The sequence below is a fragment of the Ylistrum balloti genome, unplaced genomic scaffold, assembly GCF_031769215.1.
Source record: "Ylistrum balloti isolate Yb309-2 unplaced genomic scaffold, AGI_CSIRO_Ybal_v1 Utg370398, whole genome shotgun sequence".
Classification (NCBI taxonomy): Eukaryota; Metazoa; Mollusca; class Bivalvia; order Pectinida; family Pectinidae; genus Ylistrum; species Ylistrum balloti.
The window spans coordinates 27,991-100,079 of NW_026782274.1; the positions used below are offsets into that span (position 1 = coordinate 27,991).

Sequence of the window (72,089 nt, forward strand, 5' to 3'; positions counted from 1 at the left end):
GTATACTTACTGACCTAGAAGGACGAAACTGTTGTATGTTCAATTTAATGCATTATTTGCTACTGTGTCTAATTCTGAAATTGTATAGAAAGGTGCTCGTCATCTGTGTTCTTTTGTAAATCCGACCATGAAATGTATATGTGTCATTTTTCATTCTATAAAAGATATCTGTTAATCTTTAAGCATGTATCCTTATGTAGGTTAAATGTTTAGCAGCTTGTATTGTAAACATGTTATAAAACTCGTGGATTTTCGAAATTTTATTTTATTGTATTTCTTTGATTTTGGACAAAGCCTCTTGTCACACGTGGGACTTCCTCCTGAGTGTTCTGAATTATTTTATTTAGTCTCGATTATTTACGATTACTTTCGTGACGTCATCAGACTTAGGATACTTTCGAAGTTCCGGATGACACCGTATCTTGCTAAGATAAAATTCCAGCTGTCAGAGTATGTGATATGGGTTGTAACAGACGACCAGTCAGAGCAATTAATTTCTTTTTGATTTTCAGCGATGTTGATAACTTCTTGTAAACAAGATAAGATACCAATTTCCTATTTCGGTCACCCGGTGCTTTCGAGTGACGTCACAATGGTCATTTAGAATCTATGTTTATGTTGTTATAGATATCACAAGTGAGTTCCGCGATCTTGTTTACTTTGTCTGTCAGTGAAGTCACTAGGTCGAGTTCGGGGACTTTTAAACTAAGAGTACCGGATCTTCGGCTCAAACCCAGTTTATTTGTAAATTTCAGTTTTTCACCGAGAAAAAATTTTGAAACATCGAAAGCACGAGAAAACCATGGCGATTAAAACGAAAGATAAATCACGCCTACGCTACTAGTCTACAGTCTTGACACTGCTCATGCTCGGTGAACAGCTTTTACATTGCCTGGGAAAAGGCTTTGCAATATTGATACAGCCGACATTTTCCGATATAGTACATTTAGTAAACACTTTAAGCTGAACTATGGAAGCTTTTAAGCAATACTCTATATCAAGAATTCCATATCATTTTCAAATAGACCCAATTTAATGGCAAGACGCGAGGCCCCATGATTTGTATCACCATATAAATATGTACATCATGTATGTAGCGTGCGTGGAAATGGAAGATTACTTAAGCAGATCATGCGTAACGATTCTGAATTAGCTGGTCGTTATCATCAACATCATCAAATTCAAACATCAGTAACTAGGTCCTAATTTGATCCTGGTGATCTGTCATGATGGTGACTATATATTGTACGGTAGAAATAGGACTTAGTACGGAACCATATAACAGAGACTCTGACATAGGTTGCCGAGCAAAAGCGTGTCTTTGACGAGCTATATATAACGAAAAAATAATCTTTGATGATGCTATATGATAAAATAGATAATCTTTGATGAGCTATATAACGAAAAGATCATCTTTGATGAGCTATATAACGAAAAGATCATCTTTGATGAGCTATATAACGAAAAGATAATCTTTGATGAGCTAAATAACGAAAAGATAATCTTTGATGAGCTATATAACGAAAAGATAATCTTTGATGAGCTATATAACGAAAAGATAATCTTTAGTTTAAACATATTTTATTGACAAAGAAAAGTCAAAGGGATTGGTCAGTAAGTTTTGCCAACTTATAGACGACTTCTCCCAACAATATATATACAATATAGTACAAAAACAAGTCACATGGTGGCATATATAAATGAATGCGTATCATACACAAGAGATGAAAAAAACTAATTGAATAGCCACTTAAGTTATAATATTGATAATGAGAGAGAGGGAGAGAGAGAGGCAAGAGGTAGAGGGAGAGAGGTGGGGGAGAGACGGGAAAAGAGGGGGAGGGAGAGAGAGAGAAACTCCTTATTTTGTATATAGAAGTATAATTATATATCAGTCGAACCTACCCGACCTGTTGAGGAAATGCTGTGCAGCCTTTGCAATTTTTGCATTGTTAACATCAGATATATTCGGGTCACCTTTGCATAGAAGATCTATTGTAATATTACCTTCAAACCATGCTAGTTCTGTTAATAGAGATCGACGCAGATTGGCATAAACAGGACAGATTAGAAAGAAGTGATAGGAATCTTCACAGGGATGCCCACAACGGCACTCAGCACTAGCTAGTAAATTGGCTCTAAAAAGGTCATAATTTAGGAGACTTGCTCGATTTCTGAGTCTACAATGAAGAATACTTAGTTTCCTAGGACCATGATTTACAAAAGTTTTACAGATATTAGTATCTATTAGTATGGATTTTTTAACATTATTCTTGAATGAGTTAAGGGATGGAGAATTTCTGATAGTAACATTTAAATCGTTCCAAAGTTTTGATGTAGAAGGAAAAAAAGAAAGTTGTGATAGTTGTAAACGAAGAGGCTGTTCTCTGAGTAGTTGGTTGTTACGTAGATTATAAGGAGTAGCATTTCCTACAGTATTTGGCAATAAGTCTATTAGAAAATTCGGTGCTGTGTTATTAATAATAGTGAAAAATAGAGCAAGTTTTCGAGCTTCTCGTCTTTTGGAAAGAGGAACCCATCCAGTTTCTTGATATAAAAAATCTATTTTTGTGTATATGGGCAGCCCTGTGACTATTCTTGCAGCTTCTAGTTGGATATTTTCCAGAATTAAAGAATTTACTACACCGCAGTTGTCCCATAGCTCACATGAATATTCAAGTAAGGGACGGATATAGGTAAGATACAACTTTTCCAAATTATTTCTATTTAAAATAAGATAATCTTTGATGAGCTATATAACGAAAAGATAATCTTTGATGAGCTAAATAAAAACATGATAATATTTGATAAACGAGAAGCTAACAGAAATGAGTAAGAACAGTAAGTAAAATAGATAATGTCTGATACTTTGATTATTCAAAAGGATTTATTTGACACGTTATATTATTAAAAACTATTTAAATATGTAATTTGCCTTGTTACAAAGACTGTATACCTATATATAACAATACAAAGATACTCTTTAGAATACAATGTAACAGATAGAGTTTGATTTGGTTCAATAAAAACAAGTGATCTTTGACTAAATTCAAAAGTGGTTATGAAAATAATTCCTTAATTTTTTTTAGTAAATTTGTTCGCTATGTTCAGTTAAGTCTCACACTGATGACAATAGCAAACACTTAGTGTAGATTTTATATGTATTGCAATGAATTTACTGATGTAATAAGAAGTTTGTAATGCCTACTTGACTTAAGTCGTAAATATTACGAGGGATGTGACGTATTTCTGTAAAGATGATGTTGGTTTGACTGTAAACTGTTATTACCACCGAAAAATAAAATAAAACTATTGACATATCAATATGGTTAATCTTGTACAGAGATATTTCACATCCGTATATGGACAGTGACTCGATAGAATAAGAAACGATCAAAATCTTATTTTTACTTCTGACAGCCAATTATCTTCATGAAAATTGAAATTTACAAAATTCATATTTTGATGTTGACTTGAAATTGAGTTCACAATACATGTTTGATTCGGTCTGGTTTGAATTTCTATCGAAGAACACCACACCATGGTTTCGCTTTTAACAACACATTACATTCTCGTTGTGTGTTTTATTAATAGTTCGAGATTTCAGTTATATTATGTGAATACTCACAGACTGGCTCCACCTCCCGATAATGATATTTACATTTAGAATTACCCATCAATCAAATTGTACTGTATTAGGTAATAAAACCCCACACGCTAAATAAATGTGATGTCGAACGTCCACTTAGAAAGGAGTATAACACCGAGTATTAGTCAATAATGCGCTTCATAAATAGCAGGTTCTATATTTGATAAATCAGTACTCTTTTATTAAATTCATTCACACGAGTTTTCTCTCTGTATACGATTATACAAACTGTTGATTCTCTCGGTATAAGATTTTCAAACTGTTGACTCTGTTGGCATAAGATTATACATACTGTTGATTCTCTCGGCATTAGACAATACAAACTGTTGATTCTCTCGGGATTAGACAATACATACTGTTAATTCTCTCGGCATTAGACAATACAAGCTGTTGATTCTCACGGCATTAGACAATACACACTGTTGATTCTCTCGGCATTAGACAATACAAACTGTTGATTCTCTCGGCATTAGACAATACAAACTGTTGATTCTCTCGGGATTAGACAATACATACTGTTAATTCTCTCGGCATTAGACAATACAAGCTGTTGATTCTCACGGCATTAGACAATACACACTGTTGATTCTCTCGGCATTAGACAATACAAACTGTTGATTCTCTCGGCATTAGACAATACAAGCTGTTGATTCTCTCGGAATTAGACAATACACACTGTTGATTCTCTCGGCATTAGACAATACACACTGTTGATTCTCTAGGCATTAGACAATACAAGCTGTTGATTCTCTCGGCATTGGACAATACACACTGTTGATTCTCTCGGCATTGGACAATACAAGCTGTTGATTCTCTCGGCATTAGACAATACAAGCTGTTGATTCTCTCGGAATTAGACAATACACACTGTTGATTCTCTCGGCATTAGACAATACACACTGTTGATTCTCTAGGCATTAGACAATACAAGCTGTTGATTCTCTCGGCATTGGACAATACACACTGTTGATTCTCTCGGCATTGGACAATACAAGCTGTTGATTCTCACGGCATTAGACAATACACACTGTTGATTCTCTCGGCATTAGACAATACAAACTGTTGATTCTCTCGGAATTAGACAATACACACTGTTGATTCTCTCGGCATTAGACAATACACACTGTTGATTCTCTCGGCATTAGACAATACACACTGTTGATTCTCTCGGCATTAGACAATACAAGCTGTTGATTCTCTTGGGATTAGACAATACAAGCTGTTGATTCTCTCGGCATTAGACAATACAAACTGTTGATTCTCTCGGCATTAGACAATACACACTGTTGATTCTCTCGGCAATTGTTGATTCTCTCGGAATTAGACAATACACACTGTTGATTCTCTCGGCATTAGACAATACAAGCTGTTGATTCTCTTGGGATTAGACAATACAAACTGTTGATTCTCTCGGCATTAGACAATACAAACTGTTGATTCTCTCGGCATTAGACAATACAAGCTGTTGATTCTCTCGGAATTAGACAATACACACTGTTGATTCTCTCGGCATTAGACAATACACACTGTTGATTCTCTTGGGATTAGACAATACACACTGTTGATTCTCTCGGCATTAGACAATACACACTGTTGATTCTCTCGGAATAAGACAATACACACTGTTGATTCTCTTGGGATTAGACAATACACACTGTTGATTCTCTCGGGATTAGACAATACAAGCTGTTGATTCTCTCGGCATTAGACAATACACACTGTTGATTCTCTTGGCATTAGACAATACACACTGTTGATTCTCTTGGGATTAGACAATACACACTGTTGATTCTCTCGGCATTAGACAATACACACTGTTGATTCTCTCGGAATTAGACAATACACACTGTTGATTCTCTCAGCATTAGACAATACACACTGTTGATTCTCTTGGGATTAGACAATACAAACTGTTGATTCTCTTGAGATTAGACAATACACACTGTTGATTCTCTTGGGATTTGACAATACAAACTGTTGATTCTCTTGAGATTAGACAATACACACTGTTGATTCTCTCGGCATTAGACAATACACACTGTTGATTCTCTCGGCATTAGACAATACACACTGTTGATTCTCTCGGCATTAGACAATACACACTGTTGATTCTCTCGGCATTAGTCAATACAAACTGTTGATTCTCTCGGGATTAGACAATACATACTGTTAATTCTCTCAGCATTAGACAATACAAGCTGTTGATTCTCTCGGCATTAGACAATACACACTGTTAATTCTCTCGGCATTAGACGTTACACCGTGTTATCAAAAGCTTGAATAAAAAATAATGTGTTTTTGAGTTAAGTCGAAAACTCTCTTTGAATTTCATCCTTTTTTTCGATTGATTCTTTTCTCGAAAATAAAGAAAACAAATCCCAAAAAAGCAACGGTCTTCAACGTATTGTTACTTCACTTTCCTGTTACACTGCCCCAAAACCGGACTGATACAGGTCGGGTTTTATTCATGAATATTGTTCTGTATGGTCATAGAAACTTCGGCATGCTTTTCTTAGATAGATAACAAAGTCAATCATATTTTTTATCTCCCGTGATTTGTTTTTAAGTCCACAGTTGATAAACATACATAATTCAGAGATGCAGGCCGCGATCCGATCGATAATACGCACTCATTTGGACGTCTTATCTTGTATTGTGTAGAGCAGTGCTTAACGGTAGCAACGATGTCATTACAGTATAAAAATAGTGTAGTTAATTCGGAAGCCCAGGGACCATCGTCTGTAGTTTAATCATTCTGGAATACATCTTCCTTTAGTTCATCACCTAAACATGTCTAGCGTTAATTGTGAAATGGTCTGGAACAGATAAATCAGTGTTTGTCTAACAAGCATATATAGGCGAGAGAAATATAGAATAAACGAATTTGAGATTTTGGATAATTATTATATCAATAATTACATATTTGATAAATACCATATTGAACTGACACGAGTACAGAATTCCATTTATCACATAACGTCATTATATTAAGCGGGTCGACGATTTTGAACGATACGTTTTCCAATACCTGGACAATGGCGTTACGTAATTTTCGTTTGACGTCACGGTAGTATTGTTTACATTTGCCGTTAATATAGCATGTTGTTTTAGTTTAGAAAAAGAGAAGTGATTGTTAGAAAGACCGACCTATAACATACAACACTCACACAGTCGCCTTTTAACACACTGTTTCTACACTACCACTTGTGTTAAAAACACGTAAGTGTCATTTCATAAAATTCAACACCTTATAAATGTATGAGACGCACACATACACATGTTGTATCCCAGATACGAACACTTAAGAAAAGGTCTTTAAAATCTTTTTAAAAACAACAAGATGATCATATTCATTGCATTAACGTTTTCGTTATCTATTCATTCTTCGCGATGCTCGATTCATCATAAATATTAGCTCGAGCTAAAACTTGAAAACGTCCTTCTAATATAAACAAAGAAGATGGATGATAGTGGCCTCAATGCGAAGATAACAAATGGATGTTTGACGGGTGATTGATCGGGCGCCAAAATCATTCTGTCTTAACTTTCACTAACATTTGATAAGTGTTTTTTATGCCATCAAATGTATATGTCGGTACAAAATCATATTTCTGATTCCAGCAATTTCTTCTTCAGTTTTTAAATGAGTTTTTTTAGTATCTAAATGTCACATTACTTATTTCGAATCGGCATATATATTGCTTTGTTGACTGGTGTTACATAGAATGACAGGTTTGACAACTAATTATTTGTAATCTCACATCGAAAAAACGTATTGTCTTGTATTGACCAAGATTTTCATGGTGAGTGTCGTCGATGAAACAGAAGACGCGTACTCTTCATGAACACCATTTCTCCTTGTACTTTTTCTTGGGTCCCGCTAAATCATTGTTATGTTCATATTTTGCCTTTGTTTTATTGAATTTGAGTGGACATGTTGGTATTCTTTGTCGTTTTTGTATCCCCGCCAATTCTAAGTCTGGTTTTATTTGTTATCAATTAATTCAGCCTCGACTGCCAGACGTAAGATCGGAATTTGAATTTTGATTTCACCAGTTTCTGTCGCGCATTTACAACCTGTATCCTTGAGGCGGTGATGGGTCAGGCATTGAGCAAGCTACAGAAGCCTCGATATCACACTCTGTCGGTCCCACCATTTTCTCCTTATAGACCGACCATTTCCCAAATCTTTATGTCCCAAAACTGTTTCTAGGATGATTTGTCTTTCACACTTGTATTCGGTCGAGGTAGCGACTGGATGGGGTAAACCTATGTTCTTGTCAAAGTAGGTTGATATAGCGTATGGTTAATGTCTGTAAACTGACGATTTAGTGAATTGAAGTTACAAATGGTTATTTATGTTTTAACTTAAAGAACAAATATTTACCATTGTAAAACATTCGTACGACGTAACCTTACCACAGCTGATGAACTGCTAACGGCATAGTTAAGTTAAAAGTAACGAAAGCAAATTGGGAATTCCTTCCCTTACAACATGACGAAAATTGAAAATGATAAATGATAATTGAACTGTTTTCAGTTTGCATTCATGACTACGTGAATGCCAACTGGATAAGGGCTTCCTTATGTAGGTTTATCCTGTTGGCGTTAAATGACTGTAAATGCCAACTGAAAGCAGTGCAATATTTAAATCAACATGAAATCAGTTGTAGTCTTCTGAAGAAGAACAAACAGATAGATTAGGTTTAATATGAAGCATACGAATAAGTAGATCTAAAGAGACGTCTGGAGTTTCGTGTTTGCTTTGACAAGTACAGATCATTGGACGTTTGTTCCTTATAAGGAATATAACAATACCCTTATATAACTTTCTGTCGTCATCAAAACATGTGTACCAGGGTTTCATTGTTTTTCCATGCAGTACATTTCCTACCAGGAATCAGCAAATTGTAGAGTTTGATATCTAAAACCCCTGATGCATTTAATACCATGATTACATCATAAAGAAGATGTCAGATGCATCCCTAAATTTCAAAGTGACAGTTCCACGCAAGATGTTGCCTTGAATCAAAGTCTTTCTATAGTTAATTGAAACACAGGACATTGCCTTAAAAGTTTTCAAACGTTGCACGCAATGAAAAAAATATATTAATTGAATGACAGCATTGTTTGTAATTAAATAAGGCTCAACCTCTCACGTGCGGCAAAAAGCATGTTTCCTTCTTTATTGGTTAATTACAACAGAAGCGAATGCTGGTGTCGCAGTGAACCATGGGTAAAAAGACTCGCAGTAATTCATGGGTAAAGACTTGCATTGAATCATGGGGGAAATACGTTATTTACCGGAGAAGACGACATTTTTACCGAATCATGGAGTAATCAGTTAAGCTAATATTGGAGTAAGGTCTATCACGTTGGGAAAATAAAAGACAATAGCAGTCAACAACGAGAGAAAGGTGTTGCATTGACACATAAAAGAAAAGTCTTTCGTAAAGTCATTAAGTACAATTTTTTTTTACTCTGGGGATTTTTTGTTATGGAAAACCAAGGAAAATGGCATTACATTTAACCCGGGTTAGAAACCAGCCTACGAGCTCCCAGTGTGGATCAAGATTGTGCATCGAATTAGGCTACCGAAATGTCAGAGTATCGATTTAGACATTCAATCTATCACCTACAGTAAATAGATTGTCCGGATATTCTTCGCTGTAAACACATTGCTCAGAACCTCTCTGTGGTATAACTATGTCAGTTTTATACCGTGTGCTGTGTCTGCGTATGGTGTCGTGTGATGACGTAATGGAATAACAGAAACTATATACTCGGCTCCATGACGTAGTTAAGTTCCATTCTCCAGCATCTAGGTTAAAAGTTGTTGTAAGACAGATATGTTATCAACGTAAGGGTGGGCGGTATACGTAATTACCACTGATTTAGTGTAAATGATAAAGAACGTTTCGGTATCATTGTGAATCACTGTTTACACGTGCTTGTCCACATTACGTCTTACTTCATAGCAAGTTTATCTAAGTAGCTAAGAAATTATTTCCCTGTTAGTTTCGTATTAGTTTTTCAAAAACTTTTTCTGAATAAAAAAAAATCGATCTGTAGATATTGTCTGTTAGTTCGGATGTGTGTTGAATACTATGAATCTGTTAAGGAGGTCGACTTGCCGGTGAATTTATTAACACTTACCTATTTAAAGTCTCATTCAGAAATAGCTTTTAGATGGTGTACTATGTCATGATAACATCTGTCATCTTAAAGTATTTTGTAAATGTTGTTGACGTAGATGATATATAAGATTTTCTTACCTCACGTCCACGAGCTCTTCAATCATAAACAGATAACTGGATAATAAAAGGATGATAATTCACTCGGCGGATCAAGTTGACGACAAATTTCAAAACATGTTAAACCGCAATTACCTCCAAACGCATTTGTGCACTCGTCACTGGTGTTATATACCCTGGAGCGTTTTTCATTGGCTGCGTCAGTCAGTAATCAATTGTAATGTCGTAATGTGGATAGCAATGTTACTTTAGGAATTAAAAACGACAGATTGGTAACCCCCCAACCCCACCCCACTTTGCTGTTTTCCACCAATAGTTGACTCTATAACCTGTCAAGTGTAACTTTACAGATCATGTGATAGAAAGTATCTTTAAATTTATCTTCATTTTATATGACATTTATGAAACACGTATCGATGTTTTAATGTTCACTCGTAAAAAATATGGAACGAAAAACTTCCAAACTCATCTTATATTCTATATATATTTAATGTCTTTTATTTTTCCACCAAGCTGTATGAAAAGTTCGATGATTTCAATTTCCCTATTGTGAATTTTCGTTTTCTTGATAGCAACATTCCTGCTTTCCAACCTATGGTGTTTACATGTAGCAGTTGGTTCGATATATAAGGACCTGTTCCCAATATCACGATATTCATACAATATGTCGAACTGACACATAAAACAAGGTTTCACACACGGGGACATCTAGTCTTTCAGAAATCTTCGTGTGAATCTTTCTTTTGTTCATATTTTGCCTCAGCTTTATTGGGTTTCAGTTTGAATTATGATTATGTTCACATGTTGGTATTTTCTTCCAGTTCTTGAAACAGTTACGTTTTTAACACTAGACTAAGAAATGAATATAATCCAGATGTGCGAATGATTTGCAGTTAATTAAATCCTAATATCGCCCAGATTTGAGAAACGCCTACAGACTATATTTATGAGCGAATAGAAAAGTGGGTTAGCAGATGTAATCTCGGTATGCATGAGAGCTTATAACGTCTAATTTACCACAAATTCAATTTATATTGAATTATTCAGACGAAGTAGGTCATAAAACGTTAACTATGAAAATTCGTGTGCTTCTAGCCAACACAAAAGTGTTCAGCACATTTCATACAAATTAAGAATTCGATATAGTAGAAACACACAGCGTAATACAGTTTCCCCTGTTATAACTCGTCAGTGATGCTAATGCCTACATTTGAAACCTTGGAGGCGACTTAGGAAAATCCTAAGTGATGTTTAAGTCTAATTCGAGAGGTGAACTAGCCGCTGATTTAATGCTTTTCGAGATACTTCCTTATGTTCTTCACAAGTACCGTTAATGTTATTTTGGGATGTTCCGAAGGGGATATCTATTTCCGAGAAGTTAATAAAATAGCAAAACGGAAACACCTTGGAAGTATGATTAAAAAAACCTCATAGTCCACTATACGTATTTCGTGAAAAAGCTGCATTTATTCTACACCGGTGTACATATAGTGGTTATGTACCAATATTGAAGATTGTCATTCCTTGGAGTGAAATTTCAATTACATATCTCATTTTCGTTAACCAAGGATGTTCAATACATCGTTCTTTTTACGAGAATGATCTCACCTCATGGGAGGTTGAGAATGTCATTATGTAGATCGCCTCACCGTGCCATCAAATAGGATGGTATTAAGCACGGCATTTGTAACATATTCTCTCCTATTCTATCTCGCGTGACACCTTTGAAACATTAACACAAAAATATAAGATATGACAATAAAACCCTAAAGATCTTCACTGAGTTTTAATGTTTTAATTCTACTTCGGCGGTTTTTGTAGGATTTTTTCAAGCGAGTTCAAAACATAATTTTCAAGATTTGCTGAGTCCTATTACTGATAGATAAAACGGGTTTTCAAAATTTTGTTGAGTACCAAAGGGGAAAATAACTCAGGACTTGAATATCGGAGCACCTGAAATCACTGCCCTATCTTTATACACTCATTTCTAATCGTCAACGGAAACTGACTGCAAAATGACACACGTAGCCGACAGATTTGCTTGTAGACAAAACCACAATGGTAATGGGATTTATTTAATATGTGTGTGTTGATGAATGTCAGATTGCCCACATATTATACACTGGAGTATGGATGCCAACATCTTTTATGTCGGAACTTTATTAGCGATTCAAACCAACAGCCAGGCGTTTCAGCGAAATCACAAACCCGCATGATTATATCTCGTCATTTTATTTGAGAATCCCTGTTAACACTACTGCGTTAACCCCATGTTCTATGGGGCAACGAAACGAAACAGCCAACTCCCAGAAGCAATAGAATTTGTAGTTTGTGATGGTTCATGAAGGCAACACTCGCGGAAATTCATCAATTACATTGCTGATAAGAATAATTGCATACATCGAGACTATTGAAAACTTGTAATTTTGTTGTATCATCTTCGGTCGACAACCAAGGTACGATGACGGGTGTTGTTCGTGTGCCAAACACAGCTTTATAAAGTTGTATATACGCTGTATCTTCACGGGATGTCGGGAATAAACTCGCTAGTTTCTTCGATGGATTTTCTCAAACAAAAAACTCTACTCAAAGGTCGTGATCGTGAAATAGGGCTGGCATCATTTCAAAAGCTTAGCACAACTGTATTGGCAATTCTAGTATCTACTTTTAACCTCATTCAACATAATTATCTAGTAACATAAATATATATTGTGTCTGTGTCTAATTCTAATGTATATGATCTCAGATATTACCAAACAAACGCGCCACATCCAAACAAAGGCAGCTTTCTGTCGAACATTTGGTCTGGTATCACTGGTAATTGGACATATTGTTCCGACAAACACTTAATGGCTATTTGCTTTTCCAAGGAGAAGAATCAAAACAGTTAAGTAGCATATCTCTTCAGATAATTTGGCTTCTGGAAAAGCCACAGTAACGAGATACCACTGTCTAACGAATGATATAGAATAATCATTAGTTCGATAAGTCTAACGCTTTCTGCCAATTCCCTATTGCTGCGTGATATCAGAGCCGAGAAGATTGTGTGTCGCTAGATTCCTTCTGAATACATGTATTGAATGATATCTACGATTTAATTTGTAGGTCCTTTGAAGGAGATTATCAAGAAAGAAGATTTTTTAATCACAATAAGCGATGTGTAGTGTTTTTTCTATTTATCACCCGAAGCTAAATTTGCTCCTTCTCCGAATAAAGATGATTTCTTGAAAGGTTTCTAACAATTCAAATATTGGTTTTTCTCTCATTAGAAAAACTCATCGTCTACACTTTCCTTGTTTATTTAGCAGCGTCGAAGCGTACTGTTGTATTATTAAATCTATGACGTCATTAAATGCCAAAACGTCACTAGGGAATTTTGGGCTTTTAGGTCAGCCCACATCCAAGTGTGCTGTCTAACGTTGTTAATGGATTTTTTTTTTATCTCTGGTCGATAAAGTGGTTATCTCAAAACCGAATTTTTATATTTTTATATATGACGTCATCTCCTAGATTCAAAAGATCTTTTTATATGGATGGTATCTCTAGTTTTAAAAAATGAAATATAAAAAATGACATGCGTATCGGTAGTTTGGTATATTTTTATAGACTTTTTGCTTTCTGTTCAGACATGCAACCAATCTGTACCCACACGTTTACATGAGCTAAACCATGGAGAATGTCACGAATGGAGATCAATAAACAAAATGTCAACATATTTGTTTGGTTTAACTACGTCACGTGGCCATTCATGACTACTTACTGTAAGTCACTTGTAATAACATCACGTGAAGCCTTGACAGATACGATGTTGATGCAGCGTTTTGTAAATAAAAACACATCACATGACGTAAATGTCTTGTGTTTACCGTATTTCGAGCGAGTATTGTTCCCGTGTTGTAAGATGATTTTATAGAAAATGAGATACCTTCATTCCCTATTCTTGCTGGTTTGTTGTATTTCAGATTGGTCAATTGAATTGAAACCTCGTGTTAAGATCGTTGTACCGTGGAAATGCAGTAATCGACTTTCCATTACCGCATGGCGTATTTTAACAAACGATTCCATATTGTAGTTATTTTGATATTTCGTTGATAAAATTGCGGAAATTCGCTTTTGTTTTAAGTCTTTGGTTAATCCGCGAAAATATGAACCATCGAGGTAAAACTCAAACTTTTACAGTAAGGTAAGAAAACTTCGACATATCACCTTGATGTCACTTCTGCTCATTTCAGATAAATTGTCCTCGGAGTAGTTAAGCTAAAACCACTTTATGTCAGTACTAATGCCTCTACCAAAGTACGTGTTCCTTTGCATGGTTTAGACAGTCTTAACATGAGTTAGACATCCTTAACATAGGTTAGAGATCATTAACATTGGTTAGAGATCATTAACATTGGTTAGAGATCCTTAACATAGGTTAGACATCCTTAACATGGGTTAGAGATCCTTTTCATGGGTTAGAGATCCTTTTCATGGGTTACAGATCCTTAACATGTTTAGAGTGGCAGCTAACTGGGATAGCTTTTCTTAACAAAAGTAGAGTGGCAGTTACACAATGTTACTAAGTTAGAGTACTTTACGCAGATTATGTTGCAAGGTCACATGAAAAATAATAAAAACTCGAAAAATTACGAAGAAAATAAGATCTAGTCTTCCGGAAGGCTAAGTATCCTCTGCTTCATCGACGGCATTCGCCAGGTAAATATTTGCCGATCGAAGTCAGTAATGTCACGTTCCCAAATGAGAACAAGGTAAACAACAACAGAACCACCGGGCATACTAGCCAGCATTAAAGGTGTATACTATTAAGGGTTCCGTTTTCCAAGGTCATAGTCTACTGTTTTGAGTCTGAAATGTTAGCAAGCATCAGTATAGTCCTCAACATCATTCTTTATCAATTTATTCACTAGCTGCAATTTGTATAAAAATATCCTTTTAAGACTTCAGACTTGATCTAGAAGGTTTGAATAGTCTTTTCATAATTTCATTTGCTAACGTAAAATGCAAAATTGGATAGGTGAAACAGATTATGCCAACAGTAATGAACAAACCAATACATTGAGAAACTCACCTGCGTGTGACAAATGGTGTAACTGCATCGTACATCAACACTAAATATTTCAAGTTTCACAATTTCCAATTTTCAGTTTTCATGTTTAATCTGTAAAGCGACGCAAAAACCAAAACAACAATCCGAAGCTGTGAATGCAGCTGTGGATTAAATTCCGGTGAATGACTTCTCTTCCGAGTAACATCGATTAGCTTTTATAGTTCAGCAAATTCCTTATTAGCTGTTGTCAAGTTTTCTCTACGAGATTAGGAAGCGCGTACCGTCTGCTCGCAATGATTGATTGACAAACGTTATTTTATTCAGTAAATGTTTCACTTTCTTTTTTGTCTAGAATTGGCTAGGATATCTTCCTTTACTGTAACGTGTCAGCGCCACTTAACGGAATCATGATACATCGTCTCAGTTTCTTCCTCTTTTTTTTACAGCTCGCGATTCGAAACTTTCGATTCTCTTCCTTAACATTATTTTGTTGTATTGACGTGTAATGAAGGCAACTCTCAAACTGTTATGTGATGCTGCATTTTGTTTTATAGTTGTACTGAAATTTTAATCGAGTCGTGTGACCTTAAACAATTTTCAATAGTACCACGTGGCCATGTATGGTTTTATAGTTTAGATGAACTGTTATAACCGTGTGGCCCTGTATGGTTTTATTGTTTTGATGAACTGTTGATATCACCGTGTGGCCCTGTATGGTTTATTGTTTTGATGAACTGTATGGTATATAACCGTGTGGCCCTGTATGGTTTTATTGTTTTGATGGAATGTTGATATAACCGTGTGGCCCTGTATGGTTTTAGATGGAATGTTGATATAACAGTGTGGCCCTGTATGGTTTTATAGGAATGTTGATATCACCGTGTGGCCCTGTATAGTTTTATAGTTTAGATGGAATGTTGATATAACCGTGTGGCCCTGTATGGTTTTATTGTTTTGATGGAATGTTGATATAACCGTGTGGCCCTGTATGGTTTTATTGTTTTGATGAACTGTTGATATAACCGTGTGGCCCTGTATGGTTTTATAGTTTTGATGGAATGTTGATATAACCGTGTGGCCCTGTATGGTTTTATTGTTTTGATGGAATGTTGATATAACCGTGTGGCCCTGTATGGTTTTATTGTTTTGATGAACTGTTGATATAACCGTGTGGCCCTGTATAGTTTTATAGTTTAGATGGAATGTTGATATAACCGTGTGGCCCTGTATGGTTTTATTGTTTTGATGGAATGTTGATATAACCGTGTGGCCCTGTATGGTTTTATAGTTTAGATGGAATGTTGATATAACCGTGTGGCCCTGTATGGTTTTATTGTTTATTGTTTTGATGGAATGTTGATATAACCGTGTGGCCCTGTATGGTTTATTGTTTTGATGAACTGTATGGTATATTACCGTGTGGCCCTGTATGGTTTTATTGTTTAGATGGAATGTTGATATAACCGTGTGGCCCTGTATGGTTTATTGTTTTGATGGAATGTTGATATAACCGTGTGGCCCTGTATGGTTTATTGTATGGTTTTATAGTTTTGATGGAATGTTGATATAACCGTGTGGCCCTGTATGGTTTTATTGTTTTGATGGAATGTTGATATAACCGTGTGGCCCTGTATGGTTTTATTGTTTTGATGGAATGTTGATATAACCGTGTGGCCCTGTATGGTTTATTGTTTTGATGGAATGTTGATATAACCGTGTGGCCCTGTATGGTTTATTGTTTTGATGAACTGTATGGTATATTACCGTGTGGCCCTGTATGGTTTTATTGTTTTGATGAACTGTTGATATAACCGTGTGACCCTGTATGGTTTATTGTTTTGATGGAATGTTGATATAACCGTGTGGCCCTGTATGGTTTATTTTTTTGATGAACTGTTTGGTATATAACCGTGTGGCCCTGTATGGTTTTATTGTTTTGATGGAATGTTGATATAACCGTGTGGCCCTGTATGGTTTTATAGTTTTGATGGAATGTTGATATAACCGTGTGGCCCTGTATGGTTTTATTGTTTTGATGGAATGTTGATATAACCGTGTGGCCCTGTATGGTTTTATAGTTTAGATGGAATGTTGATATAACCGTGTGGCCCTGTATGGTTTTATAGTTTTGATGGAATGTTGATATAACCGTGTGGCCCTGTATGGTTTTATTGTTTTGATGGAATGTTGATATAATGTTGATATAACCGTGTGGCCCTGTATGGTTTTATTGTTTAGATGGAATGTTGATATAACAGTGTGGCCCTGTATGGTTTTATAGTTTAGATGGAATGTTGATATAACAGTGTGGCCCTGTATGGTTTTATAGTTTAGATGGAATGTTGATATAACCGTGTGGCCCTGTATGGTTTTATAGTTTTGATGAACTGTATGGTATATAACCGTGTGGCCCTGTATGGTTTTATAGTTTAGATGGAATGTTGATATAACCGTGTGGCCCTGTATGGTTTATTGTTTTGATGGAATGTTGATATAACCGTGTGGCCCTGTATGGTTTATTGTTTTGATGAACTGTATGGTATATAACCGTGTGGCCCTGTATGGTTTTATAGTTTTGATGGAATGTTGATATAACCGTGTGGCCCTGTATGGTTTTATAGTTTTGATGGAATGTTGATATAACCGTGTGGCCCTGTATGGTTTTATTGTTTTGATGAACTGTTGATATAACCGTGTGGCCCTGTATGGTTTTATAGTTTTGATGGAATGTTGATATAACCGTGTGGCCCTGTATGGTTTTATAGTTTTGATGGAATGTTGATATAACCGTGTGGCCCTGTATGGTTTTATAGTTTTGATGGAATGTTGATATAACCGTGTGGCCCTGTATGGTTTTATTGTTTTGATGAACTGTTGATATAACCGTGTGGCCCTGTATGGTTTTATTGTTTTGATGGAATGTTGATATAACCGTGTGGCCCTGTATGGTTTATTGTTTTGATGAACTGTTGATATAACCGTGTGGCCCTGTATGGTTTTATTGTTTAGATGGAATGTTGATATAACCGTGTGGCCCTGTATGGTTTTATAGTTTTGATGAACTGTTGATATAACCGCAGGGCCGTGTGTGGATATATATTACTGAGTAGAATGATGTAAACATGATATGTGTTGTCTACATGGTTATAAAGCGTGTAACGCTTGACTGAATATGTCTGTCAAAATGAATTCATGTGCTTTCAACAGTAGTAATCGCGAGAATATCTCTCTCGCGATATTGATTCCGATAACAGTAAATATGGTGCCACGGTTATGTGAACTATACTTTTGAGTGTTTTAGTTTATACATCTTCAGATTGCAAACATGATGGTTTTGTATGTAGGTTTACTCGTACATCTTATAAGATCTCATAAAGGTCATGCACTTAGGAACATAGCGTACAGAACCGATGGATGCTGAGGGAATGTAGAGTATCTTCTCACGCTGTACAACTTTCACTAATTACACTTGTATTAATTGGCCCTTTTGCAGACTGGAGCTGGACCCGTGAGGTATAAAGCCGGGACAACAACAGACCAAGATGCTGTAACTCAACACCGGTACTGTGCAAACAGAGCTCTCGCCTGCTACCTCACGCCTTTTTGAACCCAGCCATATTCTCGGCTCCATTATACAGATGTGGATGGGCTATCGTTGCTCTAGAATATCCCAGGATATACGATAGCCACGAGGAGTTCAGGGAGGAGTACACACACATACACGTTATAGGGCGTAACATCAATACAACGGCAATGTAGAAGGACAGTGAAATGAATCTAGGAAGCTGAAACCAAAAAATAATGGTAATATTTGCGCAAATTTGTGATCTACGGTTTCAAGGAAAACTCGGATAAACATGAGTCGAAGAGCGAGTTTATACGCAAAGCAGAATCCGGGAAAATCTAGACCAAAAGTCCATTTCCCGGATGAGTTGGTGTTTTTAGACAATATTAAGGAGAATGATATACAGGGATTAAATCACATGTTACGCAGAGCAAGCCTGCAAGTGGATATTAGCGGTATCAATGACGCAGGTAAGTTATCAATATGTCAACATGTGGGTGTTGTAATTGGTACTAATGCTAGTTATACAGGTACGTTATAAATATGTCCACATGAGGGTGTTGTAATTTGTACTAATGTTAGTTATACAGGTAAGTTATCAATATTCATATGTACATATTACGATATCAGATAACATTTTATTATACACAATGTCACTCCAGGTATAATTCTTACAAACTCGTGCTCTAATATTCCATCGCTGCACAAATGCTGTCTACATATTAAAGACACGACGTTTTGTAGTATTGGTGTTTATGTAAATGAAATACCTTGGTTTTTATCGTGTAAATTAACACATATACCGGATACACGCTCTAACACATTTACAAATCGGTATCATAACGAGGTTCCTAGTACTTCTTATCCCAATAAAGATACATATATTTGAAATATGTTTTATGATGATAGCATCTTGGTTATAGGGTTACCGTGTTCTCCACAACAAATTTTTTTTATACGTTAAGGTAGAAATTTGAAGTTGTAAAAATAAAAAAACATAGAATATAAAAATTTAAATGGCGCCATTTAAATAGAATACATATATGTAAGCTCGCATATAAAGAGACGCAATGTAAAATTTGAAATAAAGAATCTATATAAAAGTCACAGGCACCTCTTTGAGAGTTCCAGTAAAATTCTTTGATGAGGTAAAGTGTATTTTGGTGTACAATAATTCTTCAGACTTTGATGAAGCAGAGGGTATTTTAGTGTACAATAATTCTTCAGACTTTGATGAAGCAGAGGGTATTTTAGTGTAAAATAATTCTTCAGACTTTGATGAAGCAGAGTGTATTTTGGTGTACAATAATTCTACAGACTGATGAAGTCGAGAGTGGTTTAATGTACAATAATTAGCAGATGGCAGCTAATGTATAAAACGCATGTAAATTTAACGATATGGGATTTAATTGTCAAAGGCTTTAGATGTTCCAAACAACGTTGTAAACATCGTATGAACAGCCGCGACACCGTGCCTTTGATGGTAAACCAGGCTGGTCGTAGACTCCTTGTTGTTTACATCAGAAACGGCATACTGTTCCACGTGTATGGAACCATGTTGAAGTTGCTTTCCCTTGTTTTTGCTGATGGTATAAACGTTTCTGATGCAATGTGGTTCTATAGTAAAACTGAAATAGATCTAGATAGGACACCCTAAATCGTAGGGTAAACTTCCTTGACGGAGAATGTTGTGGCTCCAACTGAATGATAGTCGATAAGCTATGATAAGAGGATGCAATGAATTGCACCAACAGTACCTAATGTTTTGACTGCTATCGCGGTGGAGACCATATTGGATTGTTTTAAATCCAGGACATCATATTGACTGTCTGTTAGACTTTTAAATCAGTACTTACAGGAGGTCATTAGAAGATAATTAGATATGTTCTGTGCTTCCTTTTAGCATTATTTCTATATTTTCAGATAACCATGGTCATTGTTCCTCTTCACCAATTAACAAGTGACAAAATAGACAGTTCTTAGCCGAGTTTTCGAATTGCCATGGTGTTGATCGAGTTCTTTGAGAATTTTTCTGAATCACATGGGACACTTTATATGGTATACTTGTGTTCAGCAGAAAATTGCTGTAATTGGCAGGGAATTTACATTGTTTGTAATGTCTTTTTGATGCGTTAAGATTGATATGGCCGATGTCGTCAATACAACCGAACACGTGCGCTTAATCAACTGTTCAGGAGCCGTCGTCAAAATCCTTTTTTTGTTCATATTTTAGCCTAGTTTCATTGAAAAAGACTTTGAATTAAGACTCTATTAACAGGTCAGTATTTTCGTTGTCGTTTTTTATAATGCTTAATTATTATTGTTTATTGTCAAAGCCGTACAATGAAAAATGCACTTTAAACATGCATATCTCACTTATATAGTACAAAACAGCTATACTAGAAAATCAGATTGCCTCTTTCCATTGTCACACTCCCATCGATTGCGCTAATGTAGATAAACCCGTTGGTAATTATTGTCAGAAGAATGAACTGTTAGATCTTTTATCTGATCCACTGGATCTAATCGTTTAATGGAAAGTATTCTGTGCACTCATGTTCTGATGAGGAATCTTTGCCGATGCTGCGAATAATGAAATGAACTATGAACAGATTTTATGTGCGCTGTCCTGATTTATCCTTGGTTGCGTCACAGAGGGAGAACATATAACTTACAGTTACATAGGATGTATTGTTTAAAATGTATAGGTAGGTTTGAAGTTAACCAGATCTATTTTATAAGTCAAATTGAAAAATATGATGAAAATATCAACAAAAGAAGTGTGTACAGGCCTCAAGAATAGTACAAGCAGGATAAGACCACATGTTCCGAAAGAGTAAGAGTCTTCTGCTTCAACGATGATATCTCCAAGTAAAACATTGGTCAATATACCTAATGTCGTGTTCTCCAAATGAGGAACCGAATTAATAACAACAAAACCGATGAGCATACTAACGAACACAAAACATAAACAACAGGCCCGTATGTTTGACCTCATCTTCAAAACAGAATCAAATTTTTCCTATTCTTATACCAAACCAAAATGAAATATTTCAGTTAAAAGCAGAATTACACAAGAGTCATGCTTAATATATATATTAATAGGTGCATTCAAGTGGATCAAACAGGATTGTGTGATATTTTCTAATCTTATTAAATTATCAAAGCTCATTACAACCGAATGTCGAGGCCACATCTCAGTAAGTGGAAACATCGCCACGTTTTGTTTTGCTGGTGTGTTTGAGAGTGTGTGTTTGTGTGATGTGTTCATTTTAATGTCAATTTCTTTGTAATGTGAGCCCGCCAACCTGTTATATACACCTTAAGATACAAATTCCATGTGATATGGCATAAGTGAAAATGTTTTCATACTTTCGCTGATATAAATATTTGTGGACGTATGGTTACATATTGATACAGAAAACTAACCCATATCACTGTCATTTTAAAAACGGCTATAGTAAAAAGTAAAATATTTTAAAGATATTTTCCGACTAAATACCTTTTTCCTGTATCATCACAATTATATTAACACGTAAGCGGTTACACACCATTTCATCAACAATGAGTTGATTATGAACATTGATAGGGCTTCACATATTCATTGAAAACTCAATGGAATGAAAGCACGTACGTTCTGAACTTGTTTAATAAATATCTTATGTGAAAAGGATTGTAGGAAATGACGTTTAAATTCCTCAAGCATCACATTAAAATAAAATAAAACTCTCATCGTCATAGTCCTATGTTATAAATGCCTGAAGTGTTTACAACTATATCAACCGTTTCAGTAATGTTTCATTGTCTTGTGGCAGGTATGGTTGATTGATTTTCACAGCTTTTCTAAATATGATGTTTAAATCAAGTTACTGAGCATTAATCTGATATTCCATTTGTTTATGTAAAACATTAAACTAACCAGACTTTTGATACCGTTATAGTATATAGATATATAGGTACCGGTCGTCCAAAGTATTGCGTTATTCTTTTGGGAGCATGCTATGGAAAACAATAGTTTATATGGAACAGAATACGCTTACTCTTCTGAAACACCTGGAATTATCTTGTTCTTTTTTATGAGTTTTCGATAAATCTTTCTTTTGTTCATATTTTGACCTATTTTCATCACAGACGTAGAAAAGATGCATTATTTCTTTTTTGAATTTGAGTTTGGACTATGATTATGTTGACATGTTGGTTTTTTTAGATGTGGGGATTGGAAAGAGTTTTCTCTGTGTGATATATGTATGTGTAAGGGTGTTTGTAGGAGAGAAAGGAAGAGATCAAGGTCGGGAGGTCGGGAGGTCGAGGTCGACTGGTTATTATTTACATATTGATTTGTTTTACTAAGGAATTATGCCAAAGCACTATATTCCTTAATTGATTTACAGATAGATTTAAGCGAGATTTTGATGTAAATACTCTGTGATAAGTGTTACTGATAGATCATCTAAAGCCGAGACAGGAGCCGTAATCAAATCACTGCCTGGACCAGTAATGGTAGTCTTTGATGTTAACGAGTAACATCCGGCAGACAATTAACACACAGAATGATCGTTCGAGGATATAGACCATCGCTATGGTCACGTGTCCAGTCAAAAGAATATACTAGATAATTACTTGCTACAATCGGAGAAAGCAGAAAGGTCATGTCTACCGTAAATAGTTTTCTTACCACTGTCCTTTCTCTCCTTGTAAATACATACATACAATCATTCGTAAATTTTCGAAACGTCATTCGTAATTCTATCACACTTGTGACGTCGTTCTACTTACAAGATAAATTATCTTGCTTCTCGCCACTCATCCTTTGATTTCAATTCAAGGGTCATGACGTCACAACCATCTTTATGTCAGTCACTTTTCCTGAAAGCATATCTAACATTTTATATCACACCTTGGTAAAATAGATGTTTAAATAGAGTTGATACACTGCTGTGGTAGATACATTTCGGATAACAACGACACTGCGGTTTTTATAAATTAGCAAAAAATTTGTGAAACATACTTTGGTATGTAAAAATTATATCATACTGTAGTATATATCAAATATTAGACAAGCTAGACTTGGTATATCGATATAGTATATGTATAAAGTAAAGTTAACCAGACTTTGAGTCTCGCTATAGTATATGAATAAAGTAAAGTTAACCAGACTTGGTGTCTCGCTATAGTATATGTATAAAGTAAAGTTAACCAGACTTGGTGTCTCGCTATAGTATATGTATAAAGTAAAGTTAACCAGGCTTGGTGTCTCGCTATAGTATATGTATAAAGTAAAGTTAACCAGACTTGGTGTCTCGCTATAGTATAAGTATAAAGTAAAGTTAACCAGACTTGGTATGACAGTCAGTATACAATTTGTATATTTAGTGTTAAATCAACCAGACTTTGTTGACTTTCATAGTATATAGGTGAAATGTTAAGTGAACTTGGTATGACATGCCTCTATAGTATACTATTATGTTAACTAAAACTGGCTTGACATACTGTTTTAGTATTTATACAAATGTTTAACTTTAAGATACGAATGTTAAGTTAACAAGGCTTGATTTACTACACTATCGCGTACAAATGTCGTAACGTAAATCTAACCAAATGGTACTCCACACTGTTGTATATAACATCTGTCAGACCACTACTGTCAAAACGATGCACCAGAAACACATCACACACGTGGAGAATTTATACCACGCGTGCCTAGCGTACAGGGAGGCTACCTAGAGGTATGTTACAGCTCTACTTCACATCTACAACTGTGAAGGAACACAGAATGAAACCTATTGCTAGAAATATCTCTCGAGATGAAAAATTCGTGAAAGGTTTAACACACAAACAAGTACAGACCTTGCTTGATCCATCTGCGTACTTGTCGGACATTATCTGGAACATGAAAGACTTATTGGATTTTCCGGATTCTCTGAAGATAAACTCTATCTCCTCTCGTGAGGTGTTTAAATCGTTTAGAAGGCGGAAATCTCTCAAACCCGAAAGTGTTAAGATTGATTGTCTTAATCGTCTCTTTCTGAACTTCTTCTGGGTGGAGAAACTTTTACATGTATCGATGGGAATACATTATTCCAATTACTGATTGATAACATATGGGTGTTGGCTTCAAAGTGGTATTCTGTTATGTCAGACTTTAAAACAGTGCTATTATTTTGAACGTCTTGAATAAATTTTTGATTTTCACAACAGAAAATGCATTTTTCTTCAACATTACAGTTCTACTCTTAGTTTAGGAACCGTTTGAGGGGTAATTTTATTTTAGCGTTTTTCGCGCTGAAACTACTGCTCTAGGATATGATTGCGATAACTTCAGTTTTTATATGTTGTTTAATTAACAATCATTAGTGTTACTGTGAATGCACGAATATATGACAAGTGTATTTCAAAACGTGATCTAGTGATAAAATTACATCGCGCTAGTAGTGTGCAGTCACAACCCATAATGTATACAATACATAGGTCTGGGTTTTGTTTTCAAAGGGTGAATGACCGATAACATGATGTGGGACAATTAGAGTGGTCAAATCAAAACAAAAGGCAGATAAAATGCTTATCATACGTATGACAGGTTGATAATTCAGAAACCACCATCATATTCCGCAAGTTTTGTAGCGGATCTATGACTTCTGTGAAACCATCTTGACAGGCCATCACATCAAGCTCGAATGAATTTCTCCTGGTCTGGTTTCCAGGTTTAATTAATGTCAGCATGTGAATTAACCATGACTGTCTGTTAGAAATAGCTATTTGTAACGTCCGAAAATGTCTGTCTGAAGATGCATCTGTACAAAAATAATTAGTATTGTAAAAGAAACGACAATTAGTCATGTTTTAAATATGCTCTTTCGAAAAAAGAAACTGACAAAGAATAGAACGTAATAATGTTAATGATAAAAAATATTCAGTCATTCCTTTATTTGGAAAACATGCTGAGTGAAATGATGTGTAATACACAGAAAGGGTAATTAAGAGTTATTTAAAGATATGGAATAGGGACACAGTTATTAGCTGCAATCCAAATGCAGATAAAGTTTGGTGCTGTAACTCGGCGTTTGCCAAACAGGCTTTGGCAGGTGTTAAATGCCAAATAGTTATATTGTAATTGCACGTGTGGCGATTGCACGCATGTATGTTGTAGAATTTCTCCTTGTAATAAATATGATTCAGAATATAAACCTAGTTTCAATGTTACAAAATAGTTAAAGCATTCATCGAGGAACAGGAAAGGAGATTAAATGTTTCTATTTATTTTCATATCGATACAAGTATCATACAATACAAGTCATTGGTGGAACTTTTAAACTATAAATCTTCAACAGGGTTGTGTATTTGTCTTTGTAACACAATCGATATACATTTTAGTCCAAACAATTTGCAAGCTATGTAACCTCTAATGCTCATAAATGATTAGATATATATATATTGCGATATTTTTATTACTTTTTCCTTCTTTAGAATCTACCCTTAACTCTATACCTACTTTTGTATTTGTGCCTAATTTTGGGACTCTCTTACACCTCTTTAGTCCCTTATAGACATTTGTTATTAATCTACTCTCTTTCTAGAATAGTACCATGCCTGTTTCCCATATTCGGCGTTAAAACGTCGCATTCACTTCGACATTGTCCCCCGATATCTCGATTTCTGCTGTCACAACATAAAGTTATAGAGATGCACGTTACTGAAGACTGGAGATGTTTAACGATCAACATCACTTAATGTTCTTTTCACTTTGCGACATGAAGTTAGCTCTGTTGAGTGCTTGATAGTGCCATGGCTGTATTTAATGGTTTCTTCGCTATGAACTTGGCTCTCATTTGAGATCATGATTTATAACTTACTCGGATTGACTAATATTTGAATGACGGGTGTCCTTGAAGGAGAAGGCGTTTAACTATCCGGAACTATCATCTATCCTCAGTTGTCAGAACATCAAAAGTTGTTTTCAATTCTTAACCGTAATCACTTCTGTATTGCAGGTTTGACCCCTCTTCACCAAGCAGTATTGGATGGTAACATGATGGCTGTTCGTCTGCTCATTGAACATGGCGCCAATGTTAACAAACAAGACGAAGACAGTTGGTCTCCCTTACACGCGGCTTGCGCTGAAGGGCACGCCGATATTGCCAAGTAAGACACAACATGATACCCTTGCCTGGCAGGTTTCTGTTTCATGAAGTTTTGGGGATGTATTACAAATAGAGATACAATATTTCGGTCAGTATCATCAGCATTCAGCGAACTTCAGAAGCATATTGACTCTTGGTCTTGAAATGCAATCCTATACAAAATACGTCAATAAAGGAAGTCCTATTCAATACAGGTACGATTTCCGGGATTCAAAGACATCAGGTTGTGGTAAAAAAAAACCCACTTGTAGCATGTCAGAAACTGAAATATCAGAACTTCCTTAAAATTTGATTTTTCAAAGTGGACAACTTGAAATTATTTTGAAAACTAATTTCGTTTGGTTTTTAACCTGTTTCTGCCATATTTAAAATCACATGAACAGATGTTCTGTATTAATCTGATATTTTTTTTATTTTCAGGTTACTTCTACAGCACGGAGCAATGAAGGACCTTTTGACCGAAGACGGGGAGCGGCCCCTAGATCTTGTAGAACCAACAGACTTCCCAACAATTAAAGTAATGTTAGGGCAGAGTAAAGGGAATGCCTCTCCACCACCCCCGGACCTGGGATCAGACGAAAGTGAAGAGGATTCGGACGATGACAAGTAGTATCTTATCAAGTGCTGTGTGGAAATGTGCTGGTTCGAGGATGATAAAAGATTCTAGTGCCGCAAGCAGAATGCATTCAACGAATTTTCACAATGTAATGTGTTTTGAAAACGAAAATAAATGGCAGACAGCAATAGCCGGAGGATAATTGATGACAAACCGAGTTTTAAATTAGAAAAGGAACGGATATCTCGCCAGTGTTCGTGTTGTATAGGGTTAAAGGAAGAGAGGTCGATTTCCTGTCGTGAATCATTTGTCAAATCACTCGTACCTATAATGAATGTAAGTGTGGAAGGAACGAAAGAGCATGCTGCGTGTTTGTCCCTACATACGCCCATTAGAGTCAACTTCTCCCAGCATCTCTAAACAATCAGTACTCAGGGTTGAACATCCGGTAAAACCATTCAATGCTAATATCATATCCGGGAAAAAGGTCAACGGGGAGGACAGTGCAGATAGATATGTAGCTACCTAGTGGTCTGCCATCGACTTGGGATCTTACTTCGTGAAAAGACGTACACCCCGGATATAACAGGATTACAGTAAACAAAACAGGCATAAATAGCGTGATTATCATTTCATATCTTCATAATATTCTATAAACCGACTAACGACTTGGGAAACTATTTCATACAACTGTTTTCTATCAGATTAACATGTAAATGACAAAAGCTTGGTCAACACAATAAATGTCATATTTTTTCTCTTTTTTTTTATACAATAATACATATTTTTAGTCAGTGTTTCACATTTCCACGAACTGACCGAGACAGCTGATGTCTAACCCACACCTGATATTGTACATTTGTGTGCTAGCCATTACACAGAGTGTGTTTGTATAAACGTTTACAAATATAAATGTTATTGAAACGTTCTTTAAATGTTTGCCTTGTTTTTTGTGACTCAAAACATTTCTGCTGATACAAGCTTGAACAACACTGCGATTCATGGTATTTCCCGGTCGCTCTATAGTGAATTCTGAGGAATTGTTATCAGTAAATTGGAAAAAAGATAACATGATATATTGTACAATGGATACACGGAAATTAGTAAAACGATAACATCATCGGCTGCGAATCTTATCGGTGTGCCATCGAAATACAGACGGCATTGGGAATTAAAGGGAAGTAACTCTATTTAATAGATCACCTTGGATTCGAGAGAATTAAAAAACATACATGTGCATTTCTCATCAATTCAGTCCGGCAATGCAAAAAATCAAAAAGAAATATTTTCCTGTCATTTATGATGATAATGTCTTCTCCATGGTTGTACAGTAGACGAACATAATGCGAAAATCACATTTAAATATGAATGCAAAGGTACATCTGCATAACTCTGCAGTCTCCCCAGTGTTAATTAGACACTGATATGAAGGGTCAAAGTTTCCAGAAAGGAGAACGTCTGTATATTCTGACCTGGAAACAAGTCAAGGACTCGTGTGATGCAATCTAGGGTATCAGCTTATGTTGCGTTTAAAGAAAAGACAAACACATGGGGGTGGTTCTTAATATCATGCATGTAATTCGCTGAAGTACATTACGTGGGTTCAATTGATACCGCAGCGCTAAACACAGATACATACGGAAATGGAACTGCGTCAGATAGCTAGTTATTCCTTCCCTGTCTCTTCAATGATTCTAGGGGACGAAAGTATAGATGTCCAACAGGGAAAAGGCTAAAACCAAACGATGATTCGAGGACAACAACAATATTTGTAAATTACTAATAACGCATGACCCTTCAATCCATGAGTGACACTTTATTAACTGTCAAAATAATACATACTTGTCAAAAAGTCAAAATATATAACGTTGAAGAAAGTATATATCAACAAAATATTAACACGGTATCCTTTAAAAGTTATAAAATAAAATGTTAAAGGTCAGTTAATAGGAAAGGGAAAGTACCTTCTGCTTCAGCGACAACACACAGTCCAGGTCAAATAGAACTAATGCCATGTTCTCAAAAAGAGATCCGAGTAAGCATGTACGAAACTACCAGACACAATAGTGCAATAACATACAGTTGTTTTTGCTTCTAAACACAGTCAGTGATGCTAAGGACCCACGGTGTTGAAACCTAAGACATAGGCGACCGTTGAAAATTAAAAAAAAAAAGTCGATGACGCACAAATCCCATTATTTGATAAATTTAAATTTTGGACAATTTCAAAAGAATGTCACCTAGCCGGCACATGCATACATTTCATGAATCAAAGGAGGTGGGTGATACAGGGGTGTTAATATCATAAAAATAGATTCAAATAATTACCTTCGTTAAACCTCTGAACGACAAGCTGTCCCTAGGTATTCGATGAAAAAATCCATTAAGTGCCCTTGATTTCAGATTTATGTGATTTTTTATGACCAACAAGCTGTTGCTATGTTTATCATCGCCGTCCAAAAGCGATCAGAGTAAACACTGTCTGTAAGTTTTGCTTTTACTGACGACGTCAGCGGTTGTTAGGGACGGTATACATTCTGATCTCCCAGAGTTACTGCCCTTCGTTTCACACTGCCAGTAGATAGTATATAGCGACCAGAAGGATCTTGGTGCCCACCAGTGTTTGGTCTTTATATGCTTGGGTCTTTTCCTTTCTTTTCTCTTTTGTTTTCGCTCTTAATGATAAGATATTTGAACATTCCTTTGCAGAAATATAATAATCTTTACCTGCCAAATCCCAAATGGCCGTCTGGAAGCCATTTTGTTTCTTTTAATCAGTCCCAAAATCAAACGAGCACAAGGAGAGAATAAAGGAGACATACATATGAAAGTTGAGAGACCTTTATTCAGTACTTCTTAAGAAACAGCAATAACAAGCTTTACCAGGCAAAATCCAAGATGGTTGCCTGTGATCATTCCCAAACTCAAACAAGCACTAGGGGACCTAAACGAGCATATACATGAAATTTGAGAAAGATCTATAGAGTACTTCTCAATAAATAATGATAACAATCTTTCGAAGTCAAAATACAAAATGGCCGCTTGTGGCTCATTTTGTTTTTTTCTGACCAGTACCGAAATCAAACAGGCACAACTAGGGCTCAAGAAAAACATACACAACGGGCACTACTAGGGACGAAGGGGAGCCTACATTTGAAATTTCAGAAAGATCCATCCTGTACTTCTCAAGAAAGAGTGATAACATCTGATGATGGTGGGGTAATAAGCTTGACAGCTAATGTACAGGCACCTGTATCTGGAACGTAAACAGCACAAGCAAAAACCCAGTCCACTATACATCATATATTTGTATTATGCTATATTATGGACTGGGATTTTGTTTGTGTTGTTTACGTTCCAGATAGAGGTGTCAGTGGTCGATGGGTGCCGCCGAGAATGGACGGCGTATGGTTGGTACTATGACAAATGCAGAGGCAGTAGTTAATCATATTGTTACCTTTACTAGTAATGGATAAAAGGATGACAAGAAGAATCCTGAATGCAAGGAAACGGAAAGTAGTAATAGTTATGGCAGGATTCAATACTGATGAACATCCATCGTAAAAAGATATCCCGGTATCACTATTTTGATTTCTTTTTTAAAATTAGAATCGAATGAAAATGAAACAATGTATTCAGGGGTTAAAATCTTTCAAAATGACAAAGAAATTGCAGATCGACTTTCCCAACATTACATATGCAACCAGGTGTATACAACATGAAATTACCATTAAATTGTACACGGAATATAGAAGTTTTCTACCTTTATATCAACACTGTTGTATTTTTCTTTCTGTCTACTTTTTATTATTATTAAGTATTAGCTTAATTTCTTAGTGCCTTCTATAAAAGTCGTTATCTAAGGTTTCTGCTTGAAATGTATAGAGTATCTGAATGTTGGGCGAAAAGTTTTAGACAGCCAGTACCAAGAAGGCAATGCTAAAAATATCTACAAGTTATGAATAATATTATCGTCTACCACTTCGTCCGAACCAGTGAGAAACAGTCCCGAACATTTACCGACCAATGAGTGAATTGTTTTGCGACTTTTTTGAATGCGAAAAATTCCTTCTATAGAACAATCAAGCCAATGTTCAGGAAGTTCCCTTCTTGTGTCTATAGAGGCTGATCAGAACGACGGTGAGTTCCCTGTAGAGCAATGAAAATACAGGATCTTATGAGAAGAATGTTATTTGCAATACATACCAATTAAAAAAACTAAGGTTTATATTTATATATATACATTCCGATTTTGAATGATATTTGAGACTTCAAACTCCATGACAACACAACACTGATCATTAACAATTTTATTTCTTTCTATGGAAAAAGCAAACAAATACATATAATATTTAAAAATGTGTAAATGAACATGATACACAACATACAGGCAATAATGAACTGCTGAAATCTGGAATGTTTCGAGACATTAGCTGAGGAGTTGTAATAAAACTGACAAAATCTCCAGATTTCAGTAGAATTGTCTAAACTTTATAAAGTGCACTGAATACATATGGCATTTTTATCAAGTAATATCATTGCAGATATTAGAAAAAGTCAGATGTACAAAAAGAGTTTTTGGTAGTTATAGTGATGTTTTGCAAGAAATGAGATATTTCTATGAACTGAACAAAAAGATATATTATCAAATAAAAGGACATTTTCTACAAACTAACTTCCGAACTTAAAGCTTTATCAAAAATAGATTAACAATGACAGAGGGAAAAATTTGAAACAAAAATTACTGTATTAAATTTATATAGGATTTGCAAATGACAGAATAAACGAAATCTAAGAGGGATCATGTCATCCACCATTGTTTGACCTTTATTTGTCCTTTAAAGCTGGATCTTTTCTGCTTCTTCTCACAATATTACTCTAACTATATGACTATGATGGTCGACTGTATTTTTCTCGATCAGTCATGAAATCGACCTACAGATAAAGTCTAAAAATGACCCCTTCAGTACTTACTAAACACAGTGTTAACAAACTTTCATAGTTGAAATAAACAAGGGCTGCTATTTTTCTTTTTCTTTCTTTGATCAGTCCCAAAATCAAAGGGGCAAAAGGTAAGGAAGGATATGTATTAATCACAAAGTCTAATTTCTGTCAAATCAAATTGACTCTCTGCATGATCTTCTATACATAATGCTGTGATATAAACCATTAAGGTGGCATTATAATCTTTCCGTCATGGCAGTTTACATAATCTTCATGCGACATATTCTTCAGTTCAATCTATAAATGAATTATTTCTACAAAATAGCAGTAATCAGACATATTACAATTATTTTTCCTTGAGAAGAAATGAAGTTTACAATGTAAATCAAACATTCATGTACTTTATTTGTACTTAAAAACCAATGTGCTGTTTCATGCTTAACACAAAAATGTCTGTGTTTTGATTAGCCAGGGGCTATGAACTTCTCATAGCCCCTTAACCCTGATATAGCCCCTTAACCCTGATGTTTCAGTCGTAACATACTCACCTTTCATCTAAACTATTAGAGTTAAATTTATTTACAAAAACACAATTAAAAGTTAAAGAGGTCACCTGCCAGACCACGTGGGCTTTCCCCGGCTACTACAATTTCTCCCACAGGCAGATCCCACTTATGCTTACGTCCCAGCCAACAAGAGTGATTTATATAAGTTGAAACAATTTGTTTTGTAATGTTGTTGTAAAATAGAAAATTTCATATTTAATAGACTTTTCATTTCCTTATTATTTTCCTTTCTTATTGAATAAACAATTAAAATGAAAAAGTTGAATCACCAATATATACCGATATCTACATTCACCTATTTTCTGTAAGTATGCATACAAAATGTTCTGATATCTACAAACTCAATTTTTATGTAAGTATGCATTCAACATGTTCAGAAACCTACATACTTAAATTTTGAGTAAGTATGCATACAAAATGTTCTGATATGTACAAACTCCAATTTTCAGCAGGTATGAATACAAAATGTTGTGATATCTACATACTCCAATTTTCAGGAAGTGTACATACACAATGTTTGATATATCTAGCAATATACTCCAATTCTCAGGTATTATACATATAAAATATATACATAACATAATCAATATTAAAAATACATTATGTTAAAAAATCCAAATAAAGAATAATGTAAATAAAACTGAGGAAAATTGTCATCCTAACTCTAAAGAACTACAGCAGCTTTCATGGCTCAAACAGGAAGGCAAGTTAAGCACTGATCCAGGTGAGGAAGACAACATACTTATCAAACACTTTCTATCAGTCTTTTCAGAACCAGACAAGACCACTGCACAAGATTTAAAAAGTGAATAGTAATAAAGAATAGCAAGTCATCCTATTCCACTGTGGAGGACATTAAGATGAAACCTCAGGGTATTTCCAACACTAGTGAAGTGCCCACTGACTTGCGAACAGCATGTTTATCTTCAGCACATTTCCTGTGTTGTCAAAATTACCTTAAAACTCTGTTCTGTTTTGTTTCTATTCTACATTAGTGATATGTCAGAATGCTTAAACTCTGCCACTGGCCTCTTTTCTGGTGTCTGGAAATCATATTTTTCAGACAATATTAACTAAAGAGAAAAAATATAATGAAAGGCAGCATGCTTTGTCATTAACAAACACAGACACGCCTCAAATGTCAGTGACATACCAGACAAATTTAAACTAGAGAAACTTTCAGACCGTACAACTGACACATGCTTTGTGTTAATGTACAAGATCATAAACAGCCCAGTTGCCATCCCAAAACAGACAGAAGTGTCAGTCAAGAAACACACAGACTTCATGCTATCACGGTTCATCCTGTAGCCCTCAATCTCACCAACAAAACCCCCACTCTCCTAGAACAAATAGAAACTGGAATAGTCTCCCCTTGAACACTGCAGAGAGTGGTTCATCTACAAAATACTAAAAAATCACATATCACACAAACATACTCTTTATCAAATTAAGTATGTGTTATTCTCTTCAGTATATTGAAGGCAGACTTTGACATAAGTTCAATATGAACAATAAAGAACCATTACGCTTCTTTCTCAAAGGAGCCAAATCAAAATTACCCATTTGACATATACAATTATGTAAATCAATTACTATGATTATGCAAGACTAACAAGTATAACTGGTTACATAAAACAATTATTTCCGAGTAATATTATTACACAAAATGAATAAGTGATGTATAGATGTTAATATTCGCGGCAGATTTAAATTTTTTTATATCCACAATCATCGAAGATCACGCAATATTAAATACCAAGGAAACAGCAGAGAATCAAAATGTAATGAAATCTCTGTTATATGCCTGTATACAAGGACACCAGTATGTAGACAAACACAAAATTTATTCCTCATGAAAAAAACTGGAACTGTGAAATACTAGACCCGAGAAGTTAAACCACTATACACATCACGACTGCTAAAAAATTATCATTTTGCTGCATAAGGTCATGAATTGAGTCATAATCAATGTGAACTATAAGAAAAGTACCCATAATACTCCTATATATATTGCACATTACAGAAATCATATGCTAGTACTACCAGTATATAGCAAGTTAATAACATAACCCCAGACTTAAGTCATTATGCTTAAAAAAGGACACTGGCAGAGTAAAATAAGTTTGTGTCTGGGATGTTGCTTAGAAACCATCATTCAAACTTATTACAAATATTTGTTTATCCACAAAGAGGTACATGGTCAATATTGTTTAAATTAAATCAAATTTTTAATGAACATCAAAAACTTAATAAATTTGAAAAAAAAACCTTTATCATGAATATTGATAATAAAATTTGTCCAAATGAATTGACAAGTTTATTTTCAGTAAATGTGTATGTACATTTGTGTATACCACCATTAACACAAAACAAAATCTCCATCCTGGTACATGTATCATGGAAAGTCATGAACCAGGATGTCTGGGCTTAAAATGTTGTACATATCAAGCCATTGATTTCCTGAGAACTTGTAAGATTGTGTAGAAGAATACCAAAATACCAACAGAAATATAAAATATATCTTTCGACATTATGTATCGTATGAATTTGCATAGTCTGGGTATATCAAAGAATGGTAGTAAGATTCAATTAAATCAAATTAAAAAATTGGTTAAGACACTGAAATCTTAAAATCACAACAATACCAGATAACAAACCAAATTTTAATAAGTTTTATTAAGATTTATAAAATTGCAAATTTTCATTAGTTTGGTGGGTACGTATTTTGTATTTTAATAAATTAATTTGACTTGTAATCAATAAACTGCTACCTGACAAGAACTCTAACATTAATTCAATATGCTGATGAAAAGGTAACGTTTTGATCTAGAAACTGGCAAATCCTCTAATTCTGGTCTGAAATCATTTTTCAAAGAAAATTCCACTGTAAGCAAAATTTGGTACATCATTAACTTCATATAGAAATGAAAGTCCATTGACAGCAAAGTTAATTAATCTAGGAATTCATGAAAAGAGTTCTTCATTTTTATCTGGATTTAAAGGGCTTTGTTGGATGGCTGATCTTAAATTGTGTGTCGATTTCAAATCATCCTTCTACTGACAGTTACATATTCAGTGATATCACAAGGAAGTAAAAATGTGTTAACAGATGTAACATATATGTATAGTGAATCTTCAACACAAATGTCGTAAAAATACTCTTTGAAGTAAGGATGGCACATGCAGAGCATCTAAACATTGCTTCAGGCAAAGGATCTGTCAAGTTAAGGACCCAACAAAGTCAGAAAAACTGATACCAAGTAATGCCATTTTACTACAGAATTTTAAACTTTCTGTTTCACATTTCATTTTTATCACATATTTATTCTCACATTCTTTATTATTCTCTTTCTTGACTGTGACAAATAATACATATGTTTTTACAGCATATTCTAACACTTCTTTCCTTCATCTGACTTCGAGAATTTTTTTTTTTACAACCAACTTCTGAATACTGACAACCCAACAATTTAAGTATTGTAAAGTACACAAATTAAGAAGTCACATAAATCCACCGGAAATAATTCACATACCCACTGGCGTTATATCTGTTTTCATATCTAATTCCAAAGAGAAACCAATTTTGAAATTATTTATACAGAGGTTTGGTTAAAATTCCTTTCATGTACATAAATTTTTCTTTTTGATATTTCAAATAATGGCTTAAGTCTCTGTGCTGGTTGTAAACTGACTACTGCATTTGTCTGTTTTTCTGATGTCAACTTCAAACAATACCTTTGACCACTATGTACGTATCAGGAGATCTCCATGATATATTTGTAGTTGTAATTTAATGAACAATTATCAATTTTTACCATCTATGCTATTTAACTATCTTTGTCAGTTGTGAAGAAAGTAAAAGACTTATGAGAACCATTGGTTTTGAAAGTGAAAATCTTGTATCACATTTGTGAACCAGTCTGTTTGTTGTCTTTAGGAATGGCATGAATTAAAAGTGAATCAACATACCAGAAGCATCACTTTTACTTCCTCAATAAAATTTTCATAGCATGCTACTTTTAAAATTTTTCAATACAACAAAAACTCCTATCAATATGCCTCAAAATATCTAAAATCATTTGGAACAAATCTGAGTATGTTACACACTCACCCCGCCCCTATTTCATCCCTACCAGAACATCAGTTTGACCTATGCCTTGTCTTCTAACTCGGCTTCTTGTTTACGATGTGCATTCACATGATGATTGACATGTACAATTTCCCACTTTTTCATCCAAGGTCCCTGTATGGTAACGTCGAATTCATCACCCTCCTGTAAATACACAATATATGGCATTTACATAAACTTATACAACTAATACACACAGTATGGTAGATAGTTTGTACTCACACAGCATCGGCGAGTATTAGATTGTATTTATAATGCAGTGATACAGAAGGGTTTCATACACCAGGTACAGACACTGTGATTGCAGTGATACACAACGGTATATTATACCAGGTACAGACACTGTGATTGCAGTGATACACAATGGTATATTATACCAGGTACAGACATTGTGATTGCAGTGATACACAATGGTATATTATACCAGGTACAGACACTGTGATTGCAGTGATACACAATGGTATATTATACCAGGTACAGACACTGTGATTGCAATGATACACAATGGTATATTATACCAGGTACAGACACTGTGATTGCAGTGATACACAATGGTATATTATACCAGGTACAGACACTGTGACTGCAGTGATACACAATGGTATATTATACCAGGTACAGACATTGTGATTGCAGTGATACACAATGGTATATTATACCAGGTACAGATACTGTGATTGCAGTGATACAAAATGGTATATTATACCAGGTACAGACACTGTGATTGCAGTGATACACAATGGTATATTACACCAGGTACAGACACTGTGATTGCAGTGATACACAATGGTATATTACACCAGGTACAGATACTGTGATTGCAGTGATACACAATGGTATATTACACCAGGTACAGACACTGTGATTGCAGTGATACACAACAGTATATTACACCAGGTACAAACATTGTGATTGCAGTGATACACAATGGTATATTATACCAGGTACAGATACTGTGATTGCAGTGATACACAACAGTATATTACACCAGGTACAAACATTGTGATTGCAGTGATACATAACGGTGTAATATACCAGGTACAGACACTGTAATTTCCTTTATTTACAATTTCACAAACTGGGAGAGGATAATGATTGTTAAAAGTCATTCAGGACTTGGCAAAGCTTTTGTCTGATAAACAAATAAATTCTTCGGCCATAGAATTGAAAACGTGAGGGTCTACACTGCAAGGTTAGTGATTTATTTTTCCCTTCTGCAAATCAATAAATATAATTTCCTCTGTGACTGGTACATAAGTATTTCCCATTACAGATCACTATCCAAGTATAGAGTGTCACAGTAGTGAGAAATCTTCAGATACATGTATAAGTAGGTAAATATTTACACATATGAGATATATTTCATTCAGTAGAAATCAATTTAGACCGATTAACTATCTGACCTAGAGTTACAGGAAACACTTTAGACAGTATTATTTGCTGGGTTTATTAGCATTGATCATCCTGTCAACAGTCAGGGTGACAGTCTAAGTCATTTTGAGGCAGGATCTCCTGGTCATAACTTGTGGCTATCTCACTGAACACCATAGGCCGGTCACATATTATCAACAAAACAATTAATGTTAATTTCTTGCTCAAGAACACTGCCACAACAGTAGAGGATGATTCTTGATCTCAGCTGGAGAGACTTTTTTAAGAAAGGGCGTCCTGTTTCTGTCACACTAGCAATCAAACTTTGCCAAATCAATACTAACCTGACCAGTGACAGCTTTCTGAGCCTTTAAATGTCTGTTTGAGGCATTAAACTCCTCCCAATTAATCTTCATATTTGGGTCTTTGGAGGACCTCATTAGTATTCCTTCCTTGATACCATAAAATCCAACAGGCTCCGAAGGTCTTTGCCATCTTAAATCAAAACTCCATCTGATCTGTTTGGACATGTTTGGAAGGCTGAAACAGACGTTTGAAAAATCTAGAATTTATATAAAACTGTATCCACCAGATTTAATTCAAATATTCATTCTTAAGACAAAACAAGTTCCCATTTTTTAAGTAGACCAATTTTATACCATATATATGTAGTTGCTTTTATTCTTGCTATATTCAGGGTGAAATGAAATACTACTAAGTAAAATACCTGTAAAATATGACACCCTGTGAAGACAAGGTTTCCATGAGATATCACTTATACACATACCTGATCAAATAGTATTCATTAATAACCAGACATCATCAGAACAAATTACATAACTTTTATATCAGAGTACAGATTTAGCACCATTGACTTCTGAAAGTCTAGTTGTAAGGCCTTTATCATGTCTCTGTCTGCTGAAAGTTTAGTAATGGGAAACATGAGCTTTGCTTTGGTTTGATGAATGAAAACTTTAGATTAATGTTCTCGCCAGTGAGCTCTTGACCATTTCCCGGTTGCCTTCGTACTCTGACTTTAAGTGAGATTTAGATACATAGGAATTAATCTGAATTTAAAACAAAATTTCTTTTAGGGAAAGTAGCACTCTTTTAGAAAGTCAATTTGTATTCAGCTGTAAAATGGAGGAAAAAAACCACAGATGAGTCACCTTACCTTCTGTGTGGAATGATATTGTTGAAGAGAAGCATCCCTCCATATGGAATAGGGCAGACCTCTATGTCGGTATCAACATCTATGTCTGGGGACAAAACATAAAGATTTGCTACACTTATGATCAGACAAAAACAAAACAGAATGATAAAAACAACATGCTTATAGGCCCATAAATACATGTACAAATGTAATGATGTTACCCCTTACCCTCATCAGGTGCATGCATTGTAATATCATCTTGAAAATTTTACTTAACATAGGCTTATCTCCCTTTGCATGAAATCAATTTTATGCAAGTTTCAAACAAATACATAGAGTTATGGAGAGTCTAATAGACTGACATTAAATGAACACTGCCTAATAAGGCAAACTAACCTAACTTTTTCTTCATTTCCTCCTCTTCAAGCATCACATACCAAGTGCCACCGTGGCAACATTGGTGAGTGGCTATCTTACCAGTCTTGTGGCCTTGGCTTGCAATCTACAAACAGAATCATAACACAATAAATGCAATTGTTGTTAAACTCCATCATTCAAATATTAAATATGATGATTTACTTTGTAGAATTCTTTGGTTGAAAAATCATATATTTCTAAATCATTTGTGATTATAGTAAATACTACTTTTGACAAATCCGTTACAAAACTCAATGAGTGAAAAGAATGATTATAAAAAATAAATAAGTTTGAATATGAAGCATAATTTAAATACATCAAAACAATTCAAAAACTAAGTAACGATTAAAGACAGGGCTGGTACCTGCATACAACCATTGTTTTCGTTTGTGTCCAGCAAGGGAATCCAGGCAGTGGGCTGCAGTACAGTGTAGGAACTGTTGTCAAGGTAACCAACATCTGTAGTCAAAAAAAACAGTCACATATACATGATCAGTTTGTTTTACAATCTACACATCGCAGATCTTTGTATGTGTACACGATCAGTTGGTTTTACAATGTACACATCACAGATCTTTGTATGTGTACACGATCAGTTGGTTTTACAACTACACATCACAGATCTTTGTATGTGTGAACGAGATAGTGCACGAAACTACCAATCAAAACTTGGAACCAAAGGGTACTTTCCAAGAAATAGCAGTAACAAACTTTTACATTCAAAATATTTCCATTACAACAGTTCTTTAGAGCCCAGCATAATCTAGTCCATAAAAAACAACCTACCAGGCCCCACTTGTATAAAACATCTCAACTTGAGATTTCCTCAAGCCCAAATTTTCCTCAGCTAATATCTCCTTGAAAATATCTTGTATGAAAATTCCTCAAGGAATTTCAGGACATCCTAGCCGATGACTTCCTCTTGTTCCTTGAGAAAATTTTATACAAGCCTTTTTGAGGAGATATCAGCTGAGGAAAATCTCGACTTGAGGAAATCTCAAGCTGAGATGTTTTATACAAGTGGTGCCAGGTATTTAACTGTAAACCCACCAAACTTTCACACTTGACCTCCATTAACAAATGTTCTCAAGTTAAACTTGTTTCTAATTTTTGATCCCTCTAACCTTGATGCCATGGTACTGTGGTGGCTTCATTCTGAGGTGTCTTTGTGCGGAGGTTCCACACTGGATGTCCGATGATGTCCGGACCAATCAGCTGTTCTATAACATTCAGCAGTCTCTCATTGGACCACAGTTGTTGGATTTCCTGTAAATATCAATGACAAACCTGTCAGGGACAAAGCTTGGTACTGCTGTAACATCTTAACCTTTAGAAAATGAAACATCATTCTTATACTGTTTTACTGATGTTCATGTAACCAACTGGTACTTTGTGTTTTTCAATTCCTTTTAAAAGAGAAGATTCTGTGGACAAAAGACCTAAGAGGAGAGAAACTTTCTTGTAAGAGTGGGTTTTTGATACCAACTTCCATGCTTCCACATGTCTTTACCAGCAAGTTAGCTGTCTACACCCATTGACTACACAGGCAGTTAGACAAAGTATGAACGGACTTCAGTAATATCTTAATAACCCAACTGATATAGATATAACATTTGACAGGGATAAAAATATCAGCTGTAGACAGATAATCACTGCTTTAAAATCAGGGATCACTGATTTAGATTTAAGGTTTCTGAAATTCTTCTCTCACCAAAGGCATGGATCCTAGCTTGTGGAGTATAATGTTCGCTCCTGGAAACTCCTTCTCAATAATGCTCAGCCTCTCAAAAAAACCATGTTCATTGTAAAGTTCTGAAATAAACAAGGGAAGCCATTTTGCAAGTACTTACACAAATAAACAGTCACTTGAAATTTTTAAAAATAATTTTAAAGTGAAATTTGAAAAAAAAACAGTCATAAAAAAAAATTCAACATCATGTGAAGTTTAGTAAACCCAAACTGCCACTAAATTATTAGTTACAAACATATCAACCAATTAAAATTATGTATGAAGTACTACATGTACTTAAAATACATGAACTCTAATTAGGGCAACTACATGGCACACACCGCTAACTAGTGTAAGTGGAACACAAAGATATCATATCATGTTAATTTGTTACTTTTGATAATGGTTGGTTAATTTTTCATAACTTTCATTTCAAAAGTTTAAAATCTATAGAATGAAAGCTAACTTTGCAAAATCTTATTTCTATTGTTCATTTTTCTGAACTTTTGAAAATATTTTGCGACAATTATCCAATGAATTTCATAAATATGCACCGAACAGGATTCATACAGGCAATAATTCTGCAACTGACCAACCAAAGGATGCAATGCACTACTCAACTGCTTCCAATATATCAGAGCTCAAGACCTTACTATGACCTTTAATCCTTTGTAATTATGAGGTGAAAACAACATGATTCTGGCTTATCCATCCTAATTTCATTACAAGGATTAAACTATACTAACTTTGTGAACACATCCCTTTTTGCACCTTTACCCCTACCATGTCTGTCCATGATTATCTGTCTATAGTAAAAAGAGTATCTTGAACCCTTACTCTTGATTTTGCACCTTTCCCACTACCGTATCTGTCCATGATTATCTGTCTTTAGTAAAAAGAGTATCTTGAACCCTTACTCTTGATTTTGCCTGCATTATACAACTTGAGAGCCATTTCATCAACAAGTCGTCGGATGGCATCTTTACATGGCTCCAACTCCTCTGGTTTGAAGAAATCCTCCACCACTACAAAGCCCTGTAAAAAGAAAGCATGTGATTTCTAAATATATATCATTATGAGCTCATATTGGATTCTTCTTTCCAAAGAAGCTGTTTTATGAAAGTGAAGACATGTTTATTAGAAATGTTAAAATTTACCTGTAATGTATTTTGAACTACAACTTTTAGTTTTTAAACAATGAAGAATTACTAACAATCTAACTTTGATTTCAGTGACATTTGTACCAGATCATGCGCTAATATCTATCAATCAACGGTTCTGTCAGCATTGCCAATAACATATGGAAGAGACCTTTGTCCTACCTCAGTAAATCTAATTCTGTCCCCTGGAAGGGAAGTTGGTTTGATCATAATAAAGAACTGCCTGATCATGTCTTCTAAGTAAGACCTTGTTCAGGCCTCTGTAAAAAGCATCTGATCTTGTCCTCTGGCAGAACCCTTGAACAAAACTTGGTTAAAAACTGCCTGATCATGTCATTAAGCAGAGGCTTTGAACTGACGGTCAAGAACTGCCTTAAGATGTCTTCTAAAAGGAACCTTGGTCTGACCTTAGTAAGGAACTGCCTGAACATGTCCTTTTGTTCTGACCTTAGTAAGGAACTGTCTGACCATGTCCTCTGGAAGGACTGAAGTCTGACCTTAGTAAGGAACTGCCTGACCATGTCCTCTGGAAGGACTGAAGTCTGACCTTAGTAAGGAACTGCCTGACCAAGTCCTTTTGTTCTGACCTTAGTAAGGAACTGTCTGACCATGTCCTCTGGAAGGACTGAAGTCTGACTTTAGTAAGGAACTGCCTGGACATGCCCTCTGGAAGGACTGAAGTCTGACCTTAGTAAGGAACTGCCTGACCATGTCCTTTTGTTCTGACCTTAGTAAGGAACTGTCTGACCATGTCCTCTGGAAGGACTGAAGTCTGACCTTAGTAAGGAACTGCCTGACCATGTCCTCTGGAAGGACTGAAGTCTGACCTTAGTAAGGAACTGCCTGACCATGTCCTCTGGAAGGACTGAAGTCTGACCTTAGTAAGGAACTGCCTGGCCCCTTGGTCTGACCTTAGTATGGAACTGCCTGATCAAATTCCCTTGGTCTGTCCTTAAAAAAGAACTGCCTAGCCATGTACTCTGAAAGGAACCTTGGTCTGACCTTAGTAAGGAACTATCTGGACATGTCATTTGGAAGGACTGAAGTCTGACCTAAGTAAGGAACTGCCTGGCGATGTCCTCTGGAAGGGACCTTGATCTTACCTCAGTAAAAAACTGCCTGATCAAGTCCCCTTGGTCTGACCTTCGTTAAGGACTGTCTGGCCATGTCTTCTGGAAGGGACCTTGGTCCGACCTTAGTAAGGAAATGCCTGGCCATGTCATCTGGAAGGGACATTGATCTTACCTCAGTAAAAAACTGCTTAATCATGTCCTCTGGAAGTTGTCCAGGCTTCTTCTCTTTTGCCTGTGAAGGCATTGCCTCTAGATTAAACTTCTCAGGATGGGCCTCATCTGTGTCTCCTGGATACCTTTGCGTAGTCATGTTGATGTGTTCTCTGTTTTATTTGAAATAAAATTTTGCTTTTAATTCATGATATGATTTATTTTCAGAACACATTTCCTGCATCTACTTTCTGCATTATCTATGCGATTCTATAAGATTTCTATATATAAATGAAACAGTGGTGGGTCGGTGATCAATCAAACACAACTAAAAATTAGCCTAAAAAACTTGAACAAAAAAAAATCAACAGAAAAAAAAACAAGAATTGATGATGATTTTGAAAAACCAATTTGTAAACAGTTCAAGAGTATTCGTAAAATTTTGACTTTACAACATGGAACTTGGAACTTTCATATTTCATAATCTAACCTAACCAGGCAGTAGTCGTTAAATTGTTATTAGTGTTCAATATTAAAAAGTAAGGAAATACGGCCGCAAATTAACAAAATGCAGATTACTCAAAATAATGGATGGCACACCTGACAATACAAATTCATTTTCTACAAAATGCAATTCTGTACTTAATTTAGAAAACAGATTACAATCGATAATTGAAAAATTTTTTAATTTTCAATTATGACAGTGAAACTGTTTCATCACTAAATTGAAAACACAGCAATTCTACAAGCAATACAAGAGGCGTGATGGGCCTGTTTTGTTTAAATAGTATTTGATGTTTAGAAGCAGAAAAACAGCAGAGAAAGAAAATCAAACGCCATAGCCACAATACCTCAAACATCAAAGGAGTGTTACGGGCAATTTACGAAAGAAATGGTCACCATACCCATGTAACAACCCTCCACCATCTTAAAACTGTCACTGCACTCTAAGCAAGGATCAGAATACATCTCGAGGAACATCAAAATACATAGTAACAATGGAAAAGAAAGCATGTACACAAGAAACACCACAAAGTGCCATCGCAGATCATGCAATATTTACAATACAACCATATCATGGGAAAGATCAAAGAATTGATTTTTAATGAGAGGGGAAAGGTGAATCGGAGCCAATTATTCAATGTCAAAATTGCAGAAATGATTAATTGTTTCAATTCAGGAATAGCTCAGATATCTCAGAAATGCTGAGATAGTTTAGAGCTTGCAGCAGTTTTTAAAGGCTCTGATTAGAGGCATTTACAAAGCATTGACTTTAACAAATTTAATTTATTTCAATTACAAGAAACAATGTAAGGATTACACCTTGTGCAGCTGACCGATGATGTCAGGTAACAAATCAGCCAATCAGAGGCCTCTATCAATGTTATTAGAACTATTGAAGTATAGTTTATTAATTTGTAATGAATAAAGAAATACTTGAAAACATATCCTGTCAACTGTGTAAAATACGTGAAAAATTATGAAACCTATGATGGCAATGTTATAAATGTAAAATGAGTGTAGCAGAAGTTCATTTTCACCATCTGTATTAATTATGTAATAATCATCATTATCTCCCCTTTTCTTACAGATACACACCTGTTACCAAAGCTGCCCGCATGTACAGCCCTTTTTATGGCCAGGTAATCATGATTAACCATGAACAGGTATTAAAGGTGTGCAGTTGACTGTGGAAGCAAGTGATTTATTACCAATACTTTTAAAAAAAACAATTGCGAGGTATGTGGAGTATGAGGCGACTTTTTACCCTCACTTTTCCGTAGTGAGAGGTTTGATATATGCTTTAAGAGTGTGGTCATTGGAGGGCTCACTGTGTAGTCTTACAAAAGAACGTAACTTGTACTTGTTAATCAATATTAAAACCCGACCTCTTCCCGCAATGTTTTCAAGTTTTTTTCGACTTCGGTTCGGCAAAGATCTAGATCGTAAATGGATATATGTTTACAAAAAATGAATATGCTATCAACAGCTTTTATATCAATACAAACGTCTAGAGTATTTCTTAGCTAAGTCCATTTCGACTTTATAGATATAAATAGATCACATTTTCTCTCCGCTATTTTGTGAATGCTGCGTAGTCTATAAATGGGGCTAGGGCTAGTGTCAGCTGGTCAACTACTTCGCAATAGTAACTTTGACAGTCTTAAAGAGCTTCGATGTTCAGTGTGTCACTTACGGATGGTCAAAAATACAGTCCTTCAGGCTATGCAGCACCGACAACTACGGCTGGCGTCAACCCTAACCGCAACAGCTTAAGTTCGAGTATAGTGTTATGGGGTAACGCAGGCATGCGCACTGACGTCAAAACAAGCCGGTTATAGGATGTCTCAGAATTGACACATAGTAGTATCCAAAAATATTTTATCGTTAGATAGGCCTGACGTAGTGTAAACTAGACTTGCGCAAGTCATAATAATCTATTAAAAAAACAACACTTTTGATACTTAAAAATAAGATTTTTTCCACCGAAAACGATAGCGGTGATACAAATGATTTGGATATATCCAATTGGAATGATTCCATTGCATTTTACCCACAATCAAGTTTATATAATTGAAAATCCTTATAATTGAATATCATTTAGACGGATTGCATATTCTGGATACGTTGCTTTATCAACACTTGTTACAATTGTTACGGACCTATAGATATATACAGGACTGCAATCTCTACAACTCTGAAAGGGAAACTAATGTACATTTATAAATGTGATCCATTCAAAAATATAATACAGAGTACAGACGGTTGTCGAAGATTTTATTGATATATATATTTTTCATTAAATAAGCAAACATCTCATTTTGGTAAGACCAGTAAAAACACCACGCCAATATATGAAGTTGATTTTATTGATTAATCTTATCAGTTACAGGTTTAACGTCCTCTCGAGGTGTACTCTAAATAATTGTACAGCGGTTACGAAGCGTTTACACTGAATTTTATTGTTTTAGCACAACCATGGAATAAAAATAATGTAGGTAGGTTAACTGTAATTCAATCCAACTTCATTTAAGTGCAACATTTGTTTTCCTTTCATAGATATTTGTTTTGAGAAGTTCATAGGCACATTTATGAGACAATCAAAAACAACATAAGAACTAACATTTTACCAAATTTGTGAAAATAAAAATACAATTATTCTTATGGGGAAAAAAAGAAAGATTTTAAATAATTATATAAGATGTAAATTTCCATTGGACCCAGCCCCTCCGGCCCACTTAGTTCCGCTCTCCCAAAGGATGCTTCTGGGAAAACGTCATTCCTTCAGAGAAAGAAGGGGTTTTCCCCAGAATATTGGGTCCTGTCACTTTGACCCTCTGCAAAATTGGTTTCCCAAGGATGCTTTGGTAAGTTCCTTATCATTCTAATATGTAAAGCGATTTCTCTTTTTTCCCTATTGGAGGCGCGCCCCTTTGCCCCCAAGGTGGTCATACACAATGTTTATACATAACTGAGTAATCTTTACCCAAGGATGCTCAGACCAAATTTATATTAAAAGCAATTATTCGCACAGAAATAGATTATAAAGCTTTTGGTATTACGCCCTGTTCTGTCACCAAACCCACCATTTATTTGAAACCAACTTTCCCCAAGGATACGCCAGACAAAATTTGGGTTAAATTCTGTCATTCCTACATTAGAAGGTTTTTATTCTAAAACTTGCCATTTTCCCCATATTTGGGTCCATTCTTCTAGTCCCCATATATACAAATCTGATTCTCATTTCCCCAGGGATGTTTCCTCTATTTCACCTAATAGTCTCCTCCGTCCGTCTGTCCTTAAGAGGTCACGCCCACCATTCATTGAGAATTGAATCCTCTCAACCCAAATCTGAACAAAAACGTCTTTTTCTATAGAAAAAAAAATGGTTATATATCACTGATTGAGTGACTCCTCTCAGACCCCATGGTAGCCACGGAACCTCCATTTATGCAAAATTAAACCTCATTCCCCAAGGATACTTTTGGGGAAAATCAGGGCAATATACAATCATTCTTACGGAAGAAAGAAATTTTACAGAAGAATGATGTCAATGAATTCGCTCTATTTCTCATCTTAGGCTCTGTCCCTCGGGTCCCAGGGAACCGAGACCCACAGTTTACACAATTTTTTTCCGAACCCCCCCCCCCCTTCCAATGTTTTGAACGATTTAAAAGCGATTTCATACCGGATCCCTTCCCTCTGCCCCCAAGAGAGTCAAATCCATCGTTTATATAAAACCGAGCCCCCTTTACCCTCTTTTACTCATACAGAAGGATTTTTAGAACAGACTATATATCTCCCAATGGTCCCTGCCTCCTCCCCTCCACCCCTGAAATCTCCCTGGGACAAAGACCCTACATGTATACATAATTGATTCTCTTCTCCTAAATGATGAACCTAACCAAATTGGTATAAAATCCCGTCATTCCAACAGAAGAAGAAGAGGATGTTAAACATTAGCCCTATTTCCCATTTTAGGCCCTGTCTACCGGGCCCCAATGGAACGAAACTCACCATTTAAACAAATTTGGATTCCCTTCCTTCGCCCCCTAAAAATGAACGATATTAAAGCAATTTCTCTACTTCTCATATTTTATTTAGTAACGTATGAAAATGACATTTCGCACATGACAATAAAAAGTAACAGTAACAAAAGAATTCTTTGTATAACCTCACATGGACAAAAGATCAACTTTGTTAAATAAATACAGGAGGCCTGGATGGCCAGTATCATTCACTATATATTTATATTATATCGGTTATCACTAGAAATCCTTTCGTTTAACATTAATATGACAACGAATTTCCCATGTTGGGACCTGTCTCTTTGAACCATACATCATACGATGTAAAGTAAATGTAATGCTCTCAAAATATCCCTGTTGCCCCGTATAATTCTAACCCTAGACCAAATTCACGCTGGAATTCTCCAGCAAACGGCATTTTAAAGATGGGAATGATACATGGACCGCCGGACGAACGACGGAATCCATGCTCTTGCATGAATTTAACAGTAGAGTTAGCTAGATATTTAAGAGAACATGATATGTCAACATGTCGACCAATGTTTAAAGAATAGTTCTCCAGTGTTCTAAGTTCACATTAAAACAATGTTACTTACTTTTGCTTTGATTTGGTAATGTTACATTGTCAGTTTAGAAAACTTCTGTTGTAGTATATTTCATGAATTCAGTTCGGGTAGCAGTTTTAAAGAGACGTTCATGTAAATCTACAAAACAATTATGATATTCAGCGCGTGGCTAGAAAAAGAATATTTTAGATATAAAGAGGTAAATATTTAGATTAAATTTATTCAATAATGAATAACGTTTCATGCTGTATAAGGTTCACACGAGTGTCCGGAATGGGACAACACAGTTAGGAAATCAGTCAGCATTTCAACAGCTTAACCAGAGTGTCAACTGCCTTTTTACATTGGAATCGAAGAGTCCAGAGATGGGAAATATTTTCCTTCATGTTTTGTTTGTTAGAAGACTGGAACACGTGTGATATTTCGCTGCCGATAATTTCCAGACGATCTCTTGTCCGGACTACCGCATGTCTTGACGATCTACTCATACTGTCTAGATTGTCCGATGTATTGAGGTATACTGTAGACACTTCGCAGATGTGACTTATTTCCAAATAAACTCCTATCATGCTGTTCAGAAACGGCTTTATCTTGTCCGCCACTGCCATTTTGTCAGTCAGTTTTGACGTTGTAAAGTCCACTAATTCCCCACCAACGCGGTTACCAAGACGTCGATGGAGCATTCCTAGTGAAGTCGACATCTTGTGTACAGCAGACGACATGATTTTGACATTTTCTGAATGACGAAGGTTTCGATAATCCACTGCCTTTTTATATCCCGTATGTTCATTAGGAGAATTTTCAGTTACACGAAGTTCCCTCTTTTTGGTTCTATATAAGTCGCCTTGTCCTTTTACTCCTACTTGCATGCATTTTTTCACGTAAACGTGGTTCCGGAAGTCTTTACCACAACCCCAGCAGAAATTACAGCCACAGACGCATGTCATGTAAAAACAACCGCCATTTTTTTCCAAGAACTGTTTGCATCTCGGGCATTCCTTTCCCTGAGCGAAACGGATGTAATCTTCACTTGGTTCTACGTCATCGCCAAATTTTCGAAGTGCACTGGAATAAGAGGCAAAGTCATCACATGCTAATGGCCAATGTGCCGGCTTCAAACAGTCAAAGCAAGCACTGGTTCCACACGAACAGGTGAAAGTGGCCTGTTTCCCTACAAGATTCCTCTCACATTTGATGGAACGTCCGCAATGCTTGTTTGGGCACCATTTTGAGTCAGGTTCAATTTCAACGTCCGTTGTCAATCTTCGTTGAAAAGCCTTTTGCACGATTTTTATGTTTGATGTGGTAAGTAAAATATTATAATCAACAACAGATCGGCACTTGTATTCTGGGCATGTAATTTGCCCTGATCCACTATTCGTTACCGAGAGCAGATGGTCAGCCCAGCATCGGTCACAGAACCAGTGTCCACAAATCTGAAGAGCAGTGGCCGAACTCTCCTCAATATCTTCACAGCAAATGGAGCAAGTGTCTGGAGGAAGCAACTCGAAGTCCTGTGCAGTCAGAGACTCATTTTGATCTGAATTTGAGCTCTGAAGAAGATCTTTTACCGTTATACGATGGTGAATTGGATTGATCGACTGGACTTTTGTTCCTCTGCTTTCCGCTAGTATCTCAAATTCTGTGTGAGCCTGTCTTGTATATGGCAGCAGCGAATCTTTGTGTACAAATTCATCACGCGGGATGGTTTCTATATAGGATACAGCTTTGTTGACAATATCCTCTACACTACAGACACTGCCTTCCGGAAAGGTGTTGATTCTGGTGGATGATTTCCTTGTCATCATATTGAGACAAATTTTAAACATATCTTCATCGGTGTTATCTAAACTACCATATATATCGTAGACAAATATCAAAGCTGAGGAAAGGTCCAAACTAAATATATCGACATCACGAAAAGCTTTCGACTTAAGGACAGTATTCTGTACTTTTTTGGTGATGTCGATGACAAATTTTCTTGGTGAGCAACAGCACTCACTGTAGGCGTCACCAAATGTTTGTTTAAGTGTTTCTACAGCAACCTCATTAGTAGGGATATTAACGCGGACATATTCCATCGAACATATCGTTTCTTCCCCTGACTTCACATCCGCCTTCTTTATCTCGATCTCTTTTACCTTCACTTCTTCTTCTCTATTCATGTATACGATTCTGTCTTTTGTTTCTCGTCTGGTCACTTGATATTTTGGCACCTTTGCTCCTCCAGATAATATGTCTTGCATCCTGCTGGAATGAATCAAGATATCTTCGACAGATACTGAAAGGGGAAGATCACGGATGTTTTCGTTTGAGTCGAATTCGTCATCATCATCATCATCATCGTTTTCTTCCTGTTCTAATTCATCCAAATAGTTGTCGACCCATTGTCTTGTTCCAATTTTCTTTCTTTGTTTCCTTGATTTGCTTTTAATTGGATTACTTTGTTGTGGTCTGTCAACGTCGTCTTGCTCCAAGTCATCAGTAGGCAAATCTTCATACCGGATGTACTTGGGATTGTGGGCTATGGAACTTGTCGCCGGACATGGATACAAAACATTCATTTTCAAATGAGGTGTTGTACTAGAAGTGGCTTCTTCCGTTTTTGGGCCTTGTAAACTTGCGACATTGAAGTATGTTTTCTTTGGCATTACCCTTCGAACGAACCCTTTGTTAGACAGGAATCCCGTGCATGTCCCTTGCTTCTTTAGTTTATGGGACTCGATTAACTCCACTTTGACGTCGCCGAGTTCTTTGCTATCCGTGAGGATTTCATGTTTAAGGACCTGTGGTAACAGCCATCTCCCTTTTTTATTAAAAGAATACACAACACCGTCCCTGTCTAGTCCAAGTTCTTTAAAGATACCGGTAACCTTGGTAACGTTCTGTGAGTGTCGTACCAGGCATGAATGTCGTCTATACTGACGATTATACCTAAAGTGAAACAAGGAAAACTTTTAAGTACAAACATTAATTTCACATTCAACATATGGAAGCAATAGACCATAGTGTTTAACCTGGTGACAAAACACATGAGTACAAATTATCATAATGCCAGCATACGAGAACAAAATATAGCGTCAACACACGAGTACAAAATATCAAAATGCCAGCACACGAGTACAAAATATCAAAATGCCAACACACGAGTACAAAATATCATAGCGTCAACACACGAATACAAAATATCATAGCGTCAACTCACCAGTACAAAATATCATAGCGTCAACTCACCAGTACAAAATATCATAGCTTCAACACACGAATACAAAATATCATAGCGTCAACTCACCAGTACAAAATAACATAGCGTCAACACAAGAGTACAAAATATCAAAATGCCAACACACGAGTACAAAATATCATAGCGTCAACTCACCAGTACAAAATATCAAAATGCCAGCACACGAGTACAAAATATCAAAATGCCAGCACACGAGTACAAAATATCAAAATGCCAACACACGAGTACAAAATATCATAGCGTCAACACACGAATACAAAATATCATAGCGTCAACACACGAATACAAAATATCATAGCGTCAACTCACCAGTACAAAATATCATAGCTTCAACACACGAATACAAAATATCATAGCATCAACTCACCAGTACAAAATAACATAGCGTCAACACACGAATACAAAATATCATAGCGTCAACTCACCAGTACAAAATATCATAGCGTCAACACACGAATACAAAATATCATAGCGTCAACTCACCAGTACAAAATATCATAGCTTCAACACACCAGTACAAAATAACATAGCGTCAACGCTCCAGTACAAAATAGTATAGCGGGTTCATATAAAAATAATAAACATAGGCGGCGAAATATAATTTTGTCTGATTAATTAATGTGTGCTTTAGAAAAAGGAGACGTATTTACATTGATAAACTATTTGTTATGGTTAATCAATAAATAAACTAGCTATGTAGTGGTAAACTATGTACACGGATATAAAAAGATACAGGTAAAGCCAAATCACAAATAAAAGATCAGTGTTATTGTAAAATGTTCACCTGTACCTGTGTAACTTCGGGGATTCTTACCTTGAATTAGACGCCCTGAGCGTGTTCCCGGAGTATACCCGGCGTTTGTCAATCTTGTACACCATGATAGTCTGTCCGACGTCAGAATAAGGACAGACAGAGCCACTCACTAAAACCGACACGAGATTACACACTATATATACACAAGTTTACAACGAGTGGTGCAATAAACGTCTAATAATAGACTTTCTTTATCACTAACCTGAATAATCCAAGCGCACTGCGTACGTACCCGTACATATTTACACTGCCATCATATAACGGTTCGCGTGCCTAGGAAACTATATACCTGACGTACGAAACACGTCCCGTGTTTAACCTCAGTGTCGATATTTCAACTTTACTATATAACCATTATATATCACAGATACAATATACATATTTTTTATCACTGTTTATACACAGATCTATATTTAGAATAGTATACAAGGTCTGAATATCAATATTTGTATCTATAGTGTGTACAACAATATATGTATATTTAATTGTTTTCAATTTGTGGTTTAAAATTTCATATCTTTTTTTTTAAATTATCATTATTATTGTTTTTATTATGTTTTGTACGGAACATGAGCAGAGAGCCAGATCAATGTCCTTTACACCATACACAAAATCCATGCTTTCCCATTACATAGTACCACGGACTTGTATATCAGATATTTCGAAAAAAAAGTACTAATTAAACAAGTTTCATTCAGTGAAGTTATTTTATAAAAGTTCTTAATATTCGATATATTGCGAGGAGGCGTGTTCGCGCAAGGCTTAACTAAGCGATAATCTTATTGTGAACCGTACACAACTTATTCCATCTTGTGACGACATATCCGAATGGTTAAAGGTAATGCAAGGGAAGTAACTCTTGTAGAAATATCAGCATTAGGGCCAATCTTTTTACTAGCTCGGGTAAGCGGCATAAAGGATAGTTAATATTTTCCTGAAAAAAATATCATACATGTCACAAGTATGATAGGATATCTATATTGTTCACGAGTGTGAAACCACGTGGAAAACTATAGATATATTCTGTCATGCGAATATGTATGATATTTAACGGGAAACCATCTTTTCATCACATTTTGAAAGGAAAAACAAACCGAACAGAAAAAAATGTGTTAGGCCTAATAAATTCGACTCTTCAAATCACACGGGGATAATTTACTTGAGGACCTCATTAATTAGTAATTGAAAAAAAAGTGAAAAGAAAATAAGATTGTGGCTACACCCCAAATTAGACGTTGACAAAATAGTCATTGACAAAAATCACTGCCTCAAGAATTATTTATCTTGATCTACTCTCATCCTTTTCATTCTACCCTTAATTAATTGCCGTCCGGTACGAAAGAAAAATCTATATGTGGCACAGCTTTCATTTTTGAAATTTATAAGGAAATTTTTCCACAACATATTTTATTCCTCATCCGTTAGTTTACAATTTTGAGGATTATTTCCACGAGAGGGGAAAAGGAAAAGAAATGTCACACGGGAATTGTTTGATGAAAAACAAACTTATTCAACATTCGCTTCATTTTATACACATTTATTTATGTGATCACTGTCATAAATGTACAATATATATATATATATATATATATGTCAGCTGTGGGTAAGATTGATTAATTTCGACCCAAATCATTCTAGATTGACCTTGTAAATATTTCTTACAATGTTTCAGGACATTTTCTTCAGTTTGGTATATAATGATGACACAGCCAGTAGAGGATTTAAGTGCGATGGTTTAATGACGGCGTGGTCACCTTCATCAAATGACCAGTGTGAAGGGTTTTAGGACTGAGGTACTAGTGTACGAGATAGTAAAGAACCAACCGACATTCCAGCTGTACTATAATTCTATGTACACTTAGTCGAAAATAGTGTGACAAACAGACTATAGAACAAATATACAAGGTGGCAACAATGTATTGTAGTCAATTCGGCTACACCTTTGTTTAACACTTGGTCATATATGTGCGAGAGTCCTTGGCTCCCTCGTCTCTGTTTAGTAATGTTGCCATGTTAGTGTCAAAGAAAATAATAAAGCCAAGTAATGATATCTGTTTAATTGCAGTTTATTTGTAACAGTTTATAAATGTATATCCAGCACTTAGTAACAACAGGTAAAAACTTGTGTGTAAATATATATATAATGATGCACACATCTGTAAATTACTGTAAATTAAGAAAAAATCCAACAATCAAAATCAACATCCTTGATGGTCTCTATCAAATCTCATTTTTAAAGTTATCCATATTGGAGTCAAATGTAACAAAACTATCTACATTTAACCTAAAATATTCACTATCTTTTCGATTCATCAGAATCCCCTTTAGATTGAACCCTTATATCTATTCATATTTAGCCTAAACTTTTCACCATCTTTTCTATTTATCAAAATCCCCACGATACCAAACCCATTAACTACCCACATTTATGTTAATTGATAAATTATCCCTGTAAATCAATATCATAATATTTCTATTAAACCATACCAGCCAATCAAATGTCACCATTCAGACATGAACTAAATACAATGAAACCTATCATAAAAATATCTGGAATGTCAAAACTGAACCTTTAATATCTACATGTCCTTGTTAAATAAACTGTCATCATGAAACCTCACCTGTAAAATATTCCCAATATTAACTACTTTCAAAAATCATTTCCATTATATTTTACCTGTATCTCCACTAAATCTAATCCATGAACTCTCCATACTAAATATAACCCATGAAATGTCTCAATTAAACCCAGCTCATTAACCATCCTCATTCAATTTAACCCATAAAATATCCCATTAAATCTAATCACTAAACCGAACCCATGAACTATCCAATTAAACATTACCCATAAACTATCCCACTAAACCTAACCGATAAACTATCCCACTAAATCTAACTCATCAACTATCCAACTTAACCGATGAACTACTCCACTTAACCTAACCGATAAACTACCCCACTAAACCTTACCCATAAACAATCCCATTAAACACTACCCATAACTAATCGCACTAAACTAAACCATAAACTCTCCCCATTGAACCTAACCGATAAACTATCCCCATTAAACCTAACTCATAAACTCCCCACTAAACCTAACCAAAAAACTACTCCACTAATCCTACCCATAAACTATCCCACTAAACTTATTCGATAAACTATCCCTATTAAACATAACTCATAAACTCTCCACTAAACCTAACCGATAAACTATCAGACTAAACCTAACTCATAAACTCCCCACTAAACCTAACCAAAAAAACTACTCCACTAAACCTACCGATAAACTACCTCCAGTAAACCAAACTCATAAACTACCTCACTAAACCTAACCGATAAACTATCCCACTAAACCTAACCCGTATGGCGTCACCCAGTTCCTTCATTATACTTTAAAAAATAAACCAATACCGAGTTAAGCTCTGTCGCAAAATTCAGATTAATTTTTTTTCTCGTAACCTGAAGTCACTGAGATCAACCAAACCCTAAAAAACCTACAAAGAACCCGCCATAAAAACCAACCTAAATCCACTAAACCCAATAAAACCCGTACTACCTATCGAAACCAACCTACTCCCTACCAAAACTAACCTACAACCCTACCAAGATACATCTACTACCCACCTAAACCACCTACTTCCTACCAAAACCCAAACCCACAAAAACCAACTACAACCCTACCGAAATACACCTACTACCTATCGAAACCAACCTACTCCCTACCAAAACCAACCTACGACCCTACCAAAATACACCTACTACCTATCGAAACCAACCTACTCCCTACCAAAACCAACCTACGACCCTACCAAAATACACCTACTACCTATCGAAACCAACCTACTCCCTACCAAAACCAACCTACGACCCTACCAAAATACACCTACTACCTATCGAAACCAACCTACTCCCTACCAAAATCAACCTACAACCCTACTAAAACACACCACGTACTGTAACCTATCTACTCCCTACCAAAAACCAGCCCACTACCTACTGTAACCGACCTTCTACCTACTTCTAGCCTACTACCTACTGTTACCGACCTTCTACCTACTTCTAGCCTACTACCTACTGTTACCGACTACCTATCAACACCAATCCACTACCCGCTGTAACCTATTACCCACTGTAACCTACCATGACGTACCTATTACACACCAAATCCAATCCACTACCTACTAAAACCAGCCCTTTTCCGACTGTAACCAACTCTGAAACAATTATAACTAACATATATCTTACTGTTACATACCTATTTACCTACAACCTAGCAAAACCAATGTAATACCTACCAAACCCAACCTACTAACTATAGAAACAAACCTACTATCAACTTTATCCAATCTACCAATAAATGTGATTTTTTTTCTGATGTGAGTTAATAGACAATGTCAAGCATCTAGTAATTTAATATTACATCAATATGGATGGTTATTGTATGTTCTGACCACAAGGATATTAATTTATCATGGATGGATACAGAAGAATATTACTTATGTTGAATACTCGACTTTACAAATAGAAAATATATATAAAAAATAACATAGAATATAAAATATGTACAAAGATGTACAGAAACACTTAAATGATTGAAAAAATGTAAATATGTAATGTTTTCTTAGCAGACACAGAAGCAGGATAGAAGGTTGGTTTTCGGGTTGACTGGTTTGTTGATGTCAGACACAAAAGCTATATCTCCCATCTCTATTATTTCCCAGTCATCTCCCGTCTCATTCTCTTTCCTCTCGTGCTCTTTCTTTTCCTCGACTGTCATTTCTGAGTCTCTCTGCGTTTTACGTTCCATGCTGTGCTGCACCTGTGCACGCCTTGTCTTGGCAGCGTATCCTATAAGTAACAGTAAATTTTATAACTACATTTACCTACACACATGTATCACTGTATTATGTATATATAGATGTATCGTGACTATTTATTTTTGGGGAAATGTTTCCGTATTTTTCTTAACCTTATGTTTAGTCCCTACGCTACAATTGTAATAAACAAAACAAAAAAATATAGCTTGATCAGAAAATCGCCCGGAGTTTTCCTAAGCATGCTGAAAGGTCCGGAAGTTTTTTTTATTAATCTTTACCCTCTTTCACAAAAAGAAATTTCTCAATTATTAAATGCTACAGACATTTTTTACAATGAAGTGAATCTGCAAATGTTACCCCAACTGTTCGAGAGAAAAACTATAAAGATAATATGAAGGACAATATGGTGTCCCTGATACTGATATCTACAGAAAACTTACGCTGTTCGTGCATTTTCCTTTTGACCAAACAGCTGAACTCTTCCGCAGCATATATTTCCGGGAAAAGAAATTTCCTGTATTTCTCTTGGAACTCCGCTCTTTTCTTATCAGCAACTACTGTAGTAAAACAACCATAAGATACTTTGAGCGATATAGTCAGAGAAAAACGCAAATCAAATTGGAAACAAGTGAGACACTTTGAACACATGGAATGCTCATAGTACTGAATGTAAAACATATGAGAAATTTCTTTGGTATAAACATTACATTATACAAAAGAGAATTTATACACAGACCAGATCTACGATTTGAGATCGAAGGAAGAGACTTACATTTTGCTGTTTCTTCCGGGAAATCTAACTCCAGAAAACCTGTGTTGGTGACTGTTCTATCTAGTGTCATGGCTGACCATCTTGGCCATGGCTTTACGTCCTCTGGACCACTGAACTCTATCTCCAGAGAAGTTTTGTTGGTGACTGGTCTATCCTGTGTCAGGACTGACCATCTTGGCCATGGCCTAATGCCTTCTGGTCCTACATCTTTGAAAAAATCTGTAACAAAACCAGATTGTTCGTCCAAACCTGTGAATTATTTTCCACGACAACGGTACCATAATATCAGGTAATCTCCCAGACAAGATAGTCATGTAAAAATGTCTACATAAATTTCATCGTCCAAGAAATCTGACAAAAGAATGATTAAACTTACCAAATTTCACATCCAAATCCCACTTCGGGTTTCGTTTCTTTGTAACAATTTCGGCACCAAACAGAAGTAAATCTTCCATGTTTCTTTAAATCTCTGAAACAAAATTTAGAAAATAAATAACTACGAAGTGCTCAGTAAGACAAGAGGTTCCACTCATCAGAAGAGAAATCCTGTACATTTTTTAAATGTTGGGTTGATATTTCATTCATGCCTCACGTATACGTTATAATTTGAGGCCAACTACGTTAACATGTACAATATTTCAGGTTTACCACAGATAGGAGAAGCACACTGTATGCAGCTTACGGTGTCAAGTAGGGCGACTAGTTTTGATAAGTCCTGTGTTAAGATACATCATAACTTTACATAACGCTTGTTAATTTTGGAGACGATGACATTGTCTTAATATTTCAGTTTACCCGACGAAGGCCGTAGAAATGTAGATCACACTTCACTGAAGTAAAGCCGCCTTACATTTTGTTTTCAATTGATTTTTCATGAAACAAATTTTTGATCTTAGGGGACTGGAAATTTAGGATAGGGGTTTCCATTTGACCATAGTCGTATTAAAGTGACCCCCTTCCCCCCCCCCCAAAAAAAAAAAAAAAAAATTAAAAAAATCGAAATTTCCCGACCCCATAAAATGCTGCGCACGTCGAGACGGATTAGTGGTTAAAATGTGTAACATGGTGTATAATGCTTGATCCCCAGAAGCATCCGTCACACACTTACATCGGTATAAGGACATTAGAAAAGGTAGAAAGAATAGTGGCACACGTGCAAGATTAGACACGGACCGTTTGTTTTGTTCTCATTTTTCCGCGTGTGCAGTGACATTGTTTACAACCCTTGAAAGCTAGTGATAATATGAGTAGCTCCTATTTTACTGACTTTCTGTGCGTTTTTACCCCAAAAATGGTTTTAAGTAAGTAATAATGAACAAACATTGTATAACTTTAAACAACTTTTTCGTCTTTGACTTGTTAATATAACTTTTAAGTACCTTTGATTAATATCTAGTTAAAAATCCATTTTGCTCTTTTACTTCTTTCAATTAAGCTTTCATTTGGTGTTAACTGGTATTAGCTACCATCAAAATTGATCACAAAAATATTTCCTAGACTAAACCTGTACATATTTACATCCTCCCAGTGAAATTCATACTTGATCTTTCCTTACCTATTCCACTGTACCGTCGCTTAGCTTGGTAGTGAAGGAAAATGATAACGTGAGATAGCACGTGATGTGCGCTCTATAGTAGCAGGGGCAGATAACTCAGTCAAAATACATGTCGCACAGAGTAAGATTTCCATTGCTGCCCTTACCTTAATAAAACGGCATCATACAGCTGTTTTGTCCTTTTATGGCTCATCAGTGGTGCTAAGGGCTTAGACTTTGAGCATAGGAGGCGACTGGGTTCAAAGTAATCGAAATACAGATGTCTATAGGCCTAGTCTTTAGAAAATACAAAAATTCAAATAGTTTTTCAATAGCCAAGGACTTAAAATTAGCTCATAATATTGACCAGTCATTGCGGTCAGTTAGGCATTGCATATTTCTTATTAGATGTAAGTTTAATAAAGATTGCTATATGGATTAAACAATAAGAGTATGTCATATGGCATTCGTCTAACATCACTTGTATTTCGTCTATAACATTTTTATATTTTTTTTCCTGTACGTGTCAGTGAAATCAAGTGATATAACTGTTAATGGACCCAGATATTGAGTGGATGTACCTATGTATTGGATGGAGCTGGAGAGGTACCACCTAGGACAGATTGAGGAACGGATGTTTTATAGAATGTGTCAGAAGAAATCGACCTTGGAATGCAGGGAAACATGATAGTTAGTTTAGTTTACATGAGAATCGCTAATTTTAAGCGAAACCAAAATATTAAGGTAAAACAGTGTTACGTTACTAGATATTTTGGTTTCAACACTAGACAAATTCGAGTGGTAAATCGACAAAATTAAGTATCTTATCTCCAGTTTACGCATAAAATAAGTACACTATCCCCATTCTAAAATAATATGTGTCTGAGAGTGATGTAATTGTCGTAACATAAACAAACACTAAGATATGCAAATTTTTGTTCGACACGGTCCCTCATATGTCCGTTGCCAATCAAGAAGCCCCGTTCAATCACTGACGACAAGAAGTTCCGCCCACTTTTCAGTCAAGTTGTCAAAAGATTGAGGTTTGGATATAGGCCGGGGCATATATATGCAGATGGTTAGAATGCTATCTAAATCTTTATTTATATTGATTTATGTGTACCCGAAATTCCTCATGTCTGTCTCTGACTGAAAAAAAGGTAAAATTTGTTCACTGAAATGGATCGATAGAATGGACATCGTGCACGTGGAGAGGCTTAGAAAAATATTCATGGCAGGAGACTCGCCGAAGTTGTCAGCACAATTCTTTCAAATGGAGATTGGGATTTATGTACTATTCTATATACATTAAAGGTAGGAGGTTATGCAATGTGACATATGATTATATTAAGTTGTGATATAATCATTCAAGTTGATCCCTGGATTTAGAATATTTCAGTAGGCCTGCTGTGTCCAGAGAATAGTCTGGAGAGCTTTAAAACATCCGCCATTTTATTTTGTTTTGGTCGCGGACCGATAGTCATAATTCCACCCTATTTGAAAACACCAAATACAAATACTATGATATTTCAAAGTAAAATCAAACAAATTATTTGTATTTTTCAAATGTTTATGCACTTGAAACTATGGACCCTTAAATAGTTTGCAACACTCTATAATAATATGTGTTTGAAAAAAAAGTTGTGTAAAGAAAATGTTTAAGCGTTTTAAAAATTTTGTGAAGGTAGTGGTGTGTTGGAGTATATATAGCACACATTAAATAAGAAAAAGGACCACTGACATATCATTAGGTTGAACATAATTGGCATTTACTAATTTGTTGCCATGGCTCTAGACTTAGCTGATTTATAATGCTAAATCTAGATGATATAGGAATCTTGGATTCTTTACATGACAATTTTCTGATATATCACAATCATGATCCAAAGTCATTTTATAAAATACAAATTGATAAATTATCATTACATTTAAGCAGTGAATCAAAGCACTACTTGTAGTTAGTTCGTGATTTTGTAGGTATGGCCTGTACAACATGGGGTTGTGTCCCCTGAAATGATTTTGCAATTTTCCCCCTTTTCAGAGATTTATAACCCTTTTATGTAAAAGATAAACACAATTTTGTCAATTTCAATAACAATCTCAGCTGAGCAATGCTTTACTTGCCACCCATTCACTGACATTTTGCCCATTGTATAAGAAAATTGAACTCTGCCTTTCCTGTTTAATTATGATTGTCCACTGGCTCATGTGGGTTGTGAGGTATTAGTCAGCCATCCTGGCGACAGCTCTAGTTTCTCCTTATAATTACATCACACCTTGTAAAGTTAAAAAGTACTATTTCAGTAGAGAAATTCATGAGGGAGAGTCTACTTCTGGTGTCTATATATATAGTCCAAGAGAAAGTCTTACATAATTACATTGTTTTAGTATTATTATACAAAATGTTAATAGTGTTGCTCTGATATATAGAAGATAAAGTGTTATGTTTAGTTTTTATCAGACAATATTAAAGCACTACACAAACAGAGCTTAATTCATGTAAGTTTTGCTGTAAAATTTCATTCTTTAATCCACTATCACAGTCCAAGTCATGAACATTTTCCTATATATAAATCAACAATTATGAAAAATTCATCAAAACTGGAATCTTTGTAATTACTAAAACAACATATTGATAAGTAGAGCAGAATAAGTAGAACAAAGTAATAATGTGTATTCAGATTAGACACATTGTAGTGTAAACTTTCAGAAAAACCAAATTTTCATTTGCTTATTTACACATGGAAGACATCCATTTTGTAACTTTTGGGCTATTTTTCTGCATGCATAGTAAATTACACTAATAAGGAAACAAATGATACTTTCTATTCCAGTGAAAGTTACATATTATATAGAAATATATATGTCCCATGACATGATTTTAGCTCCATGAAAAATTTGAAATTTTAATGTAAATTTTAAATTGTTTTAATAACTTGTTTCACATAAGAGGGGAGATAACTTTCAAAACTTAAAATTGGTTTGTCAATCTAAAATAGCACTGGCAGTATATAAAGTCTGTTATGCTTATGAGAACATGATCAGGCAGTTTGAATTAAATTTAGTTGAAAATGTTGCTCTTGAGAAAATCTGCTGACAAATTAAATAAAAATCATTTGTACACAATGCCATGAAATGTCTCTTTTTTATATCATTATGTGAATATTAAGAATAATACGAGTCTTGTGATATGTTTTATTCACCTGTCTTGTCAAAGGTACTTTGAAGGTATCTGAATTTATCATTAAGTGGGATGCAGTATTAGAAAGTAGGTGTTGAAGGTAGGATACATTCTGAAGTTAACTTTATTTTTTACTGTTTTGTTTTATCTTCCCATCTGTTTCTTGTTCAGTAGATATTTAGAAAATATGAAAATCATATGAAATAATATTTTAAACTGCATTTTGTCCTTTAAAACTCTTGTAAATCAATAGTCGTGGTGTTGGTTAACTTGTTCAGGGAAGTGTCTGTGGTAGGTTGATAGTACAAAGCTGTTACAATATGTTGTGTAGTGATTCTTAAGGTTTGGCTGTGATCATGCTGATTTGATATACACAAAATTGTTACGTAAAGATTTGAACCATATTTTCTTGATCCAGCTATTGGAAGTAAGTACATTTGTATGTTATTAAACAATTTTAGTCAACCAAACAGTTATTTTGTCCGTAAATCACTGCCTTGGAGAATAGATTGTCCAGATTAGTGTTGGCTCGAAAATGGCATGTCCAGATAAGTTGTGGTTGAATAATGGGATGTTCAAGTCAGTGGTTACTGGATAATGGCATGTCTAGATTAGTGGTTACTGGGTAATAGGATGTCAAGATTAGTGGTTACTGGATAATAGGATGTCCAGATTAGTTGTGGATGGATGATGGGATATCCAGATTAGTGGTGGCTGGATATTAAGATGTCCACTTTAGTGGTGGCTAGCTAATAGGATGCCCAGATTAGTTGTGGATGGATAATTTGATGTCTGGATTAATGGTGGCTGGATAATACAATGTCCAAAATAAAGTGGCTGGATAATTGGATGTCCAAATTAGTGGTTGTGGGATCACGGGATATTTCAATTAGTGTTGACTGCATAGTACAATGTCCAAAAAATCAATATTTGCGAGGAAATGGGAGGCTTATTTCCAATTCATGTGATAATAATTCAGACAAAGGATATTTTTATGCAGTTGTGATTTCTGCTTGATGATGTCGAGGGATTGTTGTTTACTAAGCTCGTCATTAGTTTGTGCGATCTGATCATGTGCTTTGTTTGATTAGTGTCTAACACACTGTTTATATATAAATATATATTGCATATTATAAAATTTGATGTTTGTTTTTTGTTATTTCTTGGCATACATTACACATATTGGGGCTCAGAATAACAATATTAAGCACACAAGTTCAGGAAAGCTGATGAAACATGTTTACCATTGTCTGACTTCTGCCCTTTGTAAAACCCTTGATACTCCAGCGGTTATGATAACATTCACTCTCTGCAACCCTGGAATATGTTATGGAAAAATTGACGTTTCCATGTGATACTCCACGGATTATGATCATTTTTGCTTTCTGCACCCCTGGCACATGTCAAAGCAAATATTGAAGGTTCCATGTGTGACACCTTGTGGACCAGATGAAAAGACTAGTTTGATCCTTTGATGTACATTAAATTAATCTGAAGTTGCATAATAGTGTATTGTAATGGATTTTAAATTTGGTGTGCTCCTTTGTAATCTTCAAAAGGAGCATATCAGCCTGTGATTGGTCAGTTCTTTTTCTCCTGGAACCGATCAAATTATTTTGCTTGTGCCTTCAATTTTGCCATTACATGTTATAAAAGTGATTGTTATGCCTGGAGTGTTGAGGGTGCCTTTTGTTAATCCTGCAAACAACTTCTTCATAATGAATGAAATCTCACCTAAAGGAAAATGGTGAGGTGCTAAAGGTATGGCAAACAACAAAAAGGCAGATTATAGGAACTCAAAATAGCACAAAATGTGAAGCAGATGGACATTTCTGGTAACTTTGAGAGTAGTAAGGGACTGAGTAAGGGGAAGTAACTGTAGGTTTTATGTCTAGCTTCCATTTAATAACCCAAAAAGCCAGTTCAGATGATAACATTGTGAGAGTTAGATACTGGCTACAATTGAAACTAAACTGGGACATAACTAAGGTTAAGATGTCTGAACACCACTGAAAATACCTGAAGGTCACATTGTGGGACTTTGTCAGTCATCTTAAGTTTTGGTACCTGTCCAGTTGTCGTAATTGACAAGAAATACCAAAGTGGACACCAATTAATGATATAACAGTCAAGGTCTGCCCATTTGAACTGGGGATAGGTCAAGATAAATAATTCAGTTCTGCCCTGGACGTTGAAACTTCTAACGGCTAGGTGTGGGCACTTTGTCACATTCCTGGCCACCACCAGAGTTTAAATGCCACTCTATGTCCAAGTTATGTCTGCCATGGACCGTTACAATTTTGGACAAGCTGGTGTCAGGGAGACAACTCCTGTCTGTATTTCTGGACTTAGATATTGTGACCAAACCTACCTGCAGCATTGTCTGTTATTAGGGACATTGTTATTGGGTGATGAGATTGAAGGTTAAGCACACATCACAATGTTAGTCAGAGGTCAGAGTGACATACTACTCAAATTCACATTTATCACATTTGGTGTACAAATATACGATAGAGAAATCAATTTATATCAATTTAATATAAATTCCTTATTGTTTGTCATACTCTGGCCAATATCAGTAGTCGTATGTTATATATATTATTCATCTGATAAATATTTTTTCTGATGCAAGTTTGTATTATGTATCAAAACATCAACATTCTGTAATAACCGTGAAAAGATTTTTGAAATTTTCACATTTTCACAGATTTGCTAGTGTATAGAAGGAACTGGACCGTAAAACATCCAGGCCAGGTTACCAAACAGATTCTGGATTAGGCAGAGTTAAATAATTATAGCTAAAGAAGAAACTAACCAAATTATTTGACCTGTGTAGACAAAGATTCAGATTAGATAATGTACTGATGTACATGGTGTACATCTATGCTGTAGTTAAGAATTAACTCATTTTTTTTTTGTTTGTTTGCAGTGCTATGATCACATGTACACTAAGGTTGAAAATAGTGTGATGAGATGGTAAACAGATTATAGAGAGAAAAAAATAAACATGGTGGTAACATGTATTGCAATTGATTTTGATACACTTTGTTTAATACTAGGTCAACGATTTGGCCCCCTCATCTCTATTTGCTGCTGTTAAATGTTCTCATGTTCATGTCAAAGAAAAAAACAGAGCAAGGTTAAGATATGCTTCCAGTTTATTTGTAACAGTTTATAAATGTATTTTCAGCACTCGGTAACAACAGGTAAAAACTTGCGTGTAAATAGATATAAGATAATGATGTACACATCTGTAAATTACTGTAAATTAAGAAAAAACTTAACAATTAAAATCAACATCCTTGAAGGTCTCAGTCAAGTTTTTAAAGTTATCCATATTGGAGCCAAATGTAACAAAACTATCTACATTTAGCCTAGAATATTCTCTGTCTTTTCAATTTAATGAAATCCCCATGACGCCTAACCCATTAACAACCTACATTTAAGTTAATTGATAAATTATCCCTGTTAAATCTAACTAATTATGTATTTCTCTTAAACCTCACAAGATATAATGTTCTGATCCAGCCAATCAAGTGTCACCATTAAACCAAAGTACAGTAAAACATAACATCAAAATATCTGGACTTTCCAAATGAAGCCATGGAAATCTTCATTGCCCATAAACTATTATCATTACTCCTAACCCTTCAAATATCCCCGACATTAGCTTTACTCAAAGATCATTCCCATTACATTTTACCAATAAAATATATGCACTGAACCTAACCCATTAACTATGAAATCAAACCCAAAACTAACCTCATTAAAACTAATAAACTGTCCCCATTAAACCTTGTCCATGAACCTTCCTCATTAAATCTTAATAAACAATTCCCATTAGACTGAACCCATAATATGCACCCATTAAATCTAACCCATAAACTATCGCTGCTAAACTTAACCGATAAATTATCCCCATTAAACATAACCGATAAACTATCCTCATTAAACTTAACCCACAAACTATCCCATTAAACATAACCGATAAACTATCCTCATTAAACTTAACCCATAAACTATCCCATTAAACATAACCGATAAACTATCCTCATTAAACTTAACCCATAAACTATCCCCATTAAACATAACCCATAAACTATCGCTGCTAAACTTAACCCATAAACTATCCCCATTAAACATAACCCATAAACTATCCCCATTAAACCTAACTCATAAACTACACTAAACTCACACATAAACTATCCCCATTAAACCTAACCAAAAAAATACTCCACTAAACATAACCCATAAACTATCCCCATAACCTATCCCCATTAAACCTAACCCATAAACTATCCCACTAAACCTAACCCGTATGGCGTCACCCAGTTCCTTCATTATGCTTTGAAAAATAAACCAATACCGAGTTAAGCTCTGTCGCAAAATTCAGTTTAGTTTCTTTTCTCGTAACCTGAAGTCACTGAGATCAACCAAACCATAAAATAACCAACAGAACCCGCCATAAAAACCAACCTAAACAAACTAAACCCAAAATACACCTACAACCTATCGAAACCACTCTACTCCCTACCAAAACCAACCTACAACCCTACCAAGATACACCTACTACCCACCCAAACCACCTACTCCTTATTAAAACCAACTAACTCCCCCTACAATAACCACTCTACTCCCTACCAAAACCAACCTACAACCCTACCAAAATACGCCTACTACCTATCGAAACCACTCTACTCCCTACCAAATCCAACCTACAACCCTATCAAAATACACCTACCTATCAAAACCACCCTACCCCCTACCAAAACCAACCTACAACCCTACCAAAATACGCCTACTACCTATCGAAACCACTCTACTCCCTACCAAATCCAACCTACAGAAATTAGCCCACTACCTATCGAAACTAACCTACTCCCTTCTAAATCCAACCTACAACCTACAGAAATTAACCCGTACTACCTACAGAAAACAACCTAGTCCCTACCAAAACCAACCTACAACCCTACCAAAATACACCTGCTACCTACCGAAAGCACCCTAATCCCTACTAAAACTAACCTACTCCCTTCAAAATACAACCTACAGAAATTAACCACTTCCTATCGAAACCAACCTATTCCCTCCCAAGTCCAACCTACAACCTACAGAAATCAACCCACTTCCTATCGAAACCAGCCTATTCCCTCCCAAGTCCAACCTACAATCTACAGAAATAAACCCACTAGCTATCAAATCCAACCTACTCCCCACCAGAATCAGCCTACAATGATAAACCTAATACCTACCAAAACCATCCTACTACTTATCAAAACTTTGCCCACCTACTCATTAACCCACTACCTAATAAACCAACCCACTTCCCACGGTTTCAAACCCACTACCTGCTATAACCAATCCACTTCCCACGGTTTCCAACCCACTACCTGCTATAACCAATCCACTTCCCACGGTTTCCAACCCACTACCTGCTATAACCAACCCACTTCCCACGGTTTCCAACCCACTACCTGCTATAACCAATCTACTTCATTCCAAGGTTAAACTAATACTACTATTACAATATTAACATCAATACGGATAATTATTGTATGTTCCGACCACAAGGATATTAATTTATCATGAATGGATACAGAAGAAAACTGCTTTTGTTAAATACTCGACTTTAAAAATATAAATTATATAAAAAGGCATACAAAATATTTACAACATATATAGAAACACTTATAGGCATGAAGAAATACAGACAGGCAAAGATTTCTTAGCAGGCACAGAAGCAGGATAGAAGGTTGGTTTTCGGGTTTACTGGTTTGTTGATGTCAGACACTACAAAAGCTATATCTCCCATCTCTATTGTTTCCCAGTCATCTCCCGGCTCATTCTCTTTCCTCTCGATCTCTTTCTTTTCCTCGGCTTTCATTTTTGAGTCTCTCTGTGTTTTACGTTCCATGCTTGGCTGCACCTGTGCACGCCTTGTCTTGGCAGCGTATCCTATAAGTAACAGTAAATTTTATAACTACATTTACATACACACATGTATCACTGTATTATGTATATATAGATGTATCGTGACTATTTAGTTTCGGGAAAAGGTTTCCGTATTTTTCTGGATCTTATGTTTAGTCTCTACGCTACAATTGTAATAAACAAGACAAAAAAACTAGAAATTGTTGTTAACAATTTGGCGGGTTTTTCACTTCTTTGGCGACAAGTTGACCGGAAGTTGACATTTATCCTGATAACAATATATGAGAAAGATTCCTTGTTTGTTAGTCTCTACAACATATCCAAAGATGAATTAAATATTCCCGCGTTTCGGTAGTATAGCGGGAATAGTTCGTCTTCTCAGGCACGTAGAGCACGTGCGTATGCCCAGGTAAGGGTGGGTGCGCGGGTGAATAGTCATTCTCTAGCTCTCCGTCTAGCAGTGCAGTCCAGTTAATTTAGTTAGTTAGTGTGCCTATCAGTATTATTATATGTAGTTGGTTTGCTCCGTTTTCTAGTCTTGCTATTTTATGCTTGCATTCCTGGCGAGGAAATCTGGAAGTCTGGGTATGCTTAGTGGGAGTGTGATTGGCTGATATTGTGTTAGTGGCGCTCCGGTAGAACGATTGTTTTTATTATTTTTTTAAATTTTTTCGACACCGGTCCTTGTGTCTACACGGAGAACGTATTGCAATTGGAGGTAATCGATTCCAGCCCCGTTGGACACAGGTTTCCGGGGATTATCTCCGGTTTTTCCTGGGCGCGCGATACATTCTGTGATGGGAGGTGAGTATGGAGTGTCTAGGACGCTCTCGTGGGTGAGGAGTGTGTGCGTTAGGGACGTTTGCGTCACGTCTGTCGGAGTGAGATTCGTACGTACAATGTATTTTCTACACCATGTATTATTAAACGCCTACTGCACTAATTCGTGACGGGCTAGTACGGCAAATGAGTATTTGCGGGTTTGAGTTTTCTTTTCGGGCACGAAGTGGAGAGAAGACCTTTGAATCTTGAAACGTTAAGGAGATATAACTACATAATAACGAAGAAATACACTTTTTAAAGGTTCAAACATATTTGACCCCTGTGACCTTGAATGTCGGTCAAGGTTATTCATATTTGCAAGCCTTATAATGTAACATCTGATAATCAATATATCACCAATATTAGTTCTCTAGACCTTGTGAGACTTGACAAGAAGATTGTTGAACACTGGTACCCTATTTTGTATATTTGAACTTTGACCCCTTTGGGAAACCGGAAGTCAACATTTTGAGGGAAGTTTTCCTTATGACAATCACTAGGAAGTCTCCACAGAAGGTTTATAATCAATTTTCATCATTGTATGCCTTCTAGAAATTGAGAAACTTTCATTTAACAATTTTGAATTAATTTACATCTGTGACCTTGAAAGTGGGTCAAGGTCATTTATATTATCAAACTTCGTTGCCAGTTACATATGATTCATATGTGTGAAATATAGAGCCTCTAGGCCTTTCAGAATTTGAGAAGAAGTTTTTCAAAGATTGGTACCCTTAATAGCAATTTTCAACTTTGACCCCCTACTGCAAACCGGAAGTTGAATTTTGAGGTACGTTTCTCTTATATCACTCGACGGGAAATGTCGACAGAATATTTATGTTCAAAGTTGAAGACTTTGGGCAACATAAAAATGGAGAAATTACCATTTAACGATTTTTACATAATTGACCCCTGTGACCTTGAAAGTGAGTCAAGGTCATTTATATTAATAAACTTGATAGATAATTGATCAGACATCTTACACATGAAATATCAAGACTCAAGGCTTTGCAGAACTTGAGAAGAAGTTTGTCAAAATTGGTAACTTAAAATAACACTTTTGAACTTTGACCCCTACCAAAGAACGGAAGTTGACCTTTTATCCCAGTTTTTTTCTTGTGAAAAGTGTTTTTTTTATTATTTTACATAATATGATTAAAACTGAGGTCACTAGCTGAAACAGTTCTTGAGTTACGGCATTTTAGGTAAAATCGGATATGACGTCATGGCGGCCATTTTGTTTTTCTGATGATTTTATAAAAGACACTAAATGGTAGAGAACATCTGGGGAAACCTTTCTGATATAAATCATTCCAATAAAAGCCCGTTGGTAAAGATCTAGATCGAGTTTTTCCAAATTGTCGGCATTTTTAAAAGATCAAAGGAAATTTTCAAAATGGCATACAACGGAAGTGGTAAACGTTACAGAAAAACTTAAATCACTAAATTCATCGGAAGGACATTCTGCATCGATGTGTTAAAGAAATTTTCAAGAAAAATCAAAATTGAAAAAAAAAATTTTGTTTTCAAATTTTCAAATATTAACCCCACAGCGAGCTTTTTTATTAGACATATTTTGTATTATAATGGCATGGGGAAAAGTTAGATAAGGAAATTGTCTACAAATAACATAATTGGACGAACTCTGTACACTCAACAGTTTTCGAGTTACGGCCGTTTTAAAGTTTTTAAGTTATGACGTCATAGCGGCCATATTAGATTTTTGACCTACTTAAAAAATCTGCATCGTCACCTTCCAGTATGTTCCTATAACATAGTCAATACATATTAGGCGTGGTCTTTACCGTTTAAAAGATTACGAACCCACAAAGTTCGGAAGAAAAATAATAATAATAATAATAATAATAAACATAAAAACAATAGGTCTTTTCACCAAATGGTGAAAAGCCCTAATTATAGCTTGATCAGAAAATCGCCCGGAGTTTTCCTAAGCATGCTGAAAGGCCGGATGTTT

At 35.6% G+C, this 72,089-nt stretch overlaps 3 protein-coding genes across 4 annotated transcripts; 1 reads left to right on the forward strand and 2 right to left on the reverse strand.

Annotated features, from left to right (window-relative positions):
- The first annotated feature begins 18,400 nt into the window (after positions 1-18,400).
- On the forward strand, positions 18,401-28,140 carry LOC132554361 (protein phosphatase 1 regulatory subunit 27-like). The gene is made up of 3 exons (XM_060218666.1): positions 18,401-18,988; positions 26,507-26,657; positions 27,077-28,140. The coding sequence occupies exons 1-3, from the start codon at positions 18,811-18,813 to the stop codon at positions 27,264-27,266; spliced, it is 519 nt and encodes a 172-aa protein (XP_060074649.1). The 5' UTR covers positions 18,401-18,810; the 3' UTR covers positions 27,267-28,140.
- Positions 28,141-31,507: 3,367 nt separating this feature from the next.
- LOC132554391 (phytanoyl-CoA dioxygenase domain-containing protein 1 homolog) lies at positions 31,508-46,203 on the reverse strand. 2 transcript variants are annotated; one of them, XM_060218698.1, is made up of 10 exons: positions 46,105-46,203; positions 43,930-44,080; positions 42,442-42,559; positions 41,507-41,607; positions 40,920-41,061; positions 40,160-40,254; positions 39,775-39,880; positions 39,400-39,484; positions 38,570-38,765; positions 31,508-36,998 (listed from the first exon to the last, which is right to left on the reverse strand). In XM_060218698.1, exons 2-10 carry the CDS (start codon positions 44,065-44,067, stop codon positions 36,876-36,878), a joined length of 1,104 nt encoding a protein of 367 aa, XP_060074681.1. In that variant the 5' UTR covers positions 44,068-44,080; positions 46,105-46,203; the 3' UTR covers positions 31,508-36,875. The 2 variants fall into 2 exon arrangements, with proteins under 2 accessions (XP_060074681.1, XP_060074682.1); XM_060218699.1 differs by lacking the exons at positions 43,930-44,080; positions 46,105-46,203 and adding an exon at positions 43,788-43,796.
- A 3,098-nt stretch (positions 46,204-49,301) lies between these two features.
- On the reverse strand, positions 49,302-53,125 carry LOC132554396 (uncharacterized). The gene is made up of 2 exons (XM_060218703.1): positions 53,061-53,125; positions 49,302-51,936 (listed from the first exon to the last, which is right to left on the reverse strand). Exons 1-2 carry the CDS (start codon positions 53,123-53,125, stop codon positions 49,302-49,304), a joined length of 2,700 nt encoding a protein of 899 aa, XP_060074686.1.
- Between the last annotated feature and the right edge of the window lie 18,964 nt (positions 53,126-72,089).

Coding starts and splice junctions, on each gene's coding strand:
- LOC132554361 (XM_060218666.1), top strand. CDS start 18,811: ATGAGTCGAAGAGCGAGTTTATACGCAAAGCAGAATCCGGGAAAATCT. Junction 18,989..26,506: donor TAGCGGTATCAATGACGCAG/GTAAGTTATCAA, acceptor TCTGTATTGCAG/GTTTGACCCCTCTTCACCAA. Junction 26,658..27,076: donor GGGCACGCCGATATTGCCAA/GTAAGACACAAC, acceptor TTTTATTTTCAG/GTTACTTCTACAGCACGGAG.
- LOC132554391 (XM_060218698.1), bottom strand. CDS start 44,067: ATGACTACGCAAAGGTATCCAGGAGACACAGATGAGGCCCATCCTGAG. Junction 41,062..41,506: donor AGCTAGGATCCATGCCTTTG/GTGAGAGAAGAA, acceptor TGATATTTACAG/GAAATCCAACAACTGTGGTC. Junction 39,485..39,774: donor GGAAATGAAGAAAAAGTTAG/GTTAGTTTGCCT, acceptor TTTTGTCCCCAG/ACATAGATGTTGATACCGAC.
- LOC132554396 (XM_060218703.1), bottom strand. CDS start 53,125: ATGGTGTACAAGATTGACAAACGCCGGGTATACTCCGGGAACACGCTC. Junction 51,937..53,060: donor CTCAGGGCGTCTAATTCAAG/GTAAGAATCCCC, acceptor GTTTCACTTTAG/GTATAATCGTCAGTATAGAC.